This window comes from Rhinopithecus roxellana, chromosome 14 (assembly GCF_007565055.1).
Source record: "Rhinopithecus roxellana isolate Shanxi Qingling chromosome 14, ASM756505v1, whole genome shotgun sequence".
Taxonomy (NCBI): domain Eukaryota; kingdom Metazoa; phylum Chordata; class Mammalia; order Primates; family Cercopithecidae; genus Rhinopithecus; species Rhinopithecus roxellana.
The window spans coordinates 107,724,507-107,796,595 of record NC_044562.1 but is presented as its reverse complement, the minus strand read 5'-3'; positions in this window follow the sequence as shown (position 1 = coordinate 107,796,595).

Here is a 72,089-nt window from a genome sequence, read left to right as displayed (position 1 = left end):
TGGAAGGAAATTAAAGAAAAGATTTCATTTGGATTTCATACAATGAATGAAGGAATATTAGGTGCAAATACGAATGAAGGAAGTATTTTCAATTGTAGTAGCTGATATAATTATATAGAAGACAAAACAAAGGATAGGGCTGGAGGAAAATTAGTCAGTTTCACATATTTTCATCTTCAGTGTGGAGTAGGAAGGTGTAACCATGGCATTTTACACAGGGTAAAGAGAAGTGAGGCTGGAGATACAAATGAGAACAAATGATAAAGAGCTTTAAATTACACAGAAAAGAAATTTACTTTATTTTATAGGAAGCTGGAAGTAATTGAAGAGTTGGAAACAGAGTAGTGAAATCTGCAGAAATGTGGAAGATGGAGTAATGAGAGACTGGAAACCAGGAGATAATTGGCATAGTCAAGGTGGAATAACTAACGACCTGTACCAAGGCCACAGCAGTTAAAATCAAAGTCCTTATGTGATATAATCATTCACAAAGAGCATCCAGCTCAGCCTCTTATTCTGTGAACAAGATCTTCAAAGTCAAGGAAGAGTACCTGACTTAGCCCATGGCACATTGAACCAAGGCTAGAGCTTGGGTCTCTCCTCATTTTCATTCCAGCCTATTTGCCACAATGGCAAAATGCCTCATTTCATCTTGGTCCTATTTCACACAGTGAAAGAATTGTAAAGCACCCTGAGTTTCCATAGAATCCTTCTTTTGGCCTTCTTAGAGACTCCCACTCAAGCCTGGTGGGACTTGCTGATCATTTAATGAAGCACAAACAACTTAGATGGAGAATTAAAGGATGCCCACACAACTAAAAGCTGCTTGTTATTTCCCAGCGCTTTCAGCCTTAGAATAACTTTTCAGCAACTGAGTTCAGGTCTATAAAGCTGCGCCATATCCAGCCAATCATGTAATGTCACACCAGTCTAGCTCCATCCAAAAGAGGAAGGCCTGCAGAGGAATGTGTCATAAGGGCATCAAAAGCAGAAAGACTTCTGTTCTTCTAAGAAATGCACTTGGTGTAACTTGGACTTCTTGTGAGTCAAAGGGTGTGTACCTTCCTTCACGGCATCTCACATCAGCTTTAGAATTTTTATCTGATCCTCACAGAGAAGAAAAGTACCTCAACTCCCCCATAATGGTATCACTAGAGTTAAAAACATTAATTTGCATTGAGCATTTAGAAAATACTTAAACTGGCCTGGAGCGGTGGCTTACACCAGTAATCTCAGCACTTTGGGAGGCAGAGGCGGGCGTCAGGAGCTCAAGACCAGCCAAAATGGTGAAACCCCATCTCTACTCAAAATGCAAAAATTAGCTGGGCATGGTGGCGGGCGCCTGTGGTCCTAGCTACTCAGAAGGTTGAGCCAGAGAATCACTTGAATCTGGGAGGCGGAAGGTTGCAATGAGCTGAGGTCATGCCACTGCACTCCAGCCTGGGCAACGGAGCGAGACTTTGTCTTTAAAAAAACAAAAAAAACAAACAAACAAAAAAAAAAAAGAAAAAAAAGAAAAGAAAAAGAAAAAAAGAAAATACTCAAACTGCACTGCACCATAGAGATTCAATTGTTCAATCTATCTGCTGAGTTTAGACGTACTCCTTCACTTCAATTTACTGTGAGAATAGATTAAAATTTCCAAATTTCCAAGAGACACTCATCTTTAGAATCTAAGAATTTAAAATTTGAATTCCTACAAGTTTACAAGAATATTCAGAATCATATCGTTGTGCATTTTTCATCACATTTTCTTTATGTAATAGTAATGAATTACCGGAACTATAAATATAAATCACTTTTGCTGTGATAGGGTTATACCAAAAGTTTCAAAAACTTTTGTTAAAAAAAATAAATGAATGTGTTATTGTGATTTGAAACATATCTGACAAGTCAACTGCTTTTCTTTATTTTTCTTAAAATACTTCCAACATTCTTTACTCTTTACTTGATATTGTAAATACAAATGTTTAATAAATAAAAATTATGAAGTTTAACATTATTTACAAAGAACTATAACCTATAGAGCATATTCAAACACTGGAAAATCCCAGTGACTATTACTACATGGTATTTGAAAAAAGTAAAATTCTCATCTCCTAGCAAGTATAAACCAAAAATAAAAATTCTAAGCCCCTCAACTGACTGAATGGATGGATCCCCACCTTGGTCAAGGGGATCCCAAAGAACCTGAAAAACTAGTGAAGGCCATCATAGGAGGAGGGGTTGGATATGCTTCCTTATACCCACCTCCCTTTGAGGTTTAGCCACAGCAGATCAACATTAACATTAACATTAAAACAGAGATCATAAGACTGACAAAATAGAGTCTTTGCAACAATAAGACACCAGTTGGAACCCAACTCTGGTTTAGTATCACATGACAGACAGCAGACCCTGAGGGAAATTAAAGTATTTAACCTCAAATTTATTTCTTTGACATATTTTGAAATGGCCCTGCAAACCTGTCTCTACTGTGGGATTTGCATTCTGTAGGGAATCTCCTTTCCTACTAGGTCTTTTCCAGAGAATCTGACACCTTTTAAGGTCTGATAAGAGGCTTCTCTATCTATTCTCTCTGAAGCCTACTACCTAGTGGCTCTGTCTACATGACAAGAACCTTGGCTTCCACAATCCCCCTTATCTTAACTCAAATATTTATTTATGCTGACTTCAATTCTTCAGGCAAAGCTTAACTTCAACCAATTGCCTAACAGAAAGATCTTTGAATCTACCTATCACCTGTGAGCCCCTTCTTAGAGATGTCCCATCTTTCTAGTCCAAACCAATGTATACCTTCTATGTACTGATTTATGTATACGCCTGTAACTTCTGTCTCCCTAAAATGTATAAAACAAAGCTGTAACCCAACTACCTTGGGCACAAATTCTTACGACCTCTTGAGACTGCATCACAGGCCATAGTCCTTAAACTTGGCAAAATAAACCTCTAAATTGATTGAGACCTGTCTTAAATACTTTTCAGTTTACACAAGGTTAAAGGCTCTACACAGACTCAAATGCATAAATTACCAATTTAGGATTTATTTTGCTTCCCAAATTTGTTTATTTTTGTAGCATCAATCACAGGATTTACATAAAGTATACTATGTGTATGAACTTACAAATTTTTATTTGCAAGAGTGACACACTAAAGCTACAAACAGGACCATGAAGACACATTCTATAACTAAGCAAGACTGATTCATTAGAATCTTGACCACTTCTCTCCTCCTCATTCCTGTCCTGGTTCTAGGAAATATCAACTTTATTCTTGGACTCCTCATATCAGCATTTTCTGCATTTCAATTTCAAGTTGGCTCCGTAATGTTTTATGTTGATTGTTTAGCTTTAATTTTGTAGAATTATATTTTTTCCCATTTTTCTGATTTCTGAACTAACTTTTCTCAGGATTTGGGATTCACAGAAAGTATAATTCTCCCAAGAAATACCCGGAAGAAACTTCTGCATGGCAACACTAGAACCAATCAGCTCTTAGCAACCTGAAGTCATAGCAGACACCAGCCATACAGCAACCAGTCCAGCAATCCTGGACTGCTGGGGAAAGTGAATCCATACCAACAGTGTCTGCATGTTCAGGAGTCTGTGATTTTCACTTACATAACAAACTCTTAGTTTTAATTAAAAATATTTTTATTTCAAAGGCCAAGTGCAGTGGCTCACGTATGTAATCCCAGCACTTTGGGAGACCAAGGCAAGCGGATGACCTGAGGCCAGTAGTTCAAGACCAGCCGGAATGAACATGGAGAAATCCTGTCTCTATTAAAAACACAAAATTAGCCAGGCATAATGGCACACACCTGTAATCCCAGCTACAAGGGGAGGCTGAGGCAGGAGAATTGCTTGGACCTGGGAGGTGGAGGTAGCAATGAGGCAAGGTCGCACCTGCCCCAAAAAAAGCCAAAACCAAATATATATATATATATATATATACACATATATACAAATATATATACAAATGTATATATATATTTGTGTATATATATATTTATGTGTATATATATATTTGTGTATATATATTTATGTGTATATATATATTTGTGTATATATATATTTATGTGTATATATATATTTATGTATATAAAGAACATAGTTTAACGTTTGCAAATTTATGGAACCAGAATAGACTCTTATTTTCACTGATTTCATTTTGGTTATTGTTTATATAATGTTTGTGTTTTTCTTGTAGATTTTTCTTGGGTGCTATAGACAAGAAATAGAATTGAGACCTAGTACAAGCCTCTGACATAGCACTGTGACTCCTGGTTCATGGAGAAAAGGGGACATCTCCATCAGGATCTTTGCTCTTTGATTAATGAGGAGACATTCATTACAGCTCAGGAACAGACAGCACCTCCACATACTGGGAACTTAATTTATTAGTCTGAGGGGCAGGGGTTAAGGAACATCAGAGAGAGATGAGAAAGAAGAAAAGAAAGGACAAGAAAATTCTTGGCTGGGGCAATACAGGGAGGTGGCGTTGCAAATATAAGAGGTTTAACAATAGTAATAATAATTCCAGAACTGTTTTGAGTGTAAAGTTCTTTAAATGATAAATAAAAGATCCTAAATACTAATGATCCAGCTAGATGTATTATTTTAAATTTACCTATACCACTGCTGTTTGCCTAAATATAAAACTGATTACATTAGATGATATTTAAATATAAAGAGAAAAACAGAATTAGCTAATAAAAAGAGATTTTAACAAAATGCTTGCCACGTCTTGCCTAAATAGCTCGGTAGCCGAGTCAATAGAAACATATTCGATAGGATCACTTGCTTTCAAGCATGACCATTATTTGGGTCTGGGTAGAAACTAGGGCTGCCTGGAAGCCAGAGACCCAACATAAGGTAGCAGTAGAGCTGATTTCTGCTTCCATCACCTCTCTCCACAGTTGCAGCAATTCTCCAAGAGGGCTGGGACCTTTGCCATAACTCCTTCCAAGAGTGTATATGTATCACTTCAGACAGATCAAAGTATAGTTATTCAAAATTTCTTACTTTGAAAGAAACAAATGCATTTCTTCTAAGGATTGCCATGCAAGTTATCACATTAACCATAGAGTTTATTGTTGCTGGAACAAATAGTGATGTCATGTCATTGTGAAGAATCATAGCTGTGCCAGAAACTGGCTAGCTGTTCACCAAACCTTCTTCTTTCTCTTCCTCTATATTCAAGTAGACTGTATTTCTCTCTTCCTTGCTGTTGGTTGTGGCCACTAAACTAAGCTCTAGTCCATCCCTTTTTAGTGAAAGTGCATCACCTACAAAAGCCTCACCCACACAAGACCCTCCATACCCTTTCCCTTTCTGCCAGTGCAAGTAGGGGAGCTCAATTGTGTTTGGGTGCTATGCTGCAGAAGGCAAAGCCACAGAGTGAAAGGACTCTGGTTCCCTGAATCATCACTTAGGAGACAGCCAACCACCAATCCAAAACACCTGTTTAGGATTTTATGGAGACAACATATAAATTTCCATTGTATTTGTAACACTACACATTTAATCATGGCTGTTGCTAAAGTAGCTAATGTCACAGTAACTATTGCAATAGTTATTGTCATGTAAAGCCGTGTTTTATCACAATTGTTCAGAGACCTCGCGCCATCTGAAAGGCCAACGTGAATTTTCACTAAAACAGAAATGTATCACTCATGCACCATCAAGTAATCACTTCAAATAATTTAGAAAAATAATTGTTTCTCAACCCTGTATATCCAGGATCCTCTCTGCCTTATTTCTCTAGTTACAAGCTTGGAAAGTTTTTTTTTTTTTTTAACCTTTCACAGTGTGTTAAGAATAGTAGAAGCTCAGGAGATAACAGTAGAATGAAGCTGATTGAAATCATTATTGAAATTTTACTATTGTACTCCATATTCATCTGTTATACTTCCACAAATGTGAAGAGTGCAGTGACATCAGAAGTCAATTTAGTCCAAAAGAAACATAGCATGAACACTTATTTCCTCAAGAACCCACCCCCTAAAAATCTTTGTTTTAAAGGCATACAGTGTATCAATAGTGGGAAGATTTTTAAAGCATCATCAAGCCATTCAAAGTTTAGCTAATATATGTAGAAGACCACAAAGATTGTTTTGTAACATTGAGGAAGCTCACACTTTACAAGAAAACTGTACAATTTTAGTGATCATCCCAAACTACCAAATAGCAGAGTATAACTGACTCACTTCTATTATTTATTCTGTCATTTACTTCTCTTCATTAAGTGTTTCATTTAGAAAGTTAAAGAAATTCTATCTGTGGAAACTGCTTTTCCCTTCCCAAAAGAATATCTGTAAGTCACATATGTTATAATACATTTGCATTCTTAAACAAACAGAACTCAGACAAACAATTTAAAAATGATTATTTATGCCCTAAGAAGCTGTGTGACCCTGAAGTGCCATCGAAAGGTCAACCATTGCCTGAAACTCTTCTGTGTACACCCTGACCTGGAAGTACCATTGATAACGACCCCTCAGCTGCAGGACTTGAAGACTTAATCATTTGACATACAAGCAGCCCGGGGCATTCGTAGCTGGCATTTTCCTTTGTGAGATGTACACAAACAATATGCATTTTAAACAACTCAAAGCACCAGTGCCTAAAATAGACCTGGCACAGCGCTCCTCCTCAGGAGCAGCTTCTCGCCATCTCAGCTCTCTCACTCGGAGGCACATGCCGGGGAATGTGGAGCTGGCTAAGGCAGCTGGAACGAGAAGCTGCACGTACTATTGGCATTTCCCCCACATTTCAAGGCACACTTGTCATCTGGATCATCGGAAACTTAATTACTGGGTGATGTAACTCCAGCCCCTTTGGGAGGAATTTTAGGCATCGTTCAGAGAAAGAAAATTCTTTGCTGAGAAAACTTCACCCCCTTGTTTTCTAAGTAAAACTTGAATTGAAGGCATTTGGATAAATGTCTTGATCACTGTGTTCCCTTAAGTTGTGCCAATATGTTTTTGTGAAGAGAGTCACAAATTATCAGTAATTTCAAGTCTCATTGAGAATCACCCAAGGCCTCTGGAGAAAACTTAATACTGATAAAACCAAGGCGTGGAAAAAGCTGTGGATCTAGAATCTGTGTTTTCTAATGCCAGCAGGGAAAACTTAAGATGGCAAAAATGAATATCCCTTGGAGGAAAGAATCCTGAAAAACAATGAAAATGAGTCTCAACTTGTCAGTTGGAAATCTATATTCTAAAAACAGGAGTTGTTTAGTTTTCATGTGAAAGAAAAATAAGTTGATCAGAGAATACCTTTTTATACAGAGCTACCAAAGTAATCTACCTATCACTTTTAGAGAGAATTGGTGGAGAATCTCACTCCCTCATCCAAAAACTTCAGCTGAGTCACATGTGGCCTGTGATGCCATCTACAAAATGAAGAGGGTATGCAGAAACCCTAGAACTCAGGCCTAACTACAGAGTCCAAATGAAACGCCACGAATTGGCATCAGCTGCAAGGCCATTTGGCAGAAAATCACTACCATAGGCATTAATTCAACCATTTATTCATTCAACATACATTTACTGAGCTAGGCATTAAAGTTGGTATGAAGATGGCTTTGCGGAAAAAGAGCCAGCAGAGTAGACATATGCATTGCCAGAGAAGGCAGCATAGCGTATGCTGTGCAAAGATTCACCCTGGGGTTGTCGGACACAGGTATTTGACTCTTTTCTGCCATTTAATATTTTCCATAATTTATTTTATCCATTGAAGGGTTTAATCTTAATAAAAAGAAGGGGAGGAAAGCAAAATAAAACACAAAAAGCTTAGTACCATGAAATGTGACATCTCTCTCCTATTCTTTCCATTACTCAACACCAAGAAAATGAAACCTTACTCTTACCATGTGCTGTGTTTTAATAAACTGTACATTAGTTTTATTTAACTGCTCCAGCCCCTGGCTATCCACTTTTCTGTATATTAGTTTTAAATACACATTGCTTGCAATAACACTGTAGCTGGAGCTGTGCCTCAAGTTAAGAAATGGTTAGGATTGCTTTACATTTGCAGTCTCATTGAAAACATTTATTCAATCAAAGGGAAAAATAAATGTGGTCCCTCAGCTTTGTCAAGTATAAACTGTTATTGATCCCCTAAATGAAATTTGTTCATGCTGATCGATCAAACACATTATCTTTTTTTCAGTCTATTACCAGCAATTGGAAACTCTCAAGCGTCAATAGTCGTTTGACCACATACAGCTGTAAATTTGGATGATAGCTTTCAGACCTGAATTATCTCTCCCTGTCCATCTCTTCCAAAAGTAATGTCGACTTAAGGTGATTTCTCTATGAGTTGATGGCTTAAAAAAAAAAAAAATAACACATTGGCAATAATTGGTGCATCTAGTGCTAAGCTGCATGGCCATGGGGAAGAGTCAAAGCTACAAAGCATGGCTTTAGTGGCAGCAGACCCATAAGCCTCCTCTCCTTTTCCTGGTCTTACACTAGAGGCCATCTCGACTTCTTCACACATTGCTAATACACAGAATCATTAATTATTGAATTTTCCTCCTCAGAAGTTCTGCTACCATTGGATGGCATCTGACTTATTACCCAACTTTAATGCATGCACCTTACATAACAAACTAATCCACTAGGAGCACAATTTCTCTATAATGCACCCAATGTTTATATGAAAGATGGACTTCATGGAAACTTCTAGTTCTGCAAGGTCTCAAAAACCAAGTCTGACCTGATAAAAGCAAACGAATTCCATTCATTCATTCATTCGTTATATATTCATTTAGCAAGCTTGTCAGCCATTTATTCATTCCAATCTCATAGTTTTACCTTATATTTCTATTTAGACAACACTATAAAATGTCCCGTTGTATTATAAGATTTATTGCACTGCAAGTCAAATTGCATTGCCTATACATAATGAAACATAGTACAATAAGTTGATTACATGATGTTGTACTTGTTCCCAACATAAGCATTTGTATTAAGTTCTCTATCATAGCCACATATATCTGACAAGTCCTAGAACAGATCTAAAGAGTGAAAATATTCCTTGGGCATTATCACCCAGATCAGGCAAATCCCAGAAGATATCTAAATATGTGGACTAAAAATGTAAAGTGATTACAGATAACCAGAAGAACATAAGCATTTGTTTTAAATAAGATAATGATATCACTCCCATTTCAGTTCATGGGGAGAATTCTACTGTCCTTACCCTGTCTCTCAATAATGAAGTATTTATATTTTATGATAATTTATTGTTAACAAGTCTTTCAGCAAATGGATACATGTATTGAGTTGGTTCAAATACTGTGGAGTCATTGTTTAGCTTATAATTTCAGTATTCATTAAAGCAGATCTTCTGCTTCTAACTTTTACTATTAAAAAACAATTTCTCACTATTAGTTTCAAACTCAAGGCATGTCTTCAAAAAGAACTTAATTTAAGGTTGACTGTATTATTTAAAAAGTAACTTTCACCTCTTAATAGCCATCATTAGGGACTTTCTACTGCTGTCAATATCATATATGTTTGTCTTCCGTCTTGCTGATAGGTAATAATTTTCCAAGCAAGCTTAGGGAGTAGTGACTCTTTATTAAAACTAATAAGGGAAGGAATCACAGGTTTTAAAAGATTACTCTGTAAATGATTACTGACAAGTCTGTCTTGAACTCCTAAGCAGAAAAGAAACAATGAAAAGTTAACATACTTTGACACCACAGTGAGCTGGTAGCTTTTCTGTCTTGCACTTCCCTAGTATAAAAAGTACTTTTTAGCTGGTGCCATTCCACTGTTATATAAAGTTCCATTTTTATCTTATGAACAAAGTAAAAATGATGGCTCATTGATGTAGGAGAAAATATCAAATGCATCACCATATAAAACCATATTTTGAGATTCACTAATTGTAAATCTTAATAATCCAAATATAAATATGATAGGCAGCAAGTAATAGATAACAGAGTTAAAACCAGAATCATATCAATATAAAACAAAGGTGTGATTGAATAGTAAGGACCAGAAAAGGGAGTATCTAAACTAGGTTTGAAGTTAACAGAAAGTTAGAAATGATTCAAATATTAAAGAAACATAGTCTTCCGCTAGCTCAATTCACCTTCGTGAGTTTTTGCTCTGTCTTCCATTTTAAGTAGTCTTCACTGGTAGACAAAATAGAATTGTGGGAGAGAGGTTCTCAAGACAGAAAGCAATGTCTCTGCCCAGTTTTACCATCTGTCAAAATCTCAGAGTCATTGTTCTTTCCATGACCCAGTGAATTCACAGAAAGACAGACCTCACATTTATGAAATCAATGACCAATCAAGATATATTTTGGAATTAATTCCTACAACATAGTACATGATTTTTAAAAACTTGATTATTTCTGCTAATTAGGATAGAAGTAATTGATGTGATTTGAGTTTAATTTTTACAACTGGCACTATACACAATAAAATGGAAATAGGGCATTTAAAAATTAATAGTGACAATTAATACTGAGTGTTTCTATATAGAAACATACACATTTCAGAAACCCAAATATAGTTCTCATTTTCTTCTCATAGTAGAATCAATACAAGTGACAGAAAGCCCAATTTGGTTGGAGTTTATTTTCATCCTGAATCAGTGGATGTGGAAAAAAAAACCCTTGATTCCTCAATTTATTCAAACTTCCCCCTATATACTTAATATGACATTTGATTCTGGTTTATGGTTATATAGATGGGAATCCTTAAAGACAATAACCAAATAAATACAAATATTCAAAGGGTCAACATTGTGATCATACTTATAGCTCATAATACTACATGTTGGGTTTTCATTAATCAAAAAAAAACCCTTAATTTGAGCAATAAACTTTAATTTCAACCATCACTGTTCAGAGCTTAATTAGTAATAATTTATCATCTAATTGTATTTAGGAAGCTCTTGTTCAGCCATGATTTGTTGTCTCTAAATAGTTTGGACAGAGATGCAAAAGAACATGAGTATGTGTTATATGAATATCTAAGCCAAACTGCCTTTCCATAACAGCTGACCACAGAATTGGATCCCCAGTGATGCAAGAAGTCTCTCTCATTTTTGTTGAAGTAATACTCTGTTTCCTTTGAAATCAACTTTAAAAAGTGTTCATATAATTATTAGAATTAAAGTCATTTTGAATTATTTTGATTATTTTGTTTCCAACTTGGTATTAGAGTATCCATCTTAGATTAATCATGTTTTTAAAATTTTAACAATAACTAATGCTTATTGACCCATGGTTCTAAGTGTCTTAAATGTATTACTTCTTTCCATCTTTACAATCTTAAATGGCATCGTAACTTAACTTGAGCCATCATACAGCTCATTGTGGTGCAGCCAAGATTTGAATCCAGAAAGGCAGAATCATATTTTTGCCCTGTATTTCTGTTTAGACAACACTATAAAATGAAAACTGAAAACTATTGCCTCTCAAATAAAACAACAATAGCAACAACAAATCTTAAGTGTCCAGGTCTTTCTTTGCTTTTCAAAGGAGAAATTAGAGAAACATATAGAACAAGCGAAAGAAAAATTGAAATTCTTATTGTTCACTTTGAGAAGACAAAATACCTCTGCAAACAATAATAAAAAGTCAATGATAGGCTGGGTGCAGTGGCTCACACCTGTAATCCCAGCACTTTGGGAGGCCAAGGCAGGTGGATTGCTTGAGCCCAAGAGTTCAAGACCAGCCTGGGCAACATGGTGAGACTCCCATCTTTACAAAAAAATTACAAAAATTAGCCAGGTGTGTTATTGTGTGCCTGTAGTCCCAGCCACTCCAAAGGCTGAGTCAGGAGGATTGCTTGAGCCCAAGCAGTCAAGGTTGCAATGATCTGTGATCATGCCACTGCACTCCAGCCTAGGCAACAGAGAGAGACCCTATCTCAAAAAAAAAAAAAAAAAAAAAAAAAAAAAAAAAAAAAAAAAAAAAAAAATGTCGTGATAGGATCATCCTTTGGGCCAACAAAATAACCCAGGGGTCCTGATATCTATCTACCTGTTTCTCGGAGGTTGCCATCTAACCCTATCTGATAGGCTAAACAATATTTCTAAGACTGTGAGCAACCCGAGAGCATGAATGGTATCATGTTCACTTAATTTTAATGTCATGCCTCTGTGGGGGCAAGCCCCAGTATTTGGGCTAATGTCCTTGCTGCCATGTGGTAGATTCTATGGTATTCTGGATGTTAATCTCGAGAGTTTCATGCAGTTATACATAATGATTTTAAGCTAGGAGGGTTCCAGAATGCCCAAATCCTGTCTTTCTACACGTTGTAGGATTTGTCACAGAAAAACAGTAACAGCCATATCAGAACAAAATACCACTTTCTTTAGGGTCTGGCAAGCCCCTGATATTTCCAAATGTAAAAGCTACTGATAATCACTGAATTGTAAAACATGACTTTGATTTGGAGATGAAAGTTAAACCTTATATTTCCTCTTCCTTAAATCTAAAACAAGAGTGTGTTAGAGAAGCTCCCTCCCAGTAAACACATCTAGGGAAAGGTACAGTGACAGTGGAATAGAAAAAGATCACACAAAGATGTGCATCACTTTTTAAAGCAGTAACCGTTTCAGTTAGTGGACATAGTTAAATTAATATCCTGAGCTCTTACGAATATGTTAAGCAACTCTTCTCCCACAGGGGAATAAATGTAGATGGCTAGAGTAGGGAAAATGTGGAAAGAATAAGTACTCTACTGTTAGAGGTACATGGATATGCAAGATATGATAAACTATAAATACTCTGCATTATATTTTAGTGGTTGCTGTAGGAACTACAATATGCATCCTTAACTTTTTATAGTCTACTTAGAGCGAATATTTTACCACTTTATGTAAAATGTGGACAACTTAGAAACATTCCTGTCTTTTTACTCATGCCCATCCCTTATGCTATAATCATTTTATCGGCACATGTTATAAATCTTATAAAAATTTATGTTATTTTATTTAAAAGTTCTGTGTGTTTTAAAGAAATGAAGTGGAGAATAATAGTATTTTATATTTTTTCAGACATTAATCATTTTTGAGGCTCTTCATTCCTTCTGGAACATACACATTTTTATCTCATATTAATCCCCTTCAGTCAAAAGAACTTCCTTTAGCCATGTTTTATAGAGCAGATCTTTTAGCAATGACCTCTCATAATTTCCTGCCTTCTATTGATCTATTATCAAATTTACTTAACTATTTTCTCTATCATCTCCATTCTTCTGACAAGTCTACCCAGTAATTTAAAAAACTTAGTTCTTGTGCTTTCTATTATTGAATTTCCATTTGCTTCTTGTTATAGGTTTTTAATTCTATGCTGACATCTCGTGTCTTTTCTTTCATTATGAGTACATATCTCTTTACTCCTTTGAACATCATTTACTTTAAACTCCTCCTCTGCCAATACCAACATCTGGGGCACATACAAGTTGGTTTCCATTGATTGTCTGTTTTATTGGATAAAAATTTTAAACAATTTTAATTTAAAATAATTTTAAATTCTACTCTGGACATTGTGAATACTAGGTTGCTGTGAGTTCCCACCCTTTCTTCTAGCTCCTGCCTGCCTCCAGATGATTCAGCTTTGATGAGCCCCTCAGTGTTCTCAGTGGGTAAGACAGAGAGGCCTTCTGGGCAGAATTCCCCCAAACTGTGCCTTCTTCATGAAGGGGTGACTCAGATAAAGTGAAATTATTCTTCTTACCTTCTTCATGTGTCCACTCAGATTTTTTGCCCTACCGGGGTGCTGGAACCTCTCAGTTTTATTCCAGAGTTGCCACAAAGGTACTCTCATCAGTGGTGGGTTCTCAAAGTCAGCATTTGTATGAGAGGTTGAGGGATGGGATCTCCTACTCCACTATCTTCTGACATTAGTCTTGATTGATTTTCAAATGTTAAGCCAACCTTGCATTTCTGGTATATATCCAACTTTGCATGAGGTGTTGTATTTCTTGTATATTGTTGGATTAAATTTGTTCATTTCTTTTAAGAATATTTGCATCTGTGTTCATGAGGTACACTGGCTTGTTATTTTCTTTCCTTGTAATGTCTGACTGGTTTTGGCATAAGTGTAATGCTACCCTCATAGATCGGTTTAGGGAAAGTTTCTCCTCCTCTCTGATTTTCTGAAAGAGTTTGAGTAGTATTATTTCATTTTTAAGTGTTTGTTAGAACACATTTGTGAAGCCATCTGTACCTGGAGTTGTTAATTTTGGAGAAGAGGGAATCATAAACTATGATGCATTTTCTTTAATTAAGTCTAGTCCAGACTTTTTTTCTTGAGTAAACTTTGGTTATTTATGTCCTTCAAGAAAATTGATCAATTTCATTGTTCTTCTCAAAAGACTACCTTTATGTTTCATTGATTTTTATCCATTGCTTTTCTATTATTTAATTTAATTTAATTTATTATGCTCTGATACTTATTATTTCTGCTTATTTTGGATTTAATTTGCTCTTCTTGTTCTAATACCTTAAATTTGATCCTAAGCTTACTGATTCAACTTCACTTTTTTTCTGATATAGGTGATTTGTGCTATACATTTACCTTTAAGCATTACAAGCTTGACACACATTTTGATATGTTGTGTTTTCATGTTCATTCAGTTCAAAATACTTTCTAACTTCTCTTTTAATGTTTTTCTTCAACCCATGCAATGTTAGGAAGTATATTATATAGTTTCACTATATTTGGGATTTTTCCAGAGATCTTTTTTAAAATTCCTAATTTAATTTTATTGTGATCAGGGAATACACTTTCTAGAATGTGAACCTTTTAAAATGTATTCAGATTTGTACCGTGACCCAGAATATGGCCTATCTTGGTAAATGTTCTATATATACTTGAAAAGGATGGAGAACACCATAGTGTTGGTTATAGGATTCTATGAATATCAATTAAGACAAACAGTGTTTTTTATTTTTTCTGTTGTCTTACTTTCTGCCTACTTTTTCTATAGATTATTGAAAGAAGAATATTGTAATATCTGGTTATAACTATAGATATTTCTATTCCTTATAGCTCTATCAGGTTTTACTTCATATATTTTGAAGCTTTGTTATTATGTGCCAAAATGTTATGTTCTTATGATGAATTCACCTGTTTCTCATTAAGAAGTTATTTTTAAATTCTCTGGTAACATTCTTTTCTCTAATTCTCATTTGTCTGATATTAATATGGCCCTTTCAGTCTTGTTTGATTAGTGTTACCATGGCATTTATCTTCCTATCCTTTAAATTTTAACACCATTTTTCTTTATATGCTAATGTTTCTTGAAGGTAGCATATAGTTAGATCTTGTTTTTAAACCCAGTCTTTCAAGTTTTGCCTATTAAATGAGGTACATAGACCATCCCTTTTAATCTGCTTATATAATATAATAGAGTTTAAGACTACCATCATGCCACTTGTTTACTTTTTTCCCATCTATTCTTTGTTCTCATTTTTCTTATTTCAAAAAAATGTTTGGCTTAATTAGTTTTTATAATTCCATTTTATCTTTCTTGTTGGCTTATTAGCAACAACTCTTTGCTGTTTTAGTTGTTGCTCTGTGTTTATAGTATACATTTTTAACTCATCCCAGTCAACCTGGAAGATATACTTAAGATATAAGAAATTTAAAACAGTAAATTTTCATGTTGTTACTTTTAATCATTGTGGTTTTATTGCTATACATTTTACTTCTAAATATGTTATAAACAGCATATTAAGTTATTTTTATAAGTATTGATTTACTTTTTTTAAATTCAAATAATTCAAAATAATTATCTTTTTTAAAATTATACTTTAAGTTCTAGGGTACACATGCACAACGTGCAGGTTTGTTACATATGTATACATGTGCCATGTTGGTGTGCTGCACCCGTTATCTCATCATTTACATTAGGTGTATCTCTTAACGCTATCTCTCCTCCTTCCCCCAACCCCATGACAGCTCCCAGTGTGTGATGTTACCCACCCTGTGTCCAAGTGTTCTCATTTTTCAATTCCTACCTATGAGTGAGAACATGCGGTGTTTGGTTTTCTTTCCTTGTGATAGTTTGCTGAGAATGATGGTTTCCAACTTCATCCATGTCCCCACAAAGGACATGAATTCATCCCTTTTTATGGCTGCATAGTATCCCATGGTATATATATGCCACACTTTCTTAATCCAGTCTATCATTGATGGACATTTGGGTTGGTTCCAAGTCTTTGCTGTTGTGAATAGTGCTGCAATAAACATACATGTGCATGTGTCTTTGTAGCAGCATGATTTATAATTCTTTGGGTATATGCCCAGTAATGGGATGGCTGGCTCAAATAGTATTTCTAGTTCTAGATCCCTGAGGACTCGCCACAGTGTCTTCCACAATGGTTGAACTAGTTTACAGTCCCAACACAGAGTAAAAGCATTCTTATTTCGTCACATTCCTCTCCAGCACCTGGTGTTTCCTGACTTTTTAATGATCACCATTCTAACTGGTATAAGACGGTATTTCATTGTGGTTTTGATTTGCAATTCTGTAATGGCCAGTGATGATAAGCATTTTTTCACATATCTGTTGACTGCATAAATGTCTTCTTTTGCAAAGTATCTGTTCATATCCTTTGCCCACTTTTTGATAGGACTGTTTGATTTTTTTCTTGTGAATTTGTTTAAGTTCTTTGCAGATTCTGGATATTAGCCCTTTGTCAGGTCCGTAGATTGCAAAAATGTTCTCCCATTCTGTAGGTTGCCTGTTCACTCTGATGGTAGTTTCTTTTGCTGTGCAGAAGCTCTTTAGTTTAATTAGATCCCATTTGTCAATTTTGGCTTTTGTTGCCAATGCTTTTGGTGTTTTAGTCATAAAGTTCTTGCCCATGCCTATGGCCTGAATGGTATTGCCTAGGTTTTCTTCTAGGGATTTTATGGTTTTAGGTCTAACATTTAAGTCTTTAATCCGTCTTGAATTAATTTTTGTATAAGATGTAAGGAAGGGATCCAGTTTGAGCTTTCTATATATGGCTAGCCAGTTTTCCCAGCACCATTTATTAAATAGGGAATCCTTTCCCCATTTCTTGTTTTTCTCAGGTTTCTCAAAGATCAGATGGTTGTAGATGTGTGGTATTATTTCCAGGGGCTCTATTCTGTTCCATTGGTCTATATCTCTGTTTTGGTACCAGTACCATGCTGTTTTGGTTACTGTAGCCTTGTAGTATAGTTTGAAGTCAGGTAGCGTGATGCCTCCAGCTTTGTTCCTTTGTCTTAGGATTGTCTTGGCAATGCAGGCTCTTTTTGGCTTCCAGTATGAATTTTAGAGTAGTTTTTTCCAATTCTGTGAAGAACGTCATTGCTAGTTTTGATAGGGATGGCATTGAATCTATAAACTACCTTGGGCAGAACGGCCATTTTCATGATTTGATTCTTCCTATCCATGAGCATGGAATGTTCTTCCATTTGTTTGTGTCCTCTTTTATTTTGCTGAACAGTGGTTTGTAGTTCTCCTTGAAGAGGTACTACACATTCCTTTTAAGTTGGATTCCTAGGTATTTTATTCACTTTGAAGCAATTGTGAATGGGAGTTCACTCATGATTTGGCTGTCTGTTTGTCTGTTATTGGTGTGTAGGAATGTTTGTGATTTTTGCACATTGATTTTGTATCCTGAGACTTTGCTGAAGTTGCTTATCAGCTTAAGGAGATCTGGGGCTGAGACAATATGGTTTTCTAAATATACAATCATGTCACCTGCAAACAGGGACAATTTGACTTCCTCTTTTCCTAATTGAATACCTTTATTTCTTTCTCTTGCCTGATTGCCCTGGCCAGAACTTCCAACACTATGTTGAATAGGAGTGGTGAGAGAGGGCATCCCTGTCTTGTGCCAGTTTTCAAAGGAATGCTTCCAGTTTTTGCCCATCCAGTATGACATTGGCTGTGGGTCTGTCATAAATAGCTCTTATTATTTTGAGATATGTCCCTTCAATACTTAGTTTATTGAGGGTTTTTAGCATGAAGGGGTGTTGAATTTTGTTGAAGGACTTTTCTGCATCTATTGAGATAATCATGTGGTTTTTGTCTTTGGTTCTGTTTATACGATGGATTACATTATTTATTTGTGTATGTTGAACCAGCCTTGCATCCCAGGGATGAAGCCAACTTGATCGTGGTGGATAAGCTTTTTGATGTGCTGCTAGATTCAGTTTTCCAGTATTTTATTGAGGATTTTTGCATCCATGTTCATCAGGGATATTGGTCTAACATTCTGTTTTTTTTGCTGTGTCTCTGCCAGGCTTTGGTATCAGGATGATGTTGACCTCATAAAATGAATTAGGGAGGATTCCCTCTTTTTCTGTTGATTGGAATAGTTTCAGAAGGAATGGTACCAGCTCCTCTTTATACCTCTGGTAGAATCCGGCTGTGAATCCATCTGGTCCTGGGCCTTTTTTCGTTGGTAGGCTATTAATTATTGCCTCAATTTCAGAACCTGTTATTGGTCTATTCAGAGATTCAACTTCTTCCTGGTTTAATCTTGGGAGGGTGTATGTGTCCAGGAATTCATCCATTTCTTCTAGATTTTCTAGTTTATTTTTTGCATAGAGGTGTTTATAGTATTCTCTGATGGTAGTTTGTATTTCTGTGGGATTGGTGTTGATATCCCCTTTATCATTTTTGATTGCATCTATTTGATTCTTCTCTCTTTTCTTCTTTATTAGTCTTGTTGGCAGTCTATTAATTTTGTTGATCTTTTCAAAAAACCAGCTCCTACATTCGTTGATTTTTTGAAGCGTTTTTGTGTCTCTGTGTCCTTCAGTTCTGCTCTGATGTTAGTTATTTCTTGCCTTCTGCTAGCTTTTGAATGTGCTTGCTCTTCCTTCTCTAGTTCTTTTAATTGTGATGTTAGTGTGTTGATTTTAGATCTTTCCAGCTTTCCCTTGTGGGCATTAATGCTATACATTTCCCTCTACACGCTGCTTTAAATGCGTTCCAGAGATTCTGGTATGTTGTATCTTTTTTCTCATTGGTTTCAAATAACATCTTTATTTCTGCCTTCATTTCGTTATGTACCCAGTAGTCATTCAGGAGCAGGTTGTTCAGTTTCCATGTAGTTGAGTGGTTTTAATTGAGTTTCTTAGTCCTGAGTTCTAGTTTGATTGCACTGTGGTCTGAGAGACAGTTTGTTATGATGTCTGTTCTTTTACATTTGATAAAGAGTGCTTTACTTCCAACTATGTGGTCAGTTTTGGAATAAGTGTGATGTGGTGCTGAGAAGAATGTATATCCTGTTGATTTGGGGTGGAGAGTTCTGTAATTGTCTATTAGGTCCACTTGGTGCAGAGCTGAGTTCAATTCCTGGATATCCTAGTTAACTTTCTCTCTTTGATCTCTCTAATGTTGACAGTGGGTTGTTAAAGTCTCCCACTATTATTGTGTGGGAATCTAAGTCTCTTTGTAGGTCTCTAAGGACTTGCTTTATGAATCTGGGTGCTCCTGTATTGGGTGCATATACATTTAGGATAGTTAGCTCTTCTGGTTGAATTGATCCCTTTACCATTATGTAAGGGCCTTCTTTGTCTCTTCTGATCTTTGTTGGTTTAAAGTCTGTTTTATCAGAGACTAGGATTGCAACCTCTTTTTTTTTGTTTTGTTTTGTTTTCCATTTGCTTGGTAGATCTTCCTCCATCCCTTTATTTTCAGCCTATGTGTGTCTCTGCATGTGAGATGGGTCTCCTGAATATAGCACACTGATGGGTCTTGACTCTTTATCCAATTTTCCAGTCTGTGTCTTTTAATTGGGGCATTTAGCCCATTTACATTTAAGACTAACATTGTTATGTGTGAATTTGATCCTGTCATTATTATTTTAGCTGGTTATTTTGCTCATTAGTTGATGCAGTTTCTTCCTAGCATTGATGGTCTTTACAATTTGGCATGTTTTTGCAGTGGCTGGTACCGGTTGTTCCTTTCCATGTTTAGTGCTTCCTTCAGGGTCTCTTGTAAGGCAGGCCTGGTGGTGGCAAAATCTCTCAGCATTTGTTTGTTTGTAAAGGATTTTATTTCTCCTTCACTTATGAAGCTTAGTTTGGCTGGATATGAAATTATGGGTTGAAAATTCTTTTCTTTAAGAATGTTGAATATCGGCACCCACTCTCTTCCAGGTTGTAGAGTTTCTGCTGAGAGATCTGCTGTTAGTCTGATGGGCTTCCCTTTGTGGGTAACCCAACCTTTCTCTCTGGCTGCCCTTAACATTTTTTCCTTCATTTCAACTTTGGTGAATCTGACAATTATGTGTCTTGGAGTTGCTCTTCTCGAGGAGTATCTTTGTGGCATTCTCTGTATTTCCTGAATTTGAATGTTGGCCTGCCTTGCTAAGTTGGGGAAGTTCTCCTGGATAATTTCCTGAAGACTGTTTTCCAACTTGGTTCCATTCTCCCTGTCACTTTCAGGTACACCAATCAGACATAGATTTGGTCTTTTCATATAGTCCCATATTTCTTGGAGGCTTTGTTTTTTTCTTTTTACTCTTTTTTCTCTAAACTTCTCTTTTTGCTTCATTAATTTGATCTTCAATCACTGAAACCCTTTCTTCCACTTGTTCAAATCAGCTACTGAAGCTTGTGCATGCATCACGTAGTTCTCATGTCATGATTTTTCAGCTCCTTCAGGCATTTGAGGACTTTTCTACACTGTTTATTCTAGTTAGCCATTCGTCTAATCTTTTTTCAAGGTTTTTAGCTTCTTTGTGATGGGTTTGAACATCTTCCTTTAGCTCGGAGAAGTTTTTTATTACTGATCATCTGAAGTCTGCTTCTCTCAACTCGTTAAAGTCATTCTCCATCCAGCTTTGTTCCATTGCTGGCGCGAAGTTGCATTCCTTTGGAGGAGAAGAGGTGCTCTGATTTTTAGAATTCTCAGCTTTTCTGCTCTGGTTTCTCCCCATCTTTGTGATTTTAACTACCTTTGGTCTTTGACCATGGTGACGTACAGATGGGGTTTTGGTGTGGATGTCCTTTCTGTTTGTTAATTTTCCTTCTAACAGTCAGGACACTCAGCTATAGGTCTGTTGACATTTGCTGGAGGTCCACTCCAGACCCTGTTTCCTTGGGTATCACCAGCTGAGGCTGCAGAACCTGCAGAACAGCAAATATTGCAGAATGGTAAATGTCGCTGTCTAATCCTTCTTCTGGAAGCTTCATCTCAGACACCTGGCTGTATGAGGTGTCAGCCAGCCCCTACTGGGAGGTGTCTCCCAGTTAGGCTACTCAGGGGTCAGGGACCCACTTGAGGAGGCAGTCTGTCCGTTCTCAGATCTCAAACTCCATGCTAAGAGAAGCAGTACTCTCTTCAAAGCTGTCAGACAGGGATGTTTAAGTCTACAGAAGTTTCTGATGCCTTTTGTTGAGATATGCCCTGCCTCCAGAGGTGGAGTCTACAGAGGCATGCAGCCCTCCTTGAGCTGCAGTGAGCTCCACTCAGTTCGAACTTCCTGGCCACTTTGTTTTTCTACTCAAGCCTCTGCAATGGCGGACACCCCTCCCCTAGCCTTGCTGCCACCTTGCAGTTCTGTCTCAGACTGCTGTGCTAGCAGTGAGCGAGGCTCCATGGGCTTGGGAATCTCTGAACCAGGCGTGGGATATAATCTTCTGGCAGATTATATCTCTTAAGGCCATTGGAAAAGTGCAGTATTAGGGTGGGAGGGTCCCAATTTTCCAGGTACCATCTGTCACGGCTTCCCTTTGTTAGGAAAGGGAATTCCCCGACCCCTTGCACTTTCCAGGTGAAGTGATGCCCCACCCTGCTCCATGGGCTGCACCCACTGTCTGACAAGCCCCAGTGAGATGAACCCAGTACCTCAGTTGGAAATGCAGAAATCACCCATCTTCTGCATCGCTCATGCTGGGAGCTGCAGACTGGAGCTGTTCCTATCGGCCATGGTGGAACCTCCCTCAGAAATAATTCTTACACGTTTTTCTTGTAGTTATTTTTTCTCATGATCATTTTTTTGTGTGTAGATATATATTTCCAGTTAATGTCATTTTTTCTTCTAACTGAAAATATTTCTTTTACTTTTTTGTAGGAAATGTTTGCTGGTAATGAATTACTTCATTTTTGTGTCTGAAAAAAATCTTTATTTCATATGTCATTTTGAAAGATGTTTTCAATGGGTATAGAATTCTACTATTTTAGAGGCATTTCTGACCCATCTTCTCACATGCAAGACTTTCAACAAGAACTATTTTGGTCATAACATTTACATTTTTTCTAACTGCTTTTATTTTTTTAATTAGCATTATGATTAAGATGTATCTTGGTGTAGTTTTCTTCATGTTTCTTGAACATGGGATTTGTTCACCTTTTTGGATCTATATAGGCTTATATTTTTATTAAATTTAGAAAAAATTTGAGTCATCATTTCTCAATTGTTCGTCTATTATGTTCTCTCTTCAGTCTTTTTCTAGAGACTCCAATTAAGTTTTGACTATTGAAGTTGACCCACAACTATTTACTTACAATCTACATACGTTTTTGTGATTTTTTTCTGTGAGTTTCATTTCAGATTTTTTTTAAATGGTCTATATTCAAGTCAGCCAATCTCTTCTCCTGCAATGTCTAATCTGCCTTTCAACTCTAAAGTCCAATTTGGGTATTCTTTTTATATAACTTCTATGTTTCTATTTAACATATTAAATATTTCCTCTAGATTTTTTAAACATATGGAATATGGTTATAATAATTGTTTTCCTGTCATCATTTGCTAATTCAACCACATTTATCGATTCTGAGTTTATTTTTTGTTGGTTTTCATCCTCATTACAAGTCATATTTTTAGGTTTTGCTTTTAAAGATGTGTTGGGCATAATCTATTCATCTGGGGCCTATTATTTCCTACTACTAAAATGAGACTCACTGGAGTACTCTACTCAATACCCCATAAATTATAAAGTTTTCCAATATGACACTGGTTAAACAGGCAATATTCATAGCCCTGTGTGAGGAGTTCCTTCTAGTAGAGTCATTCTTTCCCTAATATTGGACAATTTCTTCACATGAGTGCATTGATCAATACTCTGATCAATGTTTGAAAGCAATCCTCTGAATATCCCTAGAGTTTTGTGTCTGTGCATCTCTAGTGGTCTGCCCTGTGAACTCTAGATGCATTGGCTTCCCCAGACTCTTCAACTCAGGGAGTCTGCTGGGTTCTGCCTGGTTTCTCCTTTATGCACTACCCTAGAAACTCTCTCACAACTAATAGGTGGAAAGTGACAGAACTAACCTTCTTTGCTTCCCATGTCATATAAATCACTTTCCATGTTGCCTAATGTCAAATGTCTTGCAAATAGTTAAAAAATATGTGTTGTTTGAGTTTTTAGTTGTTTCTGGTGGAATGGTAAATCTGGAGCCTGTTAGTTCGTTGTATAGTGAATATAAGTTTTTCATAGTTTGGAGTGATTCAACTGATCACCTACCTAGGGTTCCTGATTTCCAGAGAAGAATCTTATACTCAGTAAGAGAAGGTAAAGTTAAGAACTAATAATCAACCAATTATTCTTCTGGGAGCATAGACAGTGACTGTGTCTGCAGCTGTTTAATTCCTGTATCCTATTTCTTTCAAGGTTAGGTTTCTTTTTCTTTTTCTTTTTTTGTATTTTTCTAACCTTAGTGAGGGAGGATTATAGTCCCTCTTTGAGAAATTTCTGCAAAATTTTTCACTGTAGTCATTGTGCCAAGATTTTCAAAATTTGCTCTTGGAGATTGCAACTTTCTCCGAAACATGCTCCCATTCAAGGCCTAGTCACCATTATCTTCTAGTAGCAGCTACGGAAAATACTTCTGGTAACTGACTTTGGTTTTATAGTACAATACACAGGTGGACACTGGAGATGCTTTGTTGCTTTGACATTGAACTAACATATGTTTTCATTCTGAACTAGACTTAGCTTATTTTCAAATGTTTACAAATGTGGCATGGGAAGCTTCCCAGGCCCACTAAAGACCTGATTGCTGACTGAAACTCCACTTCCTCTAAGAGATATGATTTATATATACCATGTAGAGGCTTTTTTATTATCTATAAGAACAGTGTATGTGTGTATTGAGGACCGCGGTGGTGGTGGTGGAGAATGAACAGACACAAGAGACAAAGACAAACAGAGAACATGGCGGCCGCGCCCAGAGCCTCCGCCTCACTTTATTTATACTCCATAAACCCCACATCAGCAGAAATAACACAATGCAAAACAAACTTTCTCTACCCAGATGTAACCTTCTGCTTAGTTCCTTGTCTCTAGCCTCTTCCTTATTTGTCCTCCTTCTTGGCGCCTACTGGAGTTCATTAAGAGTTCAACTGGAGATACTGTCCTTGAGCCCTATCTATTCTTTGCATATTGTTTTCAATGGCCCCTGCATTTCCCCCTTTTTGTTTTGCCTCAACCCTAGAAAGGTAGCCCATACTTGTTCCTGTGTGTTCCTTTGTTTTTGGATGCGACGGAGGGAGCATCGGATCACCAGGAGAAGTAGACCCAATCCGAGCGCCCAAAGCAATATACTTCCAGAGATTGTAGAAATCCATGTTTTCATCTGGGTCCATGGGTTAAGGGCAGCAAGGCATTGACCCAGCTCCTGCAGGGTAGCTGTTCCGGACAATACATGTAATTGTTGTCAAAATGCTTCGGAAATGTTTTGAGTCAGTTTTTGGATGTCCAAACTAATATTTTTATGGCCTACTAATAATTTTCGGATTTCAGTCCAATTCTGAGAGACGTTAAAAGGCACAGGCGTTACACAAAATTGAGTGGAGTTCCAATCACATTGCAATGTTATCCGAGTACTGAGAACAGTGAGCTGATCGCCAAGCCACGTTAAGGCTTGCTCCATGTTGTCCAATCTTTCAACAAGTTGAGAGTCAATGTTTCGTTGTTGAAGCCACAACCGGTGAGATTGCTCGTGCCATTGCTGCACAAATTCAGCATTTTGTATGCTTTGATGTAGAGCGAGCCCTGCCACGGCCGCAGTGGAGGCGATGGCGACAAGGCCCATCAACGAGGCAATTATAAGTCCAAGGGCACAGAGGGTCTGCTGGAGGGAAGTCCAAATATAAGTCTCAAGAGGTGATGCCCCCCATGGTTGCGTAAGGTTGACAGGTAGCCAAATTTCCTTACGAGCCCTGAGGATATAAATATCCCCCGTAAAACTGCGCCACCAGGAATGATTGAGGCAAGACAAAAATGTACACGTATCTTTACAATTAACAATCCCCGTATCATTATCCCACATTAAGTTCCCCGCTAATAATAGGTAAGGCTTTCAGACACAAGCAATAATATATCGGGAGGTATTCTGATGTAAGTGAATATGAAAGGAGCTCTTCGGGTTAGAAAGATTAAGGGACATATTTCCCACAAAAGTACTAATAGCATCACCTGCAGCTAATAACTTCCAAAGATAACTCTGTACTTGTAAAGAGTGTTTAAGATGAGGCATAGGTGGCGACAAGCCTCCTTCATGCCATACCAAGGTCTCATTACCATCAGCAGCAATACTTTTATTTACCTGGTGCCATTTCAAAGGTATGTGACTAAATTTTGTTTGAAAATCACTGTACACACTCCAATCAGTTACTTGCAGCCCATTGTACTCTATTAAAATCCGGGGCTTAGTTCCCCGACAGTGCTGCCACTCCAGCACCTCAATATTAGGGGAAACCTCTGGGATAGGACAAAAAGGTAAGGAACTAGGAATAGTCTCATTACTATATACAGTATGGTTATACTGAAAGCTTCTAGTTACAATAATAACAGTGTTAGCAGCCACATGGCTATGATTATAGCGAACAGCCCAAGATTCATGCGATTTCCGGAGACAATGAGAACTATTTCCCATGCAAATTGGAAGTCCTTCCACTCCAAATTGGTATGTGCTGTTTATTATTCCCGTTTCCCGTTCTATGTTGTCATTATCCATATAGGGGGACGGCATCCAAGTAGTGTCATTGGTGAAAACCTTAATTTCCGCCTCCCCCCAGGCAACTCCCTGATACAAGGGTGGAAAGGGAATATAAGTCCAATATTCATACAAAGCCTCACTAAGGGAAATAAGTCCCCCACTGAGGCACATCCAACAAAAGAAGAGGTGCATGCTGAGTCCAGTTTTCTTTTCAACAGGGTTCCAATCGCCTTGTAGGAAACCACTCAGGTCCGCTCCCTGTAAGGATAAGAGCATAGCCCTGTCCCTGTTTTAGAACTTGCCCTTGAGCATACTTACCCTCTTCATTAGGATACCAAACCCTTAAATTGTCAGCGGGGACTATCGCCGAGGGAGGTGAGGAAAGATGAGTTACGGCAGTGGAGTCCTGCAATTGTCTCCATTGATTCAAAAAATTTAAGGTAAAAAGAACCTTCAGAATCTGGTTTCTGGGGGACTCATTTCCCCCTTTTTGTTTTTGCAGCTGCGTTTTTAAGGTTAAATTTGCACGCTCAATAATGGCTTGACCTTGACTGTTGCCCGGGATACCGGTGAGATGTCGAATATTGTATTGCTGTAAGAAAATTTGTAATTTACGAGAGACATAGGCAGGGGCATTATCAGTGTTAAGTATAAGAGGAATGCCCATGATGGTAAAACAAGCTAAGAGATGAGTAATAACAGAGTCAGCTTTTTCAGATGGCAAAGGAGTTGCCCATTGAAAATGAGAGAAAGTATCAATGGTATGATGAACATACTTTAACCGTCCGAAAGAAGGGACATCTGTGACATCCATTTGCCAAATCTGATTAACTTGAGTACCTTGTGGATTAACCCCAGGATGGAAAGATGGAATGCTTAAAGGAGCACAAGAAGGACAAACTCGAATAAGAGAACGAGCTTGTTTACGAGTTAAATGAAATCGTCGTTGAAGGCCAGAACTATTAGTGTGATGCAGAGTATGCTCTTGTCTTGCAGCCTGCAAGTGGCCGATTAAAAGCGAATCAATCTGAGTATTACCATGAACTAACGGTCCAGGAAGTTGAGAATGAGAACGAAGATGAGTGATGAATAAAGGAACTCGACATTGGCTCAAAGTAGAGGACAACAAAGAAAAGAGTTTTTGAAGAGGAGAAGTAGCACAAAGAGGTAAAGTGGCCTGAGAAATATAAGAAGTAACATAAACGGCGTATTGAGAATCACTAACAATGTTACAACTGGTGGTAGGGAAATCAAGTAAGACCATGAGAATAGCAAACAATTCTCCCTGTTGCACCGAGGGATAAGGATAAAATGTAACTTGAGATTGGTGAACACTCCAATATCCAGCCTTACCATAGCTACTAGCATCAGTAAAAAAGGTAGGACCTTGAACAGGAAAAACAGATATTGGTGAGAAAGGCAACACAGAATGTTGCCTGAAAAAGGAAAAGATCGGAGACTTAGGATATTGGGTAGAAAATTGTCCAACAAATGAGGCGCAAGCAACTTGCCAAGAATCAGAAGTTGCAAGAAGATAAGTAATCTGACTATGAGTGAATTGAGAGATAATTAAGGAAGGATCTCCTCCCCAGAGTTGTCGACAGCAATGCCAGTCCTTTGATGATCAGTTCAGCTAAACGGTCGATATAAGTAGTCAAGCGTTTAGATGTTTTATTAGACAAAAAGATCCATTCTAACGGCCAATTTGTTTGATGAATCATTCCTGTGAGAGAATGTAAAGTATGAAATAAACAAAAGGAAAGGGGAACGTCAGGAAGGAAATAATGTAAATGGGCTTTTTGAAGCTGCTCTTCTACCAGCTGGAGTTCCTGTAAAGCCAAAGGAGTTAAATGACGTGGGCTGTCCAAGTGACTGTCTCCTTCTAGAATAGAAAAAAGATGTTGTAATTGATACGTTGGTATTCCTAAAACAGGACGCATCCAATTAATGTCTCCTAAAAGCTTTTGAAAGTCATTTAATGTTTTTAAATGATCGCGTCGAATTTGAATCTTTTGGGGTCGAATATTTTGTGCTCCCAAGGTATAACCTAAATATTGAATAGGAAAATCCACTTGAATTTTTTCAGGGGCAATATTAAGTGAATATAAAGAAAGCTGAATTTCTAACGATGCAAAAGCTTCTTGCTGCTTTTCTTTGGTGGGAGCAGCAAGAAGAATGTCATCCATATAATGATATAAAAGAACAGAAGGATGACACTTTCGAACAGGATCCAGAGCCCAGTGGACAAATTCTTGACACAAGGTAGGGCTGTTTAACATACCTTGAGGTAAAACCTTCCACTGATATCGAGAAAGTGGCTGAGAATTATTAAAAACAGGGACAGAGAAGGCAAAATGCTCACAATCCTTTTGATCCAAAGGAATAGAAAAAACAATCCTTTAAATCAATAACCATGAGCAACCAATCTTGAGGAATCATAGAAGGATTAGGAAGGCCAGGTTGTAAAGATCCCATGGGTTGAATACATGCATTAATAGCACGAAGATCTGTTAATAGTCTCCATTTACCACTTTTTTTCTTTATCACAAAGACAGGGGAATTCCATGGAGAAGTACTAGGCTCTATATGACCTAAGGATAATTGTTCCTGAACTAAGTTTTCCAAGGCCTCAAGCTTTTCACGTGTTAAAGGCCACTGTTCAATCCATATAGGAACATTAGTTTTCCACGTCAAAGGAAGGGCTTGAGGCTGCTGAACAGTGGCTACATGTTTAAAGACTTTTCAAGGGGATTGTAGCCCATGCGGAACATCATATTCTTGGCAGAATTAGAGACATGAGGAATAGAAACAAAAGTTCCAAATTGTTGCAATAAATCTCGCCCCCATAAGTTTAGAGCAATAGGAACAATATAAAACTGGACTTGGGCCGTTTGACCATCTGGCCCTCGACAACTCAAGGATTGAGAACTTTGATACACCTCAGAGGTGGAACCTAATCCGGTAAGAGAAACAGCAACAGGCTGTTTAGGCCACTGTAAAGGCCATTGGTCGGAGGCAATAATGGAAACATCAGCTCCAGTGTCGACCAAGCCCTGAAAAATTTGTCCCTCTACTTTGAGGGGAAACAAAGGTTTTTGTTGAGTTACTAAGGTTTCCCAAAAAATATGTTTACCTGTGCTTCCAAAACCTCTGGTTCTTTCCTGCCTCCGTGAAGGAAACTGAAAATAGGGTAGTACAAGGAGTTGTGCAATTCGCTGCCCCTCTTTCAGGGATATGGGTTTATGAGCCTGTGCCATAATTTGGATTTCCCCTTTATAATCAGAATCTATAACACCCAAATGAACTTGTAAACCCTATAGAATACTACTACTGCGTCCTATAAGCAATCCAACAGTATGTGGAGGTAATGGCCCAAAAACACCTGCAGCCAATTTAACAACTCTCATTTCTGGGGTGAGTTCGATGGCTTGCAAAATTGCCACATCAGCAGCGGCGCTACCAGAAGTAGCAGAGAAAAGCTGAGCTACTGAAAATTGGGGGTTAACATTGACTGACTGGCCTGCTGATGCTGGACCCCCGAGCTGACTGGAAATTGTAAATGAAGAGGGCTTGTATTGTTGCTGGGGCCCCAAGCTGAAGGGCCCCTCTGCAAGTTTTCCGATCCGGAGGTTAAAAGATTATCATCTTTGTCCACCTTAGAGTGACATTCATTAGTCCAGTGTCGCCCTTTGCCGCAAAGACGACAGGGCTCAGTGGGAAGCTTTTTAGATCCTACTTTTGAGGAGTCGCTCTTATTAGATAGCTTACGGCACTCCTTTTTAAAATGACCGGTCTTTCCACATTGAAAACAAACCCCCTTTTTTCCCATGAGTGCCTTAGATAGAGATCCAGCAAACAACTGAGCGTTATAGGCAGCCCCTCCCACTCCTGCACAGGCTCTAATGAAATCTTCCATTTGTAAATTTCCAGCAGCCTTTAGAGGACCTCTGACATTCCTGATTAGCATTCTCGAAGGCTAGTGTGGTTATCAGGATTTTGCCTGCAGCCCCACTACCCACAGTCTTTATTACAGCATCTTGGAGCCGAGCAACAAAATCAGGATAAGGTTCATTGGCACCCTGCAAAACCTTAACAAAAGACAAGGCAGTTTTCCCCGATGGGTCCACTTTACACCAAGCCTTTAAAAACAGTCCTTTAACTTGTGATAATGCCACGTCATCGAGTCCAGGTTGAGCCGCTACGGTAGCAAACTGACCAGTACCTGTTAATTGCTCCTCTGTTGGCCCTGGAGGATTTCTAGCGGCATTACGGCGAGCCTGTTCTTTGGCATCTTCCAGCCACCAACTGCGTAGCTGAAGAGCGGTCCCAAACAGCCTTCCCCAAGGTCTCCCAATCAAGAGGCAAAAACAAATTCTCAGAAGAGAAAGAATCTAAAAGCCCCATGACAAAAGGAGATTGAGGGCCATAATTAGCAACAGCTGCTTTCATTTCTTTAAGGAACTTAAATTGAAGGACATTATACTGCACATTTATACCTCCTTGAGGAAATTGATCACTAGGGCCAAAAGGTTGCTTAATAATGGGGAACAATTGTAGAGGATCCTCATCTTCTTGAGAATCCAATACCTCAATTACAGCTTTAGCAGTAGAAGCGGGGACAGCAAAAACCATGCCTGAACGAGGCAACATTTCCACCGGCGGTGGCGGTGGGGGAAAACTGTCCTCCTCCTCCACCTTGGGTGCCGATGGGGGTGGATGGACCACAGGAAAAGTAAAAACAGGAGTAGGTGGAGGAGAAGGCTGAGGGGGAGATAACTGTAATTGTAAAATTTGTTGTAGCAATTGAACAACCGGCTGAAGCTCCTTTTGAATTTCTGATTCCTTTTCCTGAGACACATCATTATACAAAGGACCTTCTCCACCAGTTACAGGATTATCTAAAGGAGGGGAAATGGCTATCGGAGACTTCGAAGACTCCTCATCCCCATTTTCCCCTTTTTCAGAGTCTGTCTCTAAGAGCTCCAAAGCTTGGGTAATAGAAGCACAAAGGGCCCATAAAGGTGCCGACATTACATCGCCGCGCTGGTGCACTTGACAAAGGGTCTTAACAACCTGTTGCCACTCTCGTTTATTTAATTGCACTTTAGTTTGATATTGAAACCAATAGCAATGTTGTTCCACATGAGCAAACAATTTTTGCAGAGTTCTCTCTTTTGTATTAACCCCAATCGAAAGTAAAAGCCCTTGTAATAATCTTAAATATTCTGAGGCCAAGGAACTGGAATTCCCCATAATGAAAGCTTAAGAAGGTTCCCCTTAACAATCCCCGGGTTTTACCCGCTCCTAGGGGGTTCCCCTTCTTGTTCCCCGCTACTCACCCGTGCGAATCCTGCTCACAGCGCCACTTATTGAGGACCGTGGTGGTGGTGGTGGAGAATGAACAGACACAAGAGACAAAGACAGAGAACATGGCAGCCACGCCCAGAGCCTCCGCCTCACTTTATTTATACTCCATAAACCCCACGTCAGCAGAAATAACACAATGCAAAACAAACTTTCTCTACCCAGATGTAACCTTCTGCTTAGTTCCTTGTCTCTAGGCTCTTCCTTATTTGTCCGCCTTCTTGGCACCTACTGGAGTTCATTAAAAGTTCAACTGGAGATACTGTCCTTGAGCCCTATCTATTCTTAGCATATTGTTTTCAATGGCCCCTGCATGCGTGAGAAGCCCTCTTTGGGAAATTAAAAGTGTCTAGATTTACACCAAGTGAGAAAAACCCCAAATTCTCAGGTAGGTAATTTTTCTTCTTTTTTCCAGGAAGATATGGGTATCTTTCAACAGTTGCCCACAGATCCTGATAACTAGCTTGTGGACTCCATCAAAAGGCCTATTGTAAAACTTGAAGACTCACTTAACAAGTCAACGCATTCTTCTATGACCTCACATGCCATCATCCCCACAGCCAACAGCCCATGCTTACCCATGCATGGTATCCCACACAGTACATGTGAGCCTCCACAAACAGCATGCATATATCAACAGCAGATGCAGAGCTCAGCAACTGACTTGGCTGTTGGATTAGGAGATGATGCTCAACCTCAAACACATCAGTACTCCAGAAAAAATAAATGGGAGATTCTCAGCACCAGGCCTATCTTTTCAGAATTGAGAGAAGGCACACAAATCTAAGAATTCCCCCTAAGAGGGAACAAGAGGAATGGAGCAGGTGCATTCATAGAAAAACTCTGAGAGATCCTCAGAATCTCTAGCCAGGTTTACTGATTAAGGTCTTTCTCTCCTGAAGTTAATCAGAAAAGATGGGAGGAAGTGACTACTTTAAATGTGAAGACAACAATGTATGATTTCAAGGAACAAGAAGAATCATGGAATTATGACACCACCAAAGGAACAAAACAAAGTTGCAGTGGCTGAAATTAAAGCAATGGAAGTTTATGAACTGGCTGCAAAGAGTTCAAAATAATTATCTTAAAGAACCTCATTGAGCTAGAACACACATAGAAAACTAAACAAAACCAGGAAAAGAACAAAATGAAAAGTTCAACAGAAATATAAACTATTTAAAAACACATAGAAATTATGGAGCTGACTAACTTAATGTCTAAACTGAAAAATTCAATAGAGATCTTCAACAGCAGACTCATTAAAGTAAAACCAAAAAATCACACAACTCTAAAATAGAGTATTTGAAATTATGCAGTGAGAGTAACAAAAAGAAATAAGAATTAAAAACAGAAAATAAAGCCTACATGATTTATGGGATAACATCTAGTGAATCAAAATAAGTATTATGGAAGTTCAAAAAAGAGTAAAGAAAAAAAGACGAGGGGAACAGAAAACTTACTTTAAAAAATAATCACAGAAAATTTCCTAAATCTGGAAAGGAAAACAAACATCCAGATTCATAAAGCCCAAAGAACCTCAAATAGGTTAAACACAAAGAAGTCTTCCCTGAGACACATTATGATCAAACTGTCAAGGTCAAAGACAGAGAAAATTTTGAAAGTAGCAAGAGAAAAGCAACTCATAGCATACAAGGTAATTGCAATGAGACTGTTGGTGTATTTCTCAGTTGAAACCTTACAGGACGCGAGACAGTGTGATACTAAAGTCAAAGTACTATACCAAAAGAAAAAAAAAAGTCAATTAAGAATACTATACCTGGCAAAGCTGTGCCTCAGAAATGAAGGAGAGATGAAGACTTTCTTAGGCACACAAAAGCTGAGGAAGATTATCACCACTAGGCCTATCTTACAAGAAATTCTAAAAGGAGTTCTTCAAGTTGAAATTAAAGGATTCTTTTTTTGTTTGTTTGTTTGTTTGTTTGTTTGAGACGGAGTCTCACTCTGTTGTCCAGGCTGGAGTGGTGCAGTGGTGCAATCTCAGCTCACTGCAACCTCCACCTCCTAGGTCCAAGCGATTCTCCCGCCTCAGCCTCCTGAGTAGCTAGGATTACAGGTGTGCACCATCATGCCAAGCTAATTTTTGTATTTTTAGTAGAGATGAGGTTTCACCATGTTGGTCAGACTAGTCTTGTACTCCTGAGCTCGTGATCCACCCACCTGGGCCTGCCAAAGTTCTGGGATTACAGGCATGAGCCACCATGCCCAACTGAAATGAAAGGATTTCTAACTAACATCATGAAAACATATGAAAGTATAAAACTCACTGGTAAAGGTAAGTACATTATCTAATTCAGAATAATCTAATACTTTAATGGTGGTGCATAAATCACTTTTAATTCTAGTATAAATGTTAAAAAGCAAAATATTGAAAATACACCTACAATAATGTGTAAATGGAACACATTATAAAGTAAGGTAAATTGTAAGATCAATAACAAAATATGGGTAGGGAGAAGCAAAGTGCTGAGTTTTTGTATGTGATTGAAGTTAAGTTGCTAGCAGCTTAAAATAGACCACTATAAGACTTTTAACGTAAGATTCATGATAATCTCAAAGAAACCTGTGACAGATACACAAAAGATAAAAAGAAAGGAATAAAAACATACCACTATATCCTTGGGGCATAAGCATAAGAAAGGAATAAAACAAGCAAACAAACAAAAAACCTCTTTTCCAAGGTGGCAGAGTGGAGGCAGTGTTAGCATGCCTCTCACATTTGGAAAGACAAAATAGGAAGTAGAGATTCACACTGTGAACTTTTTTCCAAGAAGAAATGTAGGAACACAACAGGAAATGAAAAGAAACCACAGACACTTTGAAAGAAGCAGTGGGTTGTAGCTTACACTGTGAACCAGGCAAAAAACTGTTAAGTCCACAGAGTGTGAGAGGGCAACAGACTGCCTCCGGGATATATACCCCCACCACAGCACCTGGCAATCCCACTTACAGGGGAAGACGTTAACCCTACCCAGCACTGGAACTAATGTAGAGAATGGTGGGGAATACAAAAGTGGGAGCAGCAATGGGAAGAGCCTTGTATGCATTCCCAGTCTTCAGCACAGACCAAGTGAAGCCATTCCTGATTCTAGAATACAGGTGACCTCATGAAAGCCTGCCAATTAAGTCAGGCAGTGGTTGCAGGTTGAAAGAAGCTCCCAACTGAATTTTACAATATAATATTAAATGGGGATGAACTCCCTTGGCCAAAGCCAGGAGTTGAGTGAGAAGTGTGTTATAGCCTTGGGCAGAAGAGCTGGGCACCTTAGATTTGTGAGTGGACAGGGAGGAGTGTGACCTGAAAGTCTTGGTTCCTCTCTCCCTGGGGAAGGCTTATGGCCTGGGGAAGTTTTGAGTTCTGAGTGCAGAATGCCTGGAATTTAGCTCACTATTGCTAGCAAACACTGTAGGTGAGAGGCCTGCTTTGCCAAGTGTGTGAGAGCTGGGTGAGGCTTACTGCCACTTGCTACTCCCCACTCCCTGGGCAAACTCTTCTGTGCAGCAGGAGGCAGCTATGCTCCTTCCTGGAACATTACCCCAGGGGCCATAGAATCGCCCTCCTACTCCAACAAGGTTCTCTTCTTGCCCTGCATATGGAGAGCCAGAATGCAGACCTGCCTGACCCAGCCCCCACCTGGCTTTGCTCCTTCACCTGCCCTGGTAGTTTAACACAAAGGAGAGAAACTTTTTAGAGCCCTATGACCCCATCCATTGCCTGAGAAACCAGAGTACCTCCCCAGGGTAACAAAAGGCAAGCAAAAATCCCACTGCTACTACTGCAGCTGTCTCTTTTGTAATCACCACCTCCTGGCTGGAGGCCAAATGACATAATCCATTACAGCATCTACAGGGCGAATAACACTGCACCAAGGAATGAGAAAACTTGTGCATGACCTCAGCTATCACCATTGCCTGCGCCACCCTCGCTCACCAGGAGGTCCTGAGTCTGTACACATGACCAGTGCATTATCACTGCAATTGGCATTTAAGAAAGCCAATGCACTAAGACTATTTATAACCAGGGAATCTCATAGAATCTATGTCACTCCTCTGTCACCCCCATCAGAGGGAATGCTGATACCTGCTGCTGGGAGACTTGAGGACAGGTAACATTTCTGGATCACTTGCAGATATTCCCCAGCACCAGCCTGAAATGTGGCAGACTTACTAGGTTGCAGCAGCATTCACAGTAGTATGGGTCTCTGGGACTTCAACAAGCCCAGTAAATAAAATCCTGGGGGCCGGGCACAGTGGCTCACACCTGTAATCCCAGCACTTTAGGAGGCCAAGGAAGGCGGATCACCTGAGGTCAGGAGTTCAAGACCAGCCTGACCAACATGGTGAAAAACCATCTCCACTAAAAATACAAAAATTAACTGGGCACAGTGATGTGTACCTGGAATCCCAGCTACTTGGGAGGCTGAGGCAGGAGAATCACTTGAAATCGGGAGGTGGAGATTGCAGTGAGCTGAGATCATGCCACTGCACTCCAGCCTGGGTGACAAAGTGAGACTGCTTCTCAAACTAACTAACTAACTAATACTAGGAAAATCATGAATAAATAAATAAGCATATACCATTAGGGAACAAAGTAAGCTTCAAGAGACCTCTGCCATTCTAACCCCATAGCAGACAGTGAACTTGCCTACACATGGAGCACATTGCTATTTTAACCAGTATCTGCGAAAGCTATCCTACAAAGTCTCTCTATAACCAAGGAACTTGTACAGAATCTTCACCCCTGAAAGTACCAAGAGCTGAATTAGGCTACAATAAACTATATACATTAAAGTCACATCACTAAGGGGAAAAAAGAAGTTTAAAAAACCACAGACAAATAAAAAATAAATTCAAGAATAGTTAGAAGGAATAGTCTACCCTAATGAGAAAGAAGCAGAAAAATAATTTTAGTAATATGACAAAACAAGGTTCTATAACACCACCCAAAAAGATCACATCTGTAACAATAGATCTAAACCAAGATGAATCTTTGAAATACCAGATAAATAATTCAAAAGGTTGATTGCTAAGCTGCTTGAGGAGATATCAGAGAATGGTGACAACCAACATAAAGAAATCTAAAAAAAATTCATGATATGAATGAAAAATTTTCTAAAGAGATAGATTGGCTTTAAATGCAAACCAATCAGAAATTCTAGAAATGAAAGGCACATTTAGAGACTTACAAAATGCAGTGGGAAGTTTTAACAACAGACTAGAACAAACAGAAGGAAGAATTTAAGAGATCACAGACAAAATTGAATTAACCCCATCAGTCAAAAACAAAGAAAAAAGAATCAAAATAAATAGGCTCCAAGAAATATGGGATCATATTAAACAGACAAACCTAAGAACAATTGGTGTTCCTGAGGGAGAAGAAAAAGTAAGAAGTTTGGAAAACTTATTTGATGGAATAATTGAGGAAAACTTTCCTGTCCTTGCTAGATATTTAGATTTTCAAATACAAGAAGTTCAAATAACTGGATACTTTATCACAAAAAGGACTTCACCTAAGCATATAGTCATCAGATTTTCTAAAGCCAATGTGAATGAAAGAATTCTGAGAGCAGTGAGACAAAAGAACTAGGGAATGACTAATAGCAGACTTCTCATCAGATACCTTAGTAGCCAGAAGGGATTGGATTCCTGTCTTTGGCCCCCTTAAACAGAATACCTGTCAGCAAAGAATTTCATATTCAGTAAAACTAAGCTTCATAAATCAAAGAGAAATAAAGTCACTTTTAGAAAAACAAATGTTGAGAGTATTTATCACTACCAAACCAGCAATACGAGAAACCCTGTAAGGGGTTCTATATCCTGAAACAAAATGTTGATATGCACCAGAATAGAACCTCTTGAAAGTGTAAAACTCACAGGGCCTATAAAACAATAACACAATGAAAAAAACAAAGTATCTAGGTAAACATTTAACATGATGACTGAAATAGTGCTTCACACGTCAATATTAACATTGAATGTAAATGACCTAAATGCTCCTCTTAAAAGATATAGATTGGCAGAATGGATTTAGAAATCACAAAACAAGAGACTCACCTAAGACACAAAAATTTATATATACTCCAAGTAAAGAGGTGGAAGAAGATACTCCATATCAATAAAATCCAAAAGTGAGAAAGAGTAGCTATTCTTATGTCAGATAAAATGGACTTTAAAGCAAAAACATTTAAAAAGACAAAGGTGATTATTACATAATTATAAAAGAATCGACCAGGCATGGTGGCTTATACCTGTAATGCCAGCACTTTAGGAGCGCAAGGTGGGCAGATCATGAGGTCAGGAGTTCAAGACCAGCCTGAACAAGATGGTTAAACCCTGTCTCTACTAAAAATATAAAAATTAGCCAGGCGTGATTGCGTGTGCCTGTAATCCCAGCTACGCAGGAGGCTGAGGCAGGAGAATCACTTAAACCCAGGAGGCGGAGGTGGCAGACAGCCAAGATTGCACCACTGCACTCCAGCCTGGGTGACAGAGCTAGACTCCATCTCAAAAAAAAAAAAAAAAAAAAGAATCAAATCCAACAAGAAGCTATTATAGTACTATCTTCAATTTATATGTACCTAACACTGAAGTTCCCAGATATATAAAACATTTACTACTAGACCTAAGAAAAGAGATAGCCACACGATAATAATTAGGGACTTTAACACTCCACTGAGCACTAGGCAGATCGTCAAATAAGAAAGTCAACAAAGAAACAACGAACTTAAACTAAAACAAATGGACCTAACCAATATTTACAGAATATTCTACCCAAGACCTTCAAAACATACATTTTTTACTTGAGCACATAGGACATTTTCAAAGATAGACCTTATGATAGGCCACAAAACAAGTTTCAATACATTTAAGTACATCAAAGTCATATCACGTATCTTCCCAGACCAAAGAGGAATAAAACTGGAAATCAACTCCAAAAGGACCCTTAAAACTACAAATATATGGAAATTATATGATCCGTTCCTGAATAATATTTGAGTTAACAATGACAACAAGATGGAAATTTAAAAATTCCTTGAAATGAATAATAGTGACACAAGTTATCAAAACCTCTGGGATACAGCAAAAGTAGTTCCAAGAGGAATGTTTATACCATTAAATGCCTACATCAAAAACTCTAAAAGATCACATATTGACAACCTAATGTCACACCTCAAAGAACTCAAGAAACAAGAACAAACTAAACCCAAAGCTAGCAGAGGAAAAGAAATAACAAAGATCAAAGAAGAACTAAATGAAACTGAAACAAAAAAATACAAAAGATCAATGAAATAAAAAGCTAGTTGTTTGAAAATATAAAATTGATAGATCTTTAGCTAGTTTAACCAAGAAAAAAAGAGAGAAGACTCAAATAAACTCAGATATGAAAGTGGAGACATTACAACAAACACCGCAGAAATACAAAAGATCATTTAAGACTACTGTCAACATACATACAAACTAGAAAATCTAGAGGAAATAGATAAATATCTGGAAACATACAATCCTTCTAGATTAATTTAGGAAGAAATAGAAACCCTAAACCAATCAATAACAAGCGGCAAGATGAAATCAGTAATGAAAAAAAAAATTGCCAACAACAAAAAGCTCAGGGCCAGATAGATTCACAGCTGAATTCTACTATACATTCAAAGAAGAATTGGTGCTAATCCTTCTGAAACTATTGCAATAGATTGAGAAAAAGAGAATCTTCCCTAACTCATTCTATGAAGCCAGTATCACCCTGATACCAAAACCAGGGAAGGACATAACAACAAAAAAGAAAATTATAGACCAATACCCCTGATAAACATAGATATGGAAACTATGCATACAAAATACATGCTAAGTGAATCCAACAACACATCAAAAAGATAGTACAAAAAATACAAAAATTAGCTAGGTGCAGTGACATGCCCCTGTAATCCCAGATACTCAGGCGTTGAGACAGGAGAATCACTTAAGCCCAGGAGACAGACATTGCAGTGAACTGAGATTATGCCATTGCACTCCAGCCCGAGAGACAGAATGAGACCTTGTCTGAAAATAATAAAATAAAATTAAATTAAATTAAATTAAAAAGGTAGTATACTATGATCAAGTGAGTTTCATTCCAGGAACATGGGGATGGTTTAACAAACACAAGTCAATAAATATGATACATCACATAAGTAAAATTAATAATAAAACCCATATGATGATTTCAATAGATGCAGAAAAAGCATCTGATAAAACTCAACATCCTTTTATGATAAAAACACTAAGCAAACTAGGCATAGAAAGGACTTACCTCAAAATAATAAAAGCTATATATAACAAACCCACAGCCAACATCAAACGGAGTAGGGAAAAGATTAAAGCCCTCCCCCTGAGAACTGGAACAAGATAAGGATGCTCAACTTTGCTACTTCTATTCAACATAGTACTGGAAGTCTTAGCCAGAGTAATCAGGCAAGAGAAAAAAGCAAAAAGCATCCAAATTGAAAAAGTGGAAGCTAAACTATTGCTGTTTGCTGATGATAGGATTATATATCTAGAAAACTCTAAAGATTCCTCCAAAAGACTCCGAGATTGATAAATGAATTCAGTAAAGTGTCAGGTCAAAAAAATTCATATACATAAATCAGTAGCACTGCTATATACCAACAACCACCAAGATGAGAATCAAATTAAGAACCCAATTCATTTTATAACAGCTGCTAAACAAATAAAACACTTAGGAATATACTGAACCAAGGAGGTCAAAGATCTCTAGAAGGACAACTAGAAAAAAATGCTGAAAGAAATCACAGATGACACAAATGGAAACATATCTCATGCTCATGGATTAGAAGAATCAATATTGTGATACTGCCCAAAGCAATCTACAGATTCAATGTGATTCCTATTAAAATACCAATATCATTTTTCACAGAATTAAAAAAAATACTAAAATTCATATTGAACCAAAAAAGAGCCTAAATAGCCAAAGCAATCCTAAACAGAAAGAACCAATTTGGAGGCATTACATTACCAGACATCAAATTATACTACAAGGATATAGTTACCAAAACAGCATGGTACTGATATAAAAAGGAGATGCATAGACTAGAACAGAATAGAGAACTCAAATATAAAGCCATATAATTGCAACCAACTGATCTTTGACAAAGCATATACAAATATAAATTGGGGAAAGGATACCCTATTAAATAAACGGTTTTGGGAAAACTGGCTAGCCACAAGTAGGAAAATGAAACTGGATCCTGTCTCACACCTTATACAAAAATCAACTCAAAAGGGATCAAATACTTAAATCTAATGGATGAAAACCTTAAATTTCTAGGAGATAACCTAGAAAAAACTCTCTGGACATGGCTTAGGCAAAGAATTCATGACTAAGACCTTAAAAGCAAATGCAACAAAAATTTAAAAATTAATAAATGATACCTAATTTAAAAACTTCTGTACAGCAGAAGAAATAATCATCAAACATATAACTCACAGAATGGGAGAAAATATTTGCAAACTATGCATCTGACAAAGGATAATATACAGAAACTACAAAGAACTCAAACAAATCAACAAAGAAAAAAAACAAATAATCTCATCCAAAAGCGAGAAAATGACATGAATAGACATTTCTCAAAAGAATATATACAGATGGCCAATGAACATATGAAAAGATGCTCAGTATCACTTATCATCAGGGAAATGCAAATTAAGACCACAATAAGATATCATCTTACTTATTCAAAAATAGCCATTATTAAAAAGTCCAAAAACTGTAGATGTTGTCATGGATATGATGAAAAAGGAATGCTTATACATTGCTGGTGGAATTGTAAATTAGTACAATCTCTATGGAAAACAGTATGGAGATTTCTTAAAGAACTAAAAGTGAATCTACTATTTGATTCAGGAATTCCACTACTGGGTATCTACCCAATAAAAGAAGTCATTATGTCAAAAAGACACCTACACATATATGTTTATTGCAATTCACAATTGCAAAGATATGGAACCAGCCTAAGTGCCTATCAACCAATGAGTGGATAAAGAACATGTGGTATAAGCCAGGCGCGGTGGCTCACACCTGTAATCCCAGCACTTTGGGAGGCCGAGGCAGGTGGATCACCTGAGATCAGGAGTTCGAGACCAGCCTGAGCAACATGGAGAAACCTCGTCTCTACTAAAAATACAAAAAAAAATTAGCCAGGCGTGGTGGTGCATGCCTGTTATCCCAGATACTTGGGAGGCTGAGACAGGAGAATTGTTTGAACCCAGGAGGCAGAGGTTGCGCTGAGCCGAGATCATACCATTGCACTCCAGCCTGGGCAACAGAGCAAGACTTCGTCTCAAAAAAAAAAAAAAAAAAAAAAAAGGACGTGGTATACATACACCATAGAATACTCCTCAGCTATAAAACTGAATAACTGAATGAAATATTGTCTTGCAGCAAATTTAAATGGAGCTGGAGGCAACTTTTCTAAGTGAGATAACTCACTTAGAATAATGGAAAATTTTTTAAGGAAGTTATCTCACTTAGGAATAGAAAATCAAATACTGTATGTTCTCACTTACAAGTGGCAGCTAAGCTATGCATACACAAAGGTATATAGAGGGATATAATGGACTATGGAGACTTATAAGGGGAAGGGTAGGAGGGCGCAAGGGATAAAAACCTACATACTGGGTACAATGTACACTACTCGAGTGATGGGTGGACTAATCTCATTCACCTCTATACAATTCATCCATGTAACTGAAACCACTTTTACCCCAAAAACGACTGAAATGCAAATATACATATTTTCAAAAATAAAAAAACTACAAAAATTATCTAATCACAAAGACAGTATAAGAGAAACAAAGGAACAAAAGTATGATAAAACATGAAACAACTAACAAAATGGAAGTATTATACTTCCACACTTATCAATAATTAATTTAAATGTAAATGAATTAGAGCTAGGCACAGTGGCTCACATCTGTAATCCCAGCTACTTGGGCAGTTGAAGTGGAAGGATCCTTTGAGGCCAGCCTAGGCAACATAGTGAGACTTCATCTCTAAAAACCTTTAAAAATATTTAGCCAAACATAGTGGCACATGCCTGCAGACCCACCTGCTCAGGAGGCTGAGGTGAAAGGATCACTTGAGCCTAGCAGTTCAAGGCTACTGTAAGCTATGATTGTGCCACTGTACTCCAGCCTGGGTGACAGGGTGAGACTCTGTCTGTAAATAAATAAATAAAGTAAATGAATTTAATTCTCAAATCAAAGGCATAGAATGATTGAATGACAAAAGTAATATACAACTATATTCTGCCTAGAAGAGACTCACTTTAGCTTTAAGAACACAGATTGACTGAAAGTGAAGGGATAGAAAAAGGCATTCAATGCAAATGGTAACCAAAAGAGAGCAAAGGTGGCTATACTTATACAAAATAGACTAAGTCAAAAACTGTCACAAGAGACAAAGAAGGTCACTATATAACGATAAAAAATTATGTAATGAAGATAACATAATCATTATAAATATACATACACCCAACTTTGCAGAACCTAAATATAGTAAATATTAATAGAACTGAAGATATACGCAGATGGCAATACAATAATAATAGAAAACTTCAATTACCCCACTTCTGACAATTAGATAGCCAAGATATGGAAACAATATAAATGTCCATTTATGCATATGCATACATGTGACATATGCATACAATGGAATACGATTTAGCCTTTTGAAAAAAAGAAATGCTGTCCTTTATAACATGGGTGAATCTGGAGAGCATTCTGTTAAATAAGTCAGACAAAGAAAGACAAATACTGTATACTCTCACTTATATGTGGAATATAAAATAGCCAAAGTTACAGAAGCAGACAGTGGAATGGTGATTTCCAGGGACTGGGAGGTTGGGAAAATGGAGGTGATGGTTAAAGGGTACAAAGTCTCAGTTACGCAGGATAAGTTCTGGAGATCTACTGGACAGCATAGTGCATCTAGCTAACAAAACTGTATTGTACACTTAAAATTTTCAAAGGGCAGAGATCTTCTGCTAAATACTCTTACCATTCCTTTCCAGAAAAAAACAATAATAATAGAGGGCATGGGAGGAAACTTTGGGAAACGATAGCTATGTTTATGGATTTTATGATAGTGATGGCTTCACAGATATATATTTATCCCCAAACTTACTGAGGTATATATGTTAAGTATGTACAGATTTTATATGTCAGTCATATCTCATTAAAGTGATTTTAAAATAAAATAAAATCGATGTGATTGATTATACTAACAACCTAACAGAAAATAATAGACAGAGAGATAGGTAGATAAACTCAATAAACACAGGAAAAACTTATGATAAATCCAACATTAATTTTTAATGAAACTTTTAGTAAGCTAGGAATGTAATTTTGTCAAACTGGTAACAGGCATCTATCAAAAACCTACAGCTAATATCATACTTCATGGTGAAAAATCAAATGCTTTCATTCTAAGAATAGGAACATGGTAATGTCCATTTTCACCACTGCTATTCAACATTGTAGTAAAAATTCTAGTGAGATCAATGAGGCAAGCAAAATAAACAAAATACATAAAATTTTAAATGAAAAAAATAGATATGTCCCTATTCACAGAAGACACTATCACCACCAAAAAAATCAGCTACCCCCCAAATCCCAAAACTATAATGCAAGTTTAGCAGATTTGCAGGATACAAGGTCAACATCCAAACATCAAATAAAATTTGAAACTACATTAGATGTAATTGTTCCAATAAAATAAAATACTTGGGTATAAATCCAACAAAATATAAAGTTGATCTGTGTGCTTCAAACTACAAAAATTGATTGGACAATTAAAGAAGACCTAAATAAATAAAAAGACATACCTTGTTGATGGGTTGGAAGACTCAACAAAGTAAAGGTGTCTGTTCTCTACAAACTGATATACAGGTTTCACAAAATTCTTATCAAAATCCCAGCAAGACTTTTTATAGATATAAACAAGATTTCTCTAAAATGTATATGGAAAGACAAATGGATGAGAATAGCTGAAACAATTTTGTAAAGGAATAATAAAGTGAGGGAAATCAGTCTACCTGATTTCAAGACTTATTTGATAACTGTAATAATTATAATTGTGAGATATTGGTGAAGGAATAAACTCATAAATCAATGGAAAAGAATGGAGAACCCAAAAATAGGTTCATATAAATATGCTCAGGTAATTTTTGACAAACATGCAAAAACAATTCAATGAAAGATAACCTTTGCAACAAATGGAGCTGAAACAATTGCACATCCATAAACAAAAATATACTGTGACCTAAGTGCCACACTTTATATAGATCCAAATGTAAAGTATAAAATTATAAAATTTTTAGACCTGGCCTGGTGGCTAATGCCTGTAATCCCAGCACTTTGGGAGGCCGAGGTGGGCAGATCACGAGGTCAGGAGATCAAGACCATCCTGGCTAACCCGGTGAAACCTTGTCTCTACTAAAAATACAAAAAATTAGCCAGACACTGTGGCAGGTGCCTGAAGTCACAGCTACTCAGGAGGCTGAGGCAGGAGAATGGCATGAACTCGGGGGGTGGAGCTTGCCGTGAGAGGAGATTGCGCCACTGCACTCAAGCCTGGGCAACAGAGCCAGACTCCGTCTCAAAAAAAAAAAAAAAAAAAAATTAAAAGACAAAACAGCAGGAAGTCTATGACCTGGGATTAGGCAGACAGTTCTTAGACCTAATAACAAAGCAAAATTCATAAAAGAAAAAATTGATTAGATACTCTTAAGAACATGAAAAAGATGAGCTACAGACTTGGAGAAAATATTCACAAATCACATATTTGATAAAAGACTTGTATCCAGAATGTATAAATATTTCTAAACAATCAACACTAAGAAATTAAACCACGCAATTAAATATATGGGCAAAAGACTTAAATGGCTACTTTCCCAGAGAAGATATACAGAAGATATATCATCACAAGAAAAGATGTTCAATATCATTAGCTATTAGGGAAAGGCATTTTAAAACAGTAATGAGATACTACTACATACAGTTTAGAATGCCTAAAATACTCCTATGGCATTTGTGTTTAAGCTTTTATATTGATATACACTTTTCATTCTTTTTGGATAATTATCTAAGGATAGAATGGCTGGTTCACATGGTAAATTATATGTTTAACTTTTAGAGACATTGACAAACTGCTTCCTAAAATGACTATATCATTTTAGACTCCAATTAGCAGTGTTGAGAACTCCAGTTTCTCCAATTCAGAGGAACTGGAATCCTCCAATTTTTTACTTTTTAATTTCCATAGGTTATTGGGGAACAGGTAGTGTGTTGTTACATGAATAAGTTCCTTTTTTTTTTTTTTTTTTTTTTTTTTTTTTTTTTTTTTGAGACAGAGTCTTGCTCTGTCACCCAGGCTGGAGTGCAGTGGCATAATCTCGGCTCACTGCAAGCTCCACCTCCTGGGTTCAGGTGATTCTCCCTGCCTCAGCCTCCTAAGTAGCTGGGATTACAGGCGTCCACCACCAAGCCCAGCTAATTTTTTGTATATTTAGTAGAGATGGGGTTTCACCAGTGTTAGCCAGGATGGTCTCAATCTCCTGATCTCGTGATCCGCCCACCATGGCCTCCCAAAGTGCTGGGATTACAGGCGTGATTTCACTGTGCCCAGCCTACATGAGTAAGTTCTTTAGTGGTGATGTGTGAGATTTTGGTGTACCCATCTCCCAAGCAGTATACATGGCACCCTATTTGTAGTCTTTTATCCCTCATGCCCTTCCCACCCTTTCCCCTGAGTTCCCAAAGTTCATAGTGTCATTCTCATGCCTTTGGATCCTCACAGGTTAGCTTCCACTTATGAGTGAGAATATACAATGTTTGGTTTTCCATTCCTAAGTTACTTCACTTAGAATAATAGTCTTCAGCCTCATCCAGGTGGCTGCAAATGCCATTAGTTAATTCCTTTTTATGGCTACGTAGTATTCCATCATATATATATACCACAGCTTTTTATCCACTCCTCGAATGATGGGCATTTGGGTTGGTTCCACATTTTTGCAATTGCAAATTGTGCTGCTATAAACATTTGTGTACAAGTATTTTTTTCGTGTAATGACTTCTTTTCCCCTGGATAGATACCCAGTAGTGGAACTGCTGCATCAAACAGTAGTTCTACTTTTAGTTCTTTAAGGAATCTCCACACTGTTTTCCACAGTTGTTCTACTAGTTTTTATTCCCACCAGCAGTGTATAAGTGTTCTCTGTTCACTGCATCTATACCAACATCTATTATGTTTTGATTTTTTGATTACAGCCATTCTAGCAGGAGTAAGGTGGTATCACATTGTGGTTTTGATTTACATTTCCCTAATCATTAGTGAGGTTGAGCATTTTTTCTTACGTTTGTTGGCCATTTGTATATTTTCTTTTGAGAATTGTACTACTTTTTGATGGGATTGTTTGTTCTTTTCTTGTTGGTGTTTGAGGTCATTGTAGATTCTAGATATTAGTCCTTTGTCAGGTGTGTAGATTGTGAAGATTTTTTCCCATTCTGTGGGTTGTCTGTTCACTCTGCCGACTGTTCCTTTTGCCATGCAAAAGCTCTTTAGTTTAATTAAGTACCAGCTATTTATCTTTGTTTTTATTGCATTTGCTGTTGGGTTCTTGGTCACGAACTCCTTGCCTAAGTCAATGTCTAGAAGGGTTTCTCCAAAGTTATCTTCTAGAATTTTCAGTTTTAGGTCTTAGATTTAAGTACTTAATCTATCTTGAGTCGATTTTTTGAGACGGAGTCTTGCTCTGTCACCCAGGCTGGAGTGCAGTGGTGCAATCTCGGTTCACTGCAACCTCCGCCTCCTGGGTTCAAGCAATTCTCCTCCCTCAGCCTCCTGAGTAGCTGGGACTACAGGTGCACGCTGCCACACCTGGCTACTTGAGTTGATTTTTGTATAATGTGAGAGATGAGACTCCAGTTTCATCCTCCTACATGTGGTCACCCAATTATCCCAGCACCATTTGTTTAAAAGGGTGTCCTTTCCCCCACTTTGTGTTTTTGTTTGCTTTGTCAAAGTTCAGTTAGATGTAAGTATTTGGGTTGGGTTTATTTTTGGGTTCTCTATTCTGTTCCAATGGTCTATATGCCTATTTTTATACCAGTATCATGCTTTTTTGGTGACTATGGACTTATAGTATAATTTGAAATCAGGTCATGTGATGCCTCCAGATTTGTTCTTTTTGTTTAGTCTTGTTTTGCCTATGCAGCCTCTTTTTTGGTTCCATACGAATTTTAGAACTGTTCTTTCTAATTCTGTGAAGAGTGATGATGGTATTTTGATGGGGACTGTGTTGAATCATGAGCATGGGGTGTGTTTTCATTTGTTTGTGTTATATATGATTTCTTCCAGCAGTGTTTTGTAGTTTTCCTTGTAGAGGTCTTTCACCTGCTTGTTTAGGTGTATTCCTAAGTATTTTATCTTTTGCTGCTATTGTGAAAGAGGATGAGATCTTGATTTGATTTTCCACTTGGTTGCTGTTGACATATAAAAGAGCTACTGACTTGAGTACATTAATTTTCCATCCAGAAACTTTGCTTAATTCTTTTATCAGTTCTAGGAGCTTTCTGAAGGAGTCTTTAGGATTTTCTAGGTAAATGATCATATCGTCAGCAAACAGTGACAGTTTGACTTCCTCTTTACTGATTTGGATGCCCTTTATTTCTTTCTCTTGTCTGATTGCTCTGGCTAGAACTTCCAGTACGATATTGAAGAGGAGTGTTGAGAGTAGGCATCCTTGTCTTGTTCCAGTTCTCAGAGGAAATGCTTTCAACTTTTCCCCATTCTGTATTATGTTGGTTATAGGTTTATCATAGGTGAGGTTTCCTCTAATCTTTGGAATGATAAGATGTTTTAACTGTAGTCATTCTTACAGGTGTGTAGTAGCATCTCATTTTAAGCGTTGTTAAGGAGCAACTGGATATCTCACACATTGTTGAATGCAAAATGGTACATCCACTCTGGAGAAGAGTTTGGCAGCTTCTTTGAGCATATTTTAAACATATACTTACCATAAGACCAAGAAATTCTATTCCTAGGTATTTTCTGTTAAGAAATGAAAACTTTATTTTTCTATGGAACCCTATACCTAAAAGTATTCATAATTACCAGTAACTGGAGACAATTCAAGAATCCTTTGACAGGTAATGGATAAACAAACTGTGGGACATCCTTATTATAAAATATTACTCAGCAATAAAATGGAGCACTCTATGTATAGACAACATCTTGGATCAATCTCAAAGGCATTATGCTGAGTGAGAGAAGCCAGTCTCAAAATGTTACATACTGTATAATTCAATTGATATGATATTTTTGAAAAGACAAAACTATAGTGAAGAAGAATAGAACAAAGGTTGGGATGGGGCAGTATATGACTATAAAGGGTATCATTAAAAAGAGTTTTTGGGAGTGATGGAGCTGTTTTGTATCTTGATTGTGGTGGTAGTTGCATAAAATTATCATTTAATAATATAAATAGAACTGTACACCAAAAAGTTAATTTTATTGGATGTTAATTTTTTAAAATAGAATACACTTAAAATAGAAATTAAACCTCAATATTAAGAAAGCAAACAACTCAATAAAAATAGGCAAAAGATTTGTACAGATATATAGTTGGAAAATAAGCACATGAAAAGATGTTCAACATTGTCAGTCACTGGGAAAATGTAGATCAAAATTGTACACACAACAAAATGAATAAATTTCAAAATAATTATCCTGGAAGAATCTTTAGTAAAAAAGTACATTCTGTATGATTCCCAACTCTGTAAAATTATAAAGAATGTAAAATAATCTGTGGAGACAGGAAGTAAAGCAGTAGGTTTCCAGGGGATGGGATGGTTGTGCGGGGGATGCGAGGATGGGGCAGAAAGGTAGTGGTGGGTAGGAGAGACAGATTAAAAGGGGGCATAAGAAAACTTTCGGATGCAGTGGATGTGTTTATTTCTTGATTTGGCTGATGGCTTCATGGGTATGTACATGTGTACATTTTAAAATGTGCAATTTAGTACATGTCAATTTTATTTAAGTAAAGCTGCTTAGAAATACAAAAGAAACTAAATGTTAAAATGTAGAATGTGAGATAGAAAAAAGAATATTGAAGAAGGCACTTGTAATTATTTTTTACCTGTTAAAAAAAAAGTGAGGAAAGATGAACACTTGCCCCTCACAAATACAAGCCCAATTTCTTGTTAGCTTTCCATTCCTTACTCACATTTATATCTAATGCTTTAACTCTTAATTTGATAAAAGATAGCCCATTAGGAAAAGAAGAAAAAGGGTATCAAGTTTGGTCAGGGTTTCCCTTCCTGGTCCTGATCTCCTTGGAAATACCAAGACCTAGGCTGCAGGGAAAGACACAGCTCATTGCTTTTCTTCAAATCTGCTTGACAGAGTGGATTCAGTTGGCTTGAGGAGCATGTTTAATACAGATAATTCATCAGGACCATTGTCAGGATTGTCAGCAACATGAAAAAGCTGTTTCTGAAGCTCTTGCAAAGCACAGTCCCATCCAAGCGAGAGTTGAAAAACATCTCAGTTTTTCTAAGAAAAATCCCATCGGCCCGACAGATTCAGTGTCATTCGAATATTCCACATGCAATTTCACTTCTTTGCTCATGTCTATTTAAGTGATTTTTGAAAGCTGTAATTACATAAACCGAGAGGCTCCCACACTCTGACAAGTAGAAAAATACATATTAACTCCAGACAAAATGTGGATGGCGGTGTATTTTCTTTTCTTTAAGCGAGCTTTATACTGTCAGAAACTATGAAACACCATGCAAACAGCAATAAGTCACTAAACGTCTATCATATTAGAAACTGCCATGCAGTTTCCTGTGATGTTATTTTACTTTATTATTCCTTTTAGGTAATGTGAGAAGTAAAACAAGAAAGCTCTTAAACATAATTCTTCCTTCTTTGTCAGACGGTATCAATCCATCTCTTTTCCAAATACTCTGTTTTTTTTTTTTTTTTTTTTTATTATTATTATACTTTAAGTTCTAGGGTACATGTGCCTAACGTGCAGGTTTGTTACATATGTATACTTATGCCATGTTGGTGTGCTGCACCCATCAACTTGTCAGCACCCATCAATTCATCATTTATATCATGTATAACTCCCCAATGCAATCCCTCCCTCCTCCCCCCTCCCCCCTCCCCATGATAGGCCCCAGTGCGTGATGTTCCCCTTCCCGAGTCCAAGTGATCTCATTGTTCAGTTCTTGGCTAATTACAGAAATGGTTACTTTGTTTCGATTCGAGACGTTTTAATATGGGTTCCTCCTGACATTGTGATACCTTGTCATTTGAATTACACATGTGTTGGAGGGGAAAGCAGTAATGGAAAAGTAAGACATAGACTTGTCCTTTTGTTTACGTAGTAGGGACAGCTAATTGAGTATTTCATGTTAATATCAATGTGAAAAGCAAGACCAAAAGTCAAAATCAGATGCAGAAATTAGCATTGTTTTAACTACTCATCTTGGAGTGTTACCTTTTAAATATTTCATTCTGTAATCATTCAATAATAATATTAATGTTTGTTAAATATTTGCCATGTAGAAACTAGCATAAAAAATTAACATCATCTTGGAAAAATTAAGTGGAATGAGTGGAACAGGAATTAGAGCCCAGTTAGCCTGGATTCAGAGTCCCACTTTCAACCATTATGCTATATCTTGAAATTGTGATTAATATTTACTGAAAGCATACCCCTGAACCAGGCATTATTCTAGGCCCCTACATTTATTATTTCAGTTAAGCCTCACACAAAAACTCTATGATCTACACATTCTTATTTTCTCAGTTTTTCAGATGATCCAGTTAAGGCACAAAAACATTAAGTACCTTCTCCAAGGTTCAGAGTAATTTGCCCAAGATTCATGGCAACATAAAGTAGGAATTAGAACAATAAGAATCTGACTTCAGAGTGTTCTCCTTACTCCTCAAGGAAAATGCATTAACCCCATACTCTGGGCAAATCACCATGTCCAGCATAGGAGGTTCTAGCCTAGAGTTGGGTTAAGGAGTCAGGCAAGTAAGCCATGCTTTTATCTGTTGCTTCCCTTTATTTCTTTCCCTTCCTTTTTTTTTTTTTTTTGCTTCCAGACAGAGTCTTGCTGTGTTGCCCAGGCTGGAGTGCAGTGGTGCGATCTCCACTTACTGCAAGCTCTGTCCCTAGGTTCATGCCATTCTCCTGCCTTAGCCTCCTGAGAACTACGGGCGCCCGCCACCACACCTGGCTAATATATATTTTTTTTTTTTTTGTATTTTTAGTAGAGATGGGGTTTCACAGTGTTCACCAGGATGGTCTGGATCTCCTGACCTCGTGATCCGCCGGTCTCGGCCTCCCAAATTGCTGAGATTACAGGCATGAGCCACCATGCCCGACCTTTCCCTTCCCTTCTTAAGCTCTTATGCTGTCTTCTGTTAGATGTCATTCTATGAGAATAAAAATAATAACATGTTTAATAATTAATCCATCGTTTACTTCAAAATGTTGGAACAAGTAGGGAAAGAAAATGGGAGAATATGTAAGACTTTTACATCTATCTTTAAAGAACTTGGACATAAATGTGTTAAGATCTGCCAGAGATATACAGTTGCTGCTTCACCCAATCCTCCATCAAATCTGGATCCAGGGTTAGTCAAGATGTCTGACTGAAAGCAACTAGTGTGCACCTCTCACAGAGAGAAGAAAGAGTGGTGAGTAATTACTAGATCTTCAAGTGGAACATATAGGTGGACATATTAGGATTCATCAAGGAAACATTTTGACCCTTGGAGAATGGAGAGGAGCAAGACAGGATGACCAACCACCCAGGAGTGGCACAGAACCAAGGGAGGCTTCTCCACCACAGGGAAGTTGTGAGAGGCTGAGAATCCCCAGGGACTCACACTTCTTCTGTGGATCTTTGCAACACTGGGCTCAGGTGATCCTTCCATGAGATCACCCATTTGGGCCTCGAGACTGATATGGAGAGCTACATGGAGTCTAGGCATAGCTGCCACTCAGGCACATGCAGAGTCCCAGGAGTCTTGGATCTCCAGGCATCCTGGCATTAGTGGCTACAACTCCAGCGGCAGGAGAGGTCAAACTCCCTTGAGTACCCCCAGGAAAGGAGCTGAATCCAGGAGGCTGAACAGCAACAGACTACAGGCAGGTCTCACTTCCACTGTACCTTGCAGGATAAGTGCAAAGTACTTAGGGACTGGCGTGGATCCTCAAAACACCACAGCTGCCCCACAGAAACACAGCCAGGCTGTTTTCCATGCAGGTTCCCATCCCTACTTCTCACTGGGCAGGGCATCCTGACCTGGGACTCCAGGACAACCACACTTCCTCCACCTGAACACTTTGGTCAGAAACAGCTCTGCGTTTCTCTAAGGAGGAAATCCCAGAGACAACTCACAACCTTTCCTCCATTGCAGTTGCAGTTGTACTATCCTAACCTCCCTCAGGCAGGGGAAGGAACAAAGAGTGAAATTGCCTTTGAAAAATTATAACTGAGGAAATTTTGACAGTGAAGGAGATCAGACCTAACTGACTGATCTTGCTCGTAGCCTTTAAGCTGTCCTTGTTGATTCCTGGGTGTAGGTCGAACTAACTTTGGGAAGGAATTTAGTTTATGGTTTGACTCTAAAACAATACTGATAATAGCCCTTTCCTGAAAAGATTCCCTTCTTGCCTGGGAACCAGTCTGCCTTTGCAGGACTAACAAATTAGCTACAAAATAAGAAATTAGGTTTAGGGAGTCTGAACCTCTCCAGATTGCCCCTGGGGATCACATCACTATTGCACAATCTAAGATCAGTACTTGGGGTATTTTGCAGACCCTGCACTCAGTGCACCAGCTGATACCACCCAGACTGGTAATCTAGCTCAACCAGTTCTGTGATCCCACCCAGGAACTAAAACAGCAAGAAAACCTCACTTTGACCCCCATATGATTCCATCTCCAACCTGATCAATCAGTACTCCCTACTTCCAGAGCCCCTACCAGCCTAATCATCTTTAAAAACTCTAATCCCCGAATGCTCAGGAAGACTTATTTGAGTAATAATAAAACTCTGATCTCCCTCACAGCTAGCTTTGTATGAATTATTCTTTCTCCATTGCAATTTCACTGTCTTGATAAACCAAGCCTGTCTAGGCAGTGGGTAAAGTGAACACATTGGGCGGTTACAAGGATCTAGTCACTACACTGGCACTTCCAACCCACCACAGCTACCATTCAGAGGGTAGTACAGTCTCTCTTCCCTGAGAGTCCTCACCCCACTCTTCGCCAAACAGGGCCCCCAGTTCAGGACTGTAGAACAGCCATCCCATGACTGAACACACCCATGGGTAGTGGTTTGGTGTTTCCCTGAGGATGGGCTCCCAGAGGCAACTGACAGCCCCACGGCCATGGCACAGCAATGGTTCTGCCCCTACTGCCCTTGGTCTGGAAAGAAACAAAGAGTCTGAGGGCTTCACCTGAGCTTCCATCATCCCACAGTTACCATGTGGAAAGGAGCCCAGACTCTCACCCCTTGAGCCCTCAAAGCCCTGCTCTTCAGCAAAGAGAACTCCCAGCTTGGGCCTGCAGTACAACCGCCCCACTCCCTGGTTGAACATTCTTAGTAGCAGTGGTTCTGTGTTTCCTGGAGATGCAGCTCCCAGAGGCAACCACTTCAGTGGTATTGTCTTGTTGTCCTTGGACTTGGGAAGGAGCATAGACCCTAAGTGTTTTAACCACACATCCAGCAAGCTGCAATTGCCCTAAGGAGAAGAGGCCAGTCTGTCCATCCCCTCCACTGTCCGCCTACTTGTTACCAAGCAGGGAACCTGGCCCGGGCCCACAGTGCAGCCCCCTCATCCCAGGTTGATTGCACTAATTGATAGTGGTGAGGCAGGAAAATAGGGTCTGCAGGCAGGGAACATAAGGCCAATTCACACTTTAGCTATAACAGGAAATATCCTCTCCATAGGGTGTACACAGAAAATGACTTTGTAACTTTACTTCATCCTCTCCATTTACATAGTGCATACCCCAAATAACCAATGGAATTCTCTAGGGAATGTTTAAACTCCCCAAAATTCTGTAACAGGGCCTTTGAGCCCTATGCTCAGGCTCACTCCCACCCTGTGGAGTGTATGTTCATTTTCAATAAAACACTTCATTCCTTCCTTGCTTTGTGTGTTTGTCCAATTCTTTGTTCAAGACACCAATAATCGAGACACCCTCCACCATTAACAGTGGCTCCACATCTCTCTAGGGTGAAAACCCTAAGAGACAAGTGAAAGACCCTTTGCCATAACCACTGCTAAGGTCCCTGGCCATGCTACCTCTTAGCTAGGAAAGGAAGCTCAGAGCTATGGCATACAGCCCAGGAGTCTCAAGCCATGATCTGCAGCCAGCACTCGCTTAAGTGCCATCTACTGGATGACAGCCCAAAATTTAACACCAAAAATATTTTTGCTAATATCCCCCCTGTGAAACCAAGGACAAGAATTTAGCTAACAATAAAGACCCTGCATAAAGCCTTGGCTGTCTATAAAAAAGAAATCTACTGACTGTACTCAAACTAAACCACAATTAAGTGAAAACTAGCCCACACATATAAGAAAGAACCAGCTCAAGAACTCTGGCAACTCAAAAAAACAGAGTGGATTCTTTCTTCCAAACAACCAAACAACTGCACTAGGTCTCCAGCAAGGGTTCTTAACTGGGTCAAAATGACTGAAGTGACAGAAACATAATTCAGACTCTTGATAGGAACAAACATCATTGAGATTCAGGAGAATGTTGAAATCCAACTCAAGAAAGCTAAGGATCACAAAAAAAAATACGATAGCTGGTAGACAAAATGGCCATAATAAGAAAGAACCAAACTGATAGAGCTGAAAAACACATTGTAAGAATTTCATAATGCAACAGCAATTATTAACAGCAGAATAGACCAAACTGAAGAAAGAATGTTGAGCTCACAAACTGGCTCAGTCAGACAACAATAAAGAAAAGAGAGTAAAAAAGAATAAACAAAACCTCCAAAACATCTGGAATCATGTAAAAAAACAAATCTACAACTCATTGGTATCCCTGAAAGAGAAGCAGAGAAAGCAAGCAACTTGGAAAACATATTTCAGGATATTGTCCATGAAAACTTTCCCAACCTCACTAAAGAGGCCAACATTCAAATTCAGGACATGCAGAAAACCCCAGGAAGATACTACACAAGCAGACTGTCCCCAGACACATAATCATCAGATTCTCCAAGGTCAAAATGAAGGAAAAAATGTTACAGGCAGCTAGAAAGAAGAAACAGTCACCTACAAAGGGAACCACATCAGGCTCACAGCAGACCTCTCAGTAGAAACTCTATAAGCCAGAAGAGATTGGAGGCCTATATTCAACATTCTTAAATAAAAGAATTTCCAATCAATAACTTCATATCCAGTCAAACTAAGCTTCATAACCAAAGAAAAAATAAAATCCTTTTCAGGCAGGCAAATGCTGAGGGAATTTGTTACCACCAGACGTGCCTTACAAGAGGTCCTGAAAGAAGCACTAAATATTACCAACCACTACAACATGCTTAAGTACCAGAGCAGTCACAAGATAAAGCAACCACACAGACAAGTATGCGTAATAACCAGCTAACAAGAAAATGACAAGATCAAATCTGCACATATCAATATTAACCTTGAATGTAAACAGGGTAAATGCCTTAACTAAAAGGCACAGGGTGGCATGCTGAATAAAGAAGCAAGACCCAAAGTTATGCTGTCTTGAAGAGATCAATCTCATGTGCAATGACACTCATAGGCTCAAAATAAAGGGATGAGGAAAAATCTACCAAGCAAATGGAAAACACAAAGAAGGAGAGGTTGTTATCCTAACTTCAGACAAAAAAGACTTTAATTCAACAAAGATTAAAAGAAAGAAAAGAAGGGCATTACATAATGATAAAGGGCTGAATTCAACAAGAAGACCTACCATGCTAAATATATGCACACCCAACACAGAAGCACTAAGATTCATAAAGCAAGTTCTTACAGACCTTCAAAGTGGCTTAGACTCCCACACAATAACAGTAGGAGACTTCAACACCCCACTGATAGTATTAGAAAAAATCATCAAGCTTCAATACTAATAAAAGATATTAAGGACCGGAACTCAACACTTGACCAAATAGACCTAATAAACATCTACAGAACTCTCCACCCCAAAACAATAGAATATACATTCTTCTCATCACCACTTGGCACATACTCTAAAATCAACCACAGAATCAAATGTAAAACAATCCTCAGCAAGTTACAAAAAAGAAAAGAAAAATAAATAAAAATAGAAATCAATACAAAGAAAATCACCCCAAACCATACAGTTACATGGAAGTTAAGCAACCTGCTCTGGACTAAAATTTGGGTAAGTAGTTAAATTAAGGCAGAAATCAAAAAAGTTCTTTAAAGCTAAAGAACTTTTAGTTCTTAGTGAACAAACATGCAACATACCAGAATCTTTGGGACAGATAAAGCATTGTTAAGAGGGAAGATTACAGCACTACAAGCTCACATCCAAAAGTTAGAAAGATCTCAAATTAACAACCTACCATCAAACCTATAGGAACTAGAGAAACAAGAGCAAACCAACCCCAAAGCTAGCAGAAGCTAGGAAATAACCAAAATCAGAGCTGAATTGAAGGAAATGAGATGTGAAAACTCATATAAAAGATTAACAAATCCAGGAATTGGTTCTTTGAAAAAAATAATAAGATAGGTAGACCACTAGCTACACTAATTTAAAAAAAGAGAGAGAAGATCCAAATAAGCATAATCAGAAATGACAAAGGGCGCATTACTGCCAACCCCACAGAAATACACAAAACCATCAGAGACTACAATGAACACCTCTATGCACACAAACTGGAAAACCTACAAAAATGAATAAATTTCTGTACACATTCAACCTCCCAAGATTGAACCAGGAAGAAATTGAATCTCTGAACAGGCCAATAATGAGTTCCAAAACTGAATCAGTATTAAAAAGTTTACCAATCCCAAAAAGCCCAGGACCAGAGAGATTCACAGCTGAACCACAGCTGAATTCTACGAGATGTATAAAGAAGAGCTGGTACCATTTTTACTGAAACTACTTGAAAAAATTGAGGAGGAGGGACTCCTCCCTAACTCATTCTCTGAGGCCAGCATCATCCTGATACAAACCCTGGCAGACATACACAGGAAAACTTCAGGCTAATGTTCTTGATAAATATAGATGAAAAATTCCTCAACAAAATATTGGCAAATTGAATCCAGACGTACATCAAAAATCAAATTCACCATGATCAAGTAGGCTTCATCTCTGGGATGCAAGGTTGGTTCAACATATACAAGTTGATAAATGTGATTCATCTTATCAACAGAATTAAGAACAAAAGCCACATGATTATCTCAATAGATATAGAAAAGGCTTTCAATAAAATTCAACATCAATTTATTTTAAACACCCTCAATATACGAGACACTGAAGGAACATACTTCCAAGTAATAAGAGCCATCTGTGACAAACCCACAGCCAACATCATCCTTAATAGGCAAAATCTAGAAGCATTCCCCCTGAAAACTGAAACAAAATAAGGATGCCCTCTTTACCACTCCGATTCAACATAGTACTGGAAGTCATGACCAGAATAATCAGTCAAGAAAAAGAAATAAAAGCCATCTAAATAAGAACAGAGAAAGTTAAACTATCCCTGTGTGCAGACAACATGATTCTGTACCTAGAACCCCATAGCATCTGCCCAAAAGCTCTTCGATTTGATAAACAACTTCAGCAGATTCTGGATACAAAAGTTAATATACAAAAAATCAGTAGCACTTCTATATAGCAACAACACTGAAGCTGAGAGCAAAATCAGGAAAGCAATGTCATTCACATTTGCAAAAAAGAAAACATATATATATAGGAATATAGCTAAACAGGGATGTGAAAGAGCTCTACAATGAGAAAACACTCAACACATTGCTCAAAGAAACCATAGATGACAGAAACAAATGGAAAAATATTCCATGCTCATGGATAGGAAGAATCAAAATTGTTAAAATGGTCATGCTACCCAAAACAATCTACAGACTCAATGCTATTTCTATCAAACTATCAACATCATTTTATTCAGAAGTAGAAAGAACTACTTTAAACTTCACATGGAACCAAAAAGAGATGAAATAACCAAGACAATTCTAAGCAAAAGGAAAAAAGGCATCTTGTTACCTGACTTCAAACTACACTACAAGGCTGCAGTAACCAAAACAGCATAGTATCAGTACAAAAACAGATACATACACCAATGGAACAGAATAGAGAACCCAGAAATAATGCTGCACACCTACAACCATCTGATATTCGACAAAGTCAACAAAAACAAGCAATGGGAGAAATGACCCCATATTCAATAAATGGTGCTGGGATAACTAGCTAGCCATCTGCAGAAGATTAAAACTGGACCACTTCTGTATTAGTCCATTCTCACACTGCTATAAAGAACTACCTAAGACTGGGTAAGAAGAAAAGAAGTTTAATTGACTCACAGTTCCACAGGCTTTACAGAAAGCATTAATGGGTAGTCTCAGAAAACTTACAATTATCATGGAAGTTGAAGGGAAGGCAAATACATCTTCCCATGGTGGAGGAGGAGAGAAAAAGAGAGCTGCGGGGTGGGAGAGTGTCACACAATCTTAAGCACTTTTAAACCATGAGATCTCATGAGAACCCACTCACTATTATGAGAACAGCATGGGAGAAATCCACCCCCGTGACCCTATCACCTCCTACTAGGTACTTCCTTCAACACATGGGGATTACAATTTGATGTGAGATCTGGATGAGGATACAGAACCAAAACATAACACCTTTCTTACCTCACTTGCAAAAATCAACTCAACATGGATTAAAGACTTAAATGTAGAACCTAAAACTATAAAAACCTTGGAAGAAAACCTAGGAAATACCATTCTGGACATAGGACCTGACAAAGATTTCAAGACCAAGATGCCAAAAAAGCAACAGCAACAAAAACAAAAATTGACAAATGTGGCCTAATAAAACTAAAGAGCTTCTGCACAGCAAAATAAATGATCAACAGAATAAACAGACAGACTATAGAATGGGAGAAAATATTTGCTAAGTATGCATTGGACAATGGTGTAATATCCAGAGTCTATAAATAACTTAGACAAATAGGGCAAGCAAAAAACAACCCCATTAAAAAGTGGGTAAAAGACATAAACAGACACCTTTCAAAAGAAGACATACATGTGCCCAACAGGCATATGAAAGAGTACTCAACATCACTAATCATTAAAGAAATGCAAATCAAAACCACAATGAGATATAATCTCACACCAGTCAGAATGGCCACTATTTAAAAGTCAAAAAATAACAGATGCTGATGAGGTTGCAGGTAAAAGGGAATGTTTATATACAGCTGATAGGAGTGCAAATTAGTTCAGCCATTGTGAAAAGCAGTGTGATAATTTCTCAAAGAACTTGAAACAGAACTACCATTTGACCCAGCAATTTCATTACTGGATGTATACCCAAAAGAATATAAGTTGTTCTATCATAATGACATATGTACACGTACACTCATCACAGCACTATTCATATTGGTAAAGACATGGAATCAACCTAAATGCTCATGAATGGTAGACTAGATAAAGAAAATGTGGTACATATACACCATGGAATATTACACAGCCATAAAAAAGAGCAAGATCGGCTGGGCAAGGTGGCTCATGCCTGTAATCCCACCACTTTGGGAGGCCAAGGAGGGTGGATCATTTGAGGTCAGGAGTTTGAGACCAGCCTGGCCAACATGGTGAAACCCCATCTCTACTAAAATTACAAAAATTAGCCTGGCATGATGGTACACACCTACAATCCCAGCTACTCGGGGGCACTGAGGCAGGAAAATTGCTTGAACCCAGGAAGCGTAGAGTGTGGTGAACCAAGATCGTGCCACTGCACTCCAGCCTGGGTAACAGAATGAGACTCTGTCAAAAAAAAAAAAAAAAAAATACAAGATCCTGTCCTTTGCAGCAACATAGATGGAACTGTAGACCATTATCCTAAGCAAACTAATGCAGAAACAAAAAAAACACAAATACCATATATTCTCACTTTAAGTGGGAGGTAAACAATTCGAACACAGGGCCACAAAGAGGGGAACAAGAGACACTGAGGCCTACTTGAGGGTTGAGGGTGGGAGGAGAGAGAGGATTTTTAATATCTATCAGGTACTATACTTATTACCTGAGTGACTAAATAACCTGTGCACCAAGTGCCCCTGATACGCAGTTTACCCATATCACAATGCTACAATGTACCCCCTGAACCTTCAATAAAAGTTTAAAATGAAAAAACAAAACTGGATCCACATGTCTAAGGCTTCCCTAAACCACTGGGTGACAGGAGCCCCCACCCTACAGTATATAATTTAGAAGGTGAAAGTAACCTCAGGCTGGGGAAATACTGTGGAACCAAAAGACACGTGTACAAGAAGTTGATTTTGCTGGAGTGGATCATTCTTATGAAGGAAAAAAGGGATATCTGGTTGCAGGACTGTAGAGTAGCAAGAAATAAACCTTTAAGTCATGAAATTATGAAGATTTTTGTTAAACTAACATTACTCATCTCAATTAAAACAGTAATTTTTACCAGGAATAGGGTTCTACTATAATAGTGAATATAAAATGTGTGACATTGGCTTTGAAGTCAGGTAGTGGAAGTCAAGAAAACAGACAGTATGCTGAACAGTTAAAAACCCACAGTATATTATGGAATACATTTGGTATAACTGACAATCTGGAAGATAGAATATGTGCCTCCTGAGATTACAGCTTTTAGGGAAGTTGTTGGAAAATGTCAGAATGTTATAGGCTACTACATGCTGTTTAGAGCACGGAAATTAAAAGAGCAAGTTGGGTCCAGGCAAGAAACTGTTTGTTTGTAGGTTGAGATGAAATAAAATAGTGTCAAGAGCCTTATCTATTTACCAAAAATGTTTATTTCTGGATCCTTAAAAAGTAACATAAGTTTGAACAAAGTTTGAGCATTAAAGTTTCAGTAAGATTTTTAGCTGAATAAAAGTGTCTCAGCATTGCTGCAAAGGTTAACCACACAATCTCCACACCCCCTACTAAGCAAAAAAAAAAAAAAAAAAAGTTTGTTACAACAGAAAGTATTTTCTTAAGTGATGAAATGCACAAAGACTTCAGGATTCTAATTTGATCTGTATTGCATTATCCCTTTTTTGAACTTTAGACAGTCTGTACTAGGGCACTGAGTTTAATAATTGTACCTAGGAGACACAAAAATTAATCCTTTGACTGTTTAAAAGTCAGTTTGACTAAACAAAACACAAATAGATCATTAGGAAAGTTAATTTACTCCTGCAATCTCTGCTCAAGGAGTATCCCCAACTCTGGCTTTATTACAGCGTTCACTTATTCATCTCTTCATAGGTCACTTCATTTTTGGGACACAATTTCTAGCCACAGAAAATTGAATACAACTTAACAGATCAATTACAAAACAGACTTTTGTGGATTCCATTTTATTTGCATTATCAAAAGGATGTCCTCATGTACTGTCACATCATCATTAAATAAGCACTTATTTTGCCATTGCTCGGCTCTGTGCTTGATAAAACGATAACTGAGACACAACCCCTGTTTGTGAGGCACTTAGAATTTAGTGAACATGCAGGCACGTTAGAGTACTGGAGTCAGAACCGTAATTCTGTAAAACGGCATTCTCTAAGCAAAAGAGATTTGGAAGCAGAGGTGTGAAAAATACACACACACACACACACACACACACACACACATTATATGAAAGAAAATGCAGGTAGCCCCTTACTCCAATTATTCACAATTATTTATCATAGTAAGGGTCAAATTTGGTCACTAAAGAGCACTACCAATCTTAAAGCAAGATATCAAGAGCTGGGTTTATATAGCATTTACCATTATTTGAAGATTCTTCTTTGATATCTGCCATTTATTAGTATTTCAGATTTAATACTACAGTGATTACAACTATTAGTACTCCCGCCTTCAAGCTTCCTTCTCCTGCAGGGTCCACCCCCACCCCATTTTGTAATCCTTCCACAATTCTCTCAGTTGAAACCTTGGATAAATGTCTGAGTCCTCTGTCTTTATCACTCCAATATTCAGACATTGAATATTGGAAGAAGAAGTTTCCTTTCTTCTTCATTCAGGTCCTCATTCATGCCTTGGTGTCTGTTTTTCATTCAGGCCCTCATTCATGCTTTGGCTTCAGAAATTGCCTCCCTGGCAGGCTCTCTGCCTTTTTTGCATCCAATTCATTTGATAATCTCTACCAGATGAATATTCCAATAGTCCCATTTTACATTTCTCTTTCTCTCTTTCTTTCTTTTTTCGACATAGTTTTGTTCTTGTTGCCCAGGCTGGCAGTGCAATGGCGTGATTTCGGCTCACCACAACCTCTGCCTCCCAGGTTCAGGCAATTCTCCTGCCTCAGCCTCCCAAGTAGCTGGGATTACAGGCATGTGCCACCACGCCTGGCTAATTTTGTATTTTTAGTAGAGATGGGGTTTCTCCATGTTGGTCAGGCTGGTCTCGATCTCCCGACCTCAGGTGATCCATCTGAGGATCCCAAAGCACTGGGATTACAAGCGTGACCCACTGCACCCGGCCCCATTTTACATTCTTCAGTTACACTCTTCTTTCTAATTTTTCCATAGCTCCACATTACTAAAATCCAGACTTTGTTAGTTACTTACAAGCTAATTAATCTTGTTGAGATTTGGTTGCCTGATCTATAAAATGGGGATAATAATCATACATAACTCATACATTTATTATGAGGTTCTAATACTTTGAAACACATAGTATTCATTCAAGGGCCTTAATTGTTGCTGTTATTTGCAGTAACCCAACACATATGGGAGTCTGAAATCTGACCCAAATTTAACTTCTATTTTGTCTCACAAGAAATACCTGTTCATGATAAACAGCAGTCTTATCCCTGTTTTATTAACAAATCTTGCAAATTCCTTCCCTTGATCTTGTGATTTGATAATGCTCTGCTCCAACCATCCCTTCTTTCCATTTATTCAAATCCTATTCATTCTACATGGACCAATTAGAATTTAATTCACCACAAATCTTCTCTTGCCATGGTTGGTGGCAGTTCTCACCCCATTCTGAACAGGTATGATGATATTCATTTGGAAATGGTTGTGTATTGCAGGGTATGAATGAATAAGCCTTAGATCAGACTGGAGAAGAAGAAAATGTTCTCATTCCCATCCTACCCTAGTTTACCTAGCATACTTTCCCAGAGTAGGAAGTGAGCCACAAATGTCTGGGGATTGACTGCGTATCATACCTAAGGATACCCATAAAGTTTAGGTTTAGCAATCATAAGGCAAAAGAGAAAAGACTGAAGAGGGCATGTTGGAATTCTTCCTGGAGTTGAATAAGGCAGGAAAAATAGCATCTAAAAAGAAATATTGCTATGATTACCATATTCCCAAATGATGTTACATGGAACAAGCTAAATAGTCTAAAATTAACATCCTCTGTCTTCTAAGAGTTGACTGTTTTTTTATACTTTGTAAATGGAGATGCTTCTCATTTTTATGCATCAAATCAAAATTGATACACACTAATCTAAGTAAACTGAAAATATCAAAACAACTGTTACATGCAGATTTATGCAGAATAGCAATTCCAAAGCATCAAATATGTATAACAGTTCATGGTTTGGGGATCTTTCTAAGGCTACTGTGAACAACTGAGCAGGCTGCATACCAACCAGTTCCAGGAGATACTATTAGCATAGACTTTGGAGTGGATGCTCTCTCATCCTGCCTTCCTGACGTAGTAGAGTGCAGCAGCCTCTGTCTGTGCAGATGAATTGAAAAGTAATCTACCCATATACTTTATTTCATTTTCTTTTCAGAGCATAGTAATGTATCTCCAAATTGCAGGAAAGCAGTTCACTGAGTGTGAGTAGTGGATAAGAGGACAGGATCTGAAGTTAGGCCCATCTAGGTACAAATCATTGCATTGCCCTTCACAAAATAGGTAGCCAAGGCGAGTTACATAACCTTTCTGAGCCTTTGCTTCCTCATCAGTAAAATGGACATAATAATACTACTTCAAATGGTTTTCAAAAGGATTTAATGAAATGAAGTCTAGCAAAGAGCTCAGCTCATAGTAGGAGCTCCATGTTTACTCATTCACATTTCCATTTCAGAATTATGATTGCACAAAGGAAAGAGGTTTTTCTTCTACATAATGAATTCTGGGGAGAAATACCTCAGCTTGACTTCTAGCTTCCATTCTGGAAAATCATGCTGGCCGTATTCATTTAGTGCAGTAGCTTTCAAACATTTTCTTCAACAGCAGCAGAACTTTTTGCTTTCCAATTAAAATCTTAAATGGACCCCACTATTAAGGGCAGTTATTCCGGGAAAGATACTGAATTTGAAGACTAGGTTCCACCTAGCCTTGTAATTGCCTAAACTTGTGAAAGTTGCTTAACTCCTCTCAGTCACTTCTCTCTTCTGCAAATTTTAGATAACAAAAAACACTTCCCTGCTTACTTTTCAAGGTTGTTGTGACACTCAGATGAGCGCATGTATATGAACGCAGTTTGAAATAGTAATGCAGTACACAAATATACACTAGCTTTCTTATCACAACACAAGCTTCTGCGTTTTGGCTCACCTATTTGATTTTTTCCCAACAGATTTACCTTCCTAATTACAGGCAGTTCCTTGCTAACAAACAGGTTGTATTTCAAAATTTAATTTGCTAATCAGTTGTTGGGAACTTAGCACACATTTTCCCTTGGAAATGATGTTATAAATGGAATAGTTCATTTCTGAAGCAGTCTTCGAATGTCTCTTTAGCCCAAAATGTAACTTAAATAGGGTACATTTGCTATAAAAACAGTTGGAAATATTATTGTAATATAAATGATTCAAAGGTAAAATAATATAAATAAATTTATTTCTCTCTAATGCTGGCATTTAATAGCCAGCACGTCGATTGAGAAAAGGGTAGACATTAAAACTAGTGGGGATCCTAGAGAAAATTTCTGAGTCCTCCAAGAGTTTTAGAAATTGATATGACTTGACTGTTATTGTAATTCGCAAATTTCAAACACTAGATTTTTCCTTTTAATTTTTTTACTTTTAACAAAATTTCCATAAGTTATTGGGGTACAGGTAGTATTTGGTTAAATGAGTAAGTTCTTTAGTGGTAATTTGAGAGATTTTGTTGCACCCATCACCTGAATGGTATACACTGCACCACATTTGCAGTCTTTTATCCCTCACCCACCTCCCACCCTTCCCCTCATGTCCCCAAAGTCTATTATATCATTTGTATGCTTTTGCATCCTCATAGTTTAGCTTGCACATATCAGTGAGAACATATGATGTTTGGTTTTCCATTCCTGAGTGACTTCACTTAGAATAATATTCTCCAATCTCATCCAGGTTGCTGCAAATGCCATTAATTAATTCCTTTTTATGACTAAGCAGTATTCCATCATATAAATATACCACAGTTGTTTTTCTTTTTAATCTGCATGTTGATTGATGGGCATTTGGATCAGTTCCACAATTTTGCAATTATGAATTGTGCTGCTATAAACATGCATGTGCAAGCATCTTTTTCGTATAATGACTTCTTCTGCTCTGGGTAGATATCCAGAGTGAGATTGCTGAATCAAATGGTAGTTCTACTTTTAGTTCTTTAAGGAATCTCCACACTGTTTTCCACAGTGGTCATACTAGTTTACATTCCCACCAGCAGTGTCGAAGTGTTCCCTGTTCACCACATCCATGCCAACATCTATTTTTTTACTTTTTTGGTTATGGTCATTCTTGCAGGAGTAAGGTGATATCACATTGTGATTTTGATATGCATTTTCTTGATCATTAGTGATGCTGAGCATTTTTGCATATGTTTGTTGGCCATTTGTATATTTTCTTTTGAGATTGTCTATTCATGTCCTTATCCCACTTTTTGATGGGATTGTTTTTTTTCTTACGAATTTGTTTGAGTTCATTGTAGATTCTGGATATTAGTCCTTCATCAGATGTTTGGGTTGTAAAGAATTTCTCCCACTCTGTGGGTTGTCTATTTACTCTGCTGACTGTTTCCTTTGCCATGAAAAAGTTCTTTAGTTTAATTAAGTTCCAGCTATTTATTCTTGTTTTTATTGCAATTGCTTTTGGGCTCTTGGTCATGAAATCCTTGCCTAAGCCAATATCTAGGAGGGTTTTTCCAATGTTACCAATGTTATCTTCTAGAATTTTCATAGTTTCAGGCCTTAGATTTAAGTCCTTAATCCGTCTTGAGTTGATTTTTGTGTAAGGTGAGAGGTGAGGATCCAGTTTCATTCTCCTACATGTGGCTTAGCCAATTATCCCAGCACCATTTGTTGAAAAGGGTGTCTTTCCCCATGCTATGTTTTTGTTTGCTTTGTTGAAGATCAGTTGGTTGTTAGTATCGTGGTTTATTTCTGGGTTCTCTATTCTCTTCCATTGGTCTATGTGCCTATTTTTATACTAGTATCATACTGTTTTGGTGACTGTGGCCTCATAGTATAGTATGAAATCAGGTAGAGTGATGTCTCCAGATTTGTTATTTTTGCTTAGTCTTGCTTTGGCTATGCAGGCTCTTTTTGGTTCCATATGAATTTTAGAATTGTTTATTGTAATTCTTTGAAGAATGATGGTGGCATTTTGATGGGGATTGTGTTGAATTTGTAGATTGCTGTTGGCAATATGGCCATTTTCACAATATTGATTCTACTCATTCATGAGCATGGGATATATTTCCATTTGTTTGTGTCACCTATGATTTCTTTCAGCAGTGTATTGTAGTTTTCCTTGTAGAGGTCTTTTGTCTCCTTGGCAAGGTATATTCCTAAGTATTTTATTTTATTTTATTTTTGTAGCTATTGTAAAAGGGTTGAGTACTTGAATTGATTCTCTTCTTGGTCACTATTGGTGTATAGAAGAACTACTGATTTGTGTACATTAATCTTGTATCCAAAACTTTGCTGAATTCTTTTTTCAGTTCTAGGAGCTTTCTGCAGGAGTCTTTAGAGTTTTCAAGGTAAATGATCAGTAAACAGTGACAGTCTGACTTCCTCTTTACTGATTTGGATGCCCTTTATTTCTTTCTCTTGTCTGATTGCTCTGGCTAATACTTCTAGTGCTGTGTTGAAGATGAGTCACGAGGGTGGGCATCCTTGTCTTGTTCCAGTTCTTAGTGAGAATGCTTTCAACTTTCCCCATTCAGTACCATACTGGCTGTGGATTTGTCATAGACGGCTTTTATTACATTGAGGTACGTCCCTTGCATGTTGATTTTCTTGAGAGTTTTAATCCTGAATTTTGTTGAATTGTTTTTCTGCATCTGTTGAGATGATCATGTGATTTTTGTTTTTAATTATCTTTATGTGGTCTGTCACATTTATTGACTTGCATATGTTAAACAATCCTTGCATCCCTGGTATGAAACCCACTGTATCATGGTGAATTATCTTTTTGATATGTTGTTGGATTCACTTAGCTAGTATTTTTGTTAAGGATTTTAGCTTCTATGCTCATAAAGGATATTGGTCTGTAGTGTTCTCTTTTGGTTGTGTCCTTTCCTGGTTTGGTATTAGGTTGATGCTGGCTTCATAGAATGAAGTAGGGAGTGTTCCTTCTTTCTCTATCTTGTGGAATAGTGTCAAAAGTACTGGTACCAATTCTTCTTTGAATGTCTGATAGAATTCTGCTGTGAATTGCTCTGGTCCTGGACTTTGTTTTGGTTGATAATTTTTTAATTACCATTTCAATCTCACTGCTTGTTATTGGTCTGTTCAGGGTATCTAATTCTTCCTGATTTAAGCTAGGAGGGTTGTATTTTTCCAGGAATTTATCCATCTCTTCTAGGTTTTCTAGTTTATGAGCATAAAGATGTTCATAGTAGCCTTGAATGATCTCTTGTATTTCAGTAGTGTCAGTTGTAATATCTCCTGTTTCATTTCTTAATGAGGTTATTTGGATTTTCTCTCTTCTTTTCTTCATTAATCTTTCTAATAGGTCTATCAATTTTATTCATGTTTTCAAAGAACCAGCTTTTTGTTTCATTTATCTTTTGTATTTTTTGGTTTCAATTTTATTTAGTTCTGCTCTGATCTTGGTTATTTCCTTTCTTCTGCTGGGTTTGGGTTTAGTTTGTTCCTGTTTCTCTAGTTCCCTGAGGTATGACCTTAGAATGTCAGTTTGTGCTCTTTCAGTCTTTTTGATGTAGGCATTCAGGGCTATGAACTTTCCTCTTAGCACTACCTTTATTGTATCCCAGAGGTTTTGATACATTGTGTCATCATTGTTTTTCAGTTCAAATAATTTTTCAGTTTCCCTCTTGATTTTGTTTTTGACCCAATGCTCATTCAAGGAACAGGTTATTGAATTCCATGTATTTGTGTGGTTTTGAAGGTTCCTTTTGGAGTTGATTTTCAGTTTTATTCCACTGTGGTCTGAGATAGCGCTTGATATAATTTCAATTTTCTTAAATTTATTGAGACATGTTTTATAGCCTATCATATGGTCTGTCTTGGAGAAAGTTCCATGCACTATTGAATAGATTGTGTATTTTGCAGTTGTTGGATGAAATGTTTTGTATATATCTGTTAAGTCCATTTGTTCAAAGGTATAGTTTAAATCTATTGTTTCTTTTTTGACTTTTTGTCTTGATGACCTGTCTAGTGTTGTCAGTGGAGTACTGAAGTCCCCCACTCTTATTGTCTTGCTGTCTATCTCATTTCTTAGGTCTATTAGTAACTGTTTTTTAAATTTGGGATCTCCAGTGTTAGGTGCATATATGTATAGGATTGTGATATTTTCCTGTTGGACAAGGCCTTTTACCATTATATAATGTCCCTCTTTGTCTCTTTTAACTGCTGTTATTATAAAGTTTGTTTTGTCTGATAAAAGAATAGCTATCCCTGCTCACTTTTGGTGTCCTTTACATGAAATGCCTTTTTCCACCACTTTACTTTAAGTTGATGTGAGTCCTTATGTGTTAGGCGAGTCTCCTGAAGGCAACAGATACGTCGTTGGTGAGTTTTTATCCATTCTGCAGTTCTGTATCTTTAAAGTGGAGCATTTAGGCTATTTACATTCAATGTTAGTATTGAGATGTGAGGTACCATTGCATTCATTGTGCTATTTGTTCCGTATGTACCTTGGTTTTTGTTTTGCTTTTTAACTTGTATTTTTGTCTTATAGGTCCTGTATGATTTATGCTTTAAAGAAATTCTGTTTTGATGTGTTTTCAGGATTTGTTTCAAGATTTAGAGGTCCTTTTAGCAGTTCTGGTAGTGGTGGCTTGGTAGTGGCGAATTCTCTCAGCATTTGTTTATCTAAAAAAGACTGTATCCTTTTTTCGTATCTGATGCTTAGTTTTACTGAATACAAAATTTTTGGCTAATAATTGTTTTGCTTGAGGAGGCTGAAGATAGGGTGCAGTCCCTTCTAGCTTATAGGGTTTCTGCTGAGAAATCTGCTGTTAATCTAATAGATTTTCCTTTATAGGTTACCTGGTGCTTCTGTCTCATAGCTTTTAAGATTCTTTCCTTCATCTTAACTTTAGATAACCTGATGACAATGTGCCTAGGTGATAATCTTTTTATGATGAGTTTCCCAGGTATTCTTTGTGCTTCTTGTATTTGGATGTCTAGGTCTCTAGCTGCGGAAATTTTCCTCAATTATTCCCCCAAATATATTTTCCAAACTTTTAGATTTCTTTTCTTCCTCAGGAACACTGAATATTCTTAGCATTGGTAATTTAACATAATCCCGAACTTCTTGGGAACTTTGTTCATATTTTCTTATTCATTTTTCTTTGTCTTTGTTAGATTGGGTTAATTCGAGCTCTGGATTTCTTTCTTCTACTTGTTTAGTTCTATTGCTGAGACATTCCAGAGCATTTTGCATTTCTATAAGTGTGTCCAGAGTTTTCTGAATTTTTTACTGTTTTTTCTTCATGTTATGTATTTCCTTAAATATTTCTCCCTTCATTCCTTGTATCATTTTTTTTTTAATTCCCTTGCATTGGGCTTTACCTTTCTCTGGTGCCTCTCTGATTAACTTAATAACTTACCTTCTGAATTCTTTTCCAGGTAAATCAGGGATTTCTTTTTTGTTTGGATCCACTGCTGGTTAACTAGTGTGATTTTTTTTGGTGGTGTTAAAGAGCCTTGTTTTGTCATATTATCAGAGTTGGTTTGGGACTTCCTTCTCATTTGGGTAGGCGCTGTTAGAGGGAAGGTCTAGGGCTGAACGTCATTGTTCAGATACTTTTGTCCCATGAGGTGTTCCCTTGATGTAGTACTCTCCCACTTTTCGTATGGATGTGACTTCCTGTGTGCCGAACTGCAGTGATTGTTGTCTCTCTTCTGGGTCTAGCCACCCAGCAAGTCTACCCAACTCTGAGCTGGTACTAGGGGTTGTCTGCACAGAGTCCTGTGATGTTAACCATATATGGGTCTCTCAGCCATGCATACCAGTACCTGTTCCAGTGGAGGTGGCTAGGGGGTAAAATGGACTCTGTGAGGGTTCTTAGCTTTGGTAGTTTAATGCTCTATTTTTGTGCTGGTTGACTTCCTCCCAGGAAGTGGCACTTTCCAGAGAGCATCAGCTATGGTAGTATGGAGAGGAACTGGTGGTCGGCAGGGCCCTACAACTCCAAGATTATATGCCCTTTGTCTTCAGCTACTAGGGTGGGTAGGGAAGGACCATCAGGTGGGGTCAGGGCTAGGTATATCTGAGCTCAGACCCCCATTGTGTGGGTCTTGCTGCAGCTGCTGTGGGGGATGCGGGTGATGTTCCCAGGTCCGTGGAGTCATGTATCTAGGAGGATTATGGCTGCCTCTGCTGAGTCATGCAGGTTTGTCAGGGAGTGGAGGAAAGCCTGCAGTCACAGGCCTCACCCAGCTCCCACGCAAACTGAAGGACCAGTCTTACTCCCACCGTCACCCCCTGCAACAGCCTCAAGTCTGTTTCCAGGCAGTGGGCAAGCCAGGTTTGAGAACTTGCCCCAGGATACCCACCTCCCAGCTGCGAAAGAAAAGGACTTGCTTCTTCCCCCACCTGTGGAGTCTGCATACCAGATTTGTGCTCTACGCAGAGTTCTGGCCAGGAGGCTTCTCACCTGGCTCAAATTGTAACAAAGTTCAGCTGGAGATTTCCTTCTCCCTCTGGTGTTTCTCCCGCTCTTCTGACCACCCTCCCAATGGATCCCTGTGGTGCCAGGCAGGAATGGACTGCCTGGGGACCCAGCGAGCTCCCAGGGCCTTTGCCACTGCTTCCTCTACCCCTGTATTTCTCTCAGCTCTCTAAATTGACTCAGCTCCAGGTATAGTCGGAAATTTCTCCCACAAACAGACCTTCAGTTTCTCCATTGAGAATGTGTGTTTGGGAGAGGAGGATCTCCCTTTCTGCAGTTGGGGCACTCACAGTATTTGGGGCACCTCCCGGGTAGCACAGGAGCAGTCTGCTTCCTTCAGAGGGTCTGTGTGTCCTCTTGGGATTGCTGGTTTGTTCTTGTAGTCCATCTGGAGCCAAAATTCACAGTGCAAGCCTCTGCAGGCTCCTCTGTTCATCTGAGTCAGAG